This window comes from Malania oleifera, chromosome 3 (assembly GCF_029873635.1).
Source record: "Malania oleifera isolate guangnan ecotype guangnan chromosome 3, ASM2987363v1, whole genome shotgun sequence".
Lineage (NCBI taxonomy): Eukaryota > Viridiplantae > Streptophyta > Magnoliopsida > Santalales > Ximeniaceae > Malania > Malania oleifera.
Window position 1 is genome coordinate 104,801,295 of NC_080419.1, and position 72,089 is coordinate 104,873,383.

Below are 72,089 nucleotides of genomic sequence, written 5' to 3' on the forward strand. Positions count from 1 at the left end.
TAAAATGTTTAGTTTAACAGTTATAGTATATTATTATAAAATTTTACTACTATAGATGATAGTAAAAGTTTTATACAGAAATTTTTAAATTTACATTTATTTTTAAAACAATTTTAAAGTTATAGTATTAAATATTATTTTACGAAATTAAAATATTATGAAAACTTAGTTTGACCACACATTAATAATAATCTTATTTATTTACTGAGCGTCGTCTCATCCCAATCATTATTTTACATTTCAGATCATTTTGAAGAGTGTACTAGAAATATGGCGTAACAAGTGCATGAGTAGGAATAAAAAGAGCATAGTAGAATAAAAATGTAGCATAATACAATTTAGAATATGCTTGTATATTTTAAAATTTCATAAATTTGCATTTTAATAGTTGAGACATATATTTGTAATAAAGCTAATTAGTACTCTGGTAATAAAAATAATTTAGATTTATTTGTGTTCGCTAAAAAATTTATATGTAGGAACCCATTCGAGTTTGGGTCCTTACAACTCAATTCACACTTACAAAGGAATTTTTGGCAATATGGTAAGGTAAGTATGAGTGTAAGATACTTGGAAGTGAGTATGAGAGATTTTGGATTTCAGAGAATTTTCACTAATCAAGTTTGCTAATCTGTTACTAATCTTTTCAAATGAGGGGGTATATATAGACTATCCCATAATTATAACCGTCCAGGACACAAAGTATTATTAGTATTGTTTTAAACCATTTTAATTCAATTAACCCCGTTTAAAAAATTTAACCACGGTAAAAATAATATGGCAACCCGAGAGCACCGATTGACTGGACTTGAGGCTCGGTTGACTGGGTAAAATTTGAACTAAAAGTTCGGTCGACTAGAGTAGGGTTCCCAAAGGTGATTTTAATTTTTGCGCGATTCGGTTGACTGTGTGGATTTGAACTATGTGGTTCGGTCGATTGGGCCTTTGGCCAAACCCACGTGGGGACTCGACTAACTAGGTGGTTGGCTTAGCCATTAGTTGCAGTCGACCGTATGGTCAAACATTTGACCTAGAGAGAGTTCGGTTGATTGGGTGACTTGAACTGGGCAGGGTTTGGTCGACCGTGCTATGGTCAAACTATTGACCTGGTGACCGGTTCGATAGACTGACAAATTTTCATTGTGAAGGTATGGTAGACTGAAAATGCATTTTTAATGCATTTTAGTTCTATTTTCTTATGCAATCACCCAAACCATATAAATACATTATGTTTATGCATGTATGAGTGTCTTAGGTTCATTATAGGTCTTTTTCGTTTGAGTGTACCTATCATATCATGCATGTAATGCATTTAATTATTATAACCTAGATCCTATTTATTATTACAGACCCATATTAAATAATGAATTGAAATACAATACAAATAAGGTCTTTAAGATCTTCAACCTCTACTTCTTGTGCCATCATTTTGATTTGCCAATTGTATACCTACATATATCTTCAGATAGCCGTCAAATATAACAAGTATTTGTCATTATCAAAATCGGATGTAACTTATAAGGTTAACAAATTTTTTTTTTTAAACATTCTCAGCTACCACAAGCATAAACAATTGATAAAAGTAATAAACAATTACATAAACTAAAGTTTTTAATTTAATGTAAACAAAATTTTCTTGCCATTTGTTGAACCAATAGTTAAAAAATTAAAAAAAAATTTGTTGTATATTTAATTAATTAAAATAATATTAATTATTGTATATCAAATAAAATTTATTATTTTAATTTTAACTATTTAGTTGTTGAGTTTTTTGTCACTTTTAATTTCCATAAAGAATATCATTAGGAAAGAAATTTCTAAATTTTTTACTTATTAAATTATGTTTTTATATCTAATTCTATTAGATAAATTTTTTTAAAATTTAAAATTATTATCAAATACTTTCATGTATAATTTAGAAATATAATTTATATTTACGAGTTGTTAAAAAAAACAAATGACCATTCAAATTCACAAAAATATCATTTAATGAAAATATTTTTAATTGGGAGTGTTTTGAATTTTAAAATAATTTAATATTTTCAAATTTTAAAATTTAGAATTTTTGACAAATGATATAGCAATAAAAAAAATTGAAAATTAAATATGTATTAGCTTTCACCAAGTAAAAATGCAGACTATATATATATATATACTAAAATACGAATGAAAAAAAAAATAAAAAAAATCGAGGGAAGCAAAGAGCCAACGTGGTTCAACACCCACCACTCGCCCGACCCAAGCTCCTCTCCATGTCCCCATTCAAGCTCTTCCGAAAGACTCCGCGAGTCGGAGCACAGGTTGTGAGTGACTGAGTCCACCCCCAAAGACTCCTTTCCCATGGCTTTCTCTGCAACTCTGCATGGTTTCGTTCAACCCAAAGCGAATCCGATACAAAACCCGACTGCAAATTCTCATTGGCATGCTTCTCCTTCGATGGCTTTTCTGATTCCAACGAGCAAAATCGCATATGGGTCCTCTAAATCATTCTTTTTTCGGCGTGGGTATTCTCTTCAGTCATCAAATTTTTCTGGGTCTCTCTTGAGATCTCGATCTTCAGGCCTTGTTTATGCAAGGGCGGCCACGGAGAGGAGTATATATGATTTCACCGTTAAGGTAGATATCTGGGGAAGAACGTGTTTATTCCTTTTTATTTTCTTTGTGGGTTCTCCTTATTAGTCAACATTTTTGTTTGAATTTCTAAATTGAATGTTCTTCTTTTATGGATAATCTTTGAACTATTTTCCTGTTATGTCGAGCAGTGGGTTTGTTGGCGAGTAGTTGAGTGTTCATCTTTCATCAGTTTCATTTTTCCTGCTTTGATTATTGCTTGAATTGCCTTTTTTAACGCTTTTTTTGTTCATCTGTTGATGTTTATGTGTTCTAAATATTGTGTTTCTCTGTGCGCGCGCGTCTCTGTGGCTTTTAGTCCCTAGTTATCTGGTTTCAACCTGGACGGGGCATTGAAAGATCCAATTTTTGCATTTATGTAGAACTTACTCTACGGAGGGAAGCTCTTTTGATTCTGATTGATTTATCTTAAAAGAATTCACTTGTTGTTAAAACAGTCATTGAACAATAGAAAATTGATAATATTGACAAGTATTTAGCGTATGGAACTGTTCCTTTTCATTTATATTTTTTGGGGAAAAGAAAAAAAAAATAGGGGGGGGGGGGGGGCTTAGGGGAATGGTTTGAGTACAAATTTTCTAATGAGAACAGGGTAGATCTCTTTTTTGGGTGGATTTTGGCGGGGCAGTGGATGAGGATTTATAGTTTAAAAAAAATGCTTAAGAAAAGTAAGAGTTCTACACATAATGGGCAAATACTACCCCACCATCTGCCTCTGGTCATCAACATTGTTATCATCATCTTTATGCTGTGAATCGTTCAATGGTGATGTATATTGTTTTTAATTTTTAGCTTCTAATTTTGTATTTTTTTCTTAAATTTTTTTTATGAGGATATGTTGTTGTCCTCTTTGTTTGTCTTTCTTTCCATACTGAATCTTCTTTTCTATGAAATTATACTTTTATCATTATTGTTATTATAAATGGTGATGATTATTATTTTTAACCCTAATTGGTTGTAAATTGTTATATCTCAAAATAGCTTTTTGGGTTTTGATTATGTAACAAAGCATGTCAATATGGATAGTTATTTTTCTATAATTCACGGAGGATGTTGATGCAGGATGTTGATGGGAAGGATGTTTCTCTTGGTAAATTTAAGGGAAAAGTTCTCTTGATTGTTAACGTTGCTTCAAAATGGTACTTTCTCCTATGCAAATATTTAGTGTTTTAGTATCCTCAACCTCATGTTCAAGGAGATGTTTACTTCATTCATTACTTAACATGTTATATACTTCATTCATTATGGAAATACTTAGTTTTTTAGAATACACTCACTTTTAGACCTTAGCTATTAGTCAGTTGTTCATTTAATTTTGGGATTCTAGTGATCTAACTGAAGTATTTTTCTTTGATTCTTAGTGGTTTGACGACATCAAATTACTCAGAACTCTCGCACATATATGAGAAGTACAAGACTCAAGGTGAATTTTTGAGAGGCAAAACTTGGTCTCCTTTGTGTTTTAGTGAGGTGATGCTTACAACTGCCAGATTATGATCAAAACTCAGGGCTTAGAGACAGTTCTAGGGAACAATCTTTCCTTGTTTGGTGAAATGTGGGTGATTCCATAAACAGTAGACTTTGCCCCCATTTAGGAGCACTTAAAAACTAAGTGCTATTAGCACTTATCACTTAAAATAAGTACTTTTTTAAAAATAGTAGTGTTTGGTTGATATTTCAATAAATGCTTTTGTAAAAAGTGGTACTGTACAACCACTTTTTTTTAGCACATTTAAGTGAATTTTGAAAAGCCATCTTGGATTGCTTTTTGCCCACTTAAAAGTGGACACTCTAGAGAGGCAGTGGCAATTTTGTAATTATCTTAAAATTTTCCTCGCCTCTCTCTGCGCAGGCTACTGCGCACTCCAACTCCCTCTTGCTGTCTTTCTTGATGGCCCTCCCCCCCCCCCCCCCCACCTTCCCCAAGCTCTCTCTTCCATCGTCGGGGCTGATTTGTCCGGTGGTTCTCTGCAACTTGTCCATCTAGATCTGTAGAAGCCACCTCTCTTTCCCCCCAAACCCTTTACTTTCCATATCTTGTAGAGTGCCACTGTGCCCCATCGCCGCCTCCTCCATCTCCTCCTGCGCAAGCCGTCAGCGCCGATTCCGCCACTGCTCTTCCTTCACAAGCTATAAACATTGCAGACAACGCTGCCGCTGCTTACACTGGCGCCGCTGCACCTTCCTATAGGGATCCAAGAATGCATATTCAAATCTAAAGGGAATATTAATTTAAATTAATATTATTTATTTAATTGTTGTAAATACTCTAATTACAATATTATTTTTAATTAAATAACAATTATATGTTGTTTTACTTAATATTAATTAATTTAAAATATTATTAAATTGTCAATTAGAAAAATATTCGTAATTTAAATTAAAAATATTGTGTAGAAAATAATCATATATTATTTTATTATATATTATGACATTATGGTTATTTATGCAATATAAAAATATGAATTAATACTAAACTTATGTCTGAAGTGAGTGTCTATCTCGTCCAAATTTACAAACAATTCTTATTTTTAAATACATCCAAACACCACTTATGACTTTAAGCACTTATTATCAACATTCAATGCTTATTAATTTCAGCACTTTTTCAAAAAAGCACTTCTAAATAAGTGGTTCCAAATGATCCCTTAGTACTAGTGAAGTTATGGGGTTTTGCGAGAAAAAAGAATTAAGATAGGTACCACTTTCTGGTGTTGTGTTTTACATTCTATTTTATGGACACGCTATAGATGGAGAGGAATGTTAGGATTTGCAAGGATAAGGCAATGCCATCATATTTTTCATGGAATAGAATTGCTTTTCTTTGGTAGGACTTGTTGTTTTCCATCTCTCTTGTATTTTTTTCCTTCTTTTTCTTACGTGAAGTTGATTTTTTTTTTTAATCAAGAAGAATGGCTTAGCATCTATAAGTGTGGAGAGAAAATTGTTCGTACATTCCAAATTCCCTATCCATAAATCTAGATCATAGGTTGATATAAATCCAGATGTTCTAGCAAATTTTCTAGGGGTGCATTTTAGACTCTGGATTTTGAGCCTTGGATTTGGATTTGTGTGGATTTGGATGGAACTCTATACAATTTTTTTACATCGTTTCATATCTGCACAAATCCAAATTTGAGGCTTGAAATCCATAGTCCCTAATGCATGGTAAGTGTTTTATTATTTGATATTAGAACTGTAAAATATACACCGCATGCAAGTACTTTCCATGAGGATGTTATAATATTTAAATTTCATTCAAATATCCTTCAAATAAGTAAATATGGAATGTTCATAACATACTGGATAGAAATTTAAGTGATACTTTTTGAATTGAGGACTGAAAAGAATATAGTTTCTTATCAAACATCAGAACAATTGGCATGCTGCCACTTTGATAAAAATGAGAACGTCTTTCTAAATGGAGGACTGAAAATAATTCTGTAGTTGATTTTGGTGAAGTATAAATGGATTCCTTAAGCAGTGGTTTGAATGTGCTTTGAATTCATTTATTAGGTTGAATGCAATTTTGTTGCTGTTTTTTTTTTTTTTTGGTTTGTTTGTGCTGGAGAATAAGGAATCCTCATAATAAGGGAAAAAAGAAAAAAAAAAAAAACTGAAACAGTTAGTATGAAAACAGCCAACCAACCATGCTGAACATCCTTAAAACACATTCCCTTGAAACAAGCTGCAGCAACGGCCAAATATTGAATCTTATCCTAAACCAAAGGCCAAGCAGTCTTGTTCTCCTTAAAAACATGAGTGTTCCTTTCCATCCAAATACCCCACAAGACAGCATACAACCCACATCCCCTTAGGGCTGACCTGTTTTTGCTCCTTCCAAACACTAGAAAGAATGTGCATGAATTATTAAATTTGTAGTGCCCACTAAGGAGAACATGGGATGGTGTTTTGGAACTTAAGAAAGAAGTAAATGACCTATTTCACTTAATTAGAATTAGTTAGTTCTTAAATCCCCAATTGAGTGGAATTTTCCCTTTCTTTGGATGAATTTTGCTTCTGTTCCGTTATAGTTGCTTTCTCTACTTTCTCCCTCTTCCCCAAAAGTCACCCACTTGCATTAATAGAAGATGGGGGAAGATTTCAATTGAAGGGTTGAAAGTTGGTCTGATGGTAGGGCAGGGATTAAAAGATGACTTCTATTAATTTTTAATCGTAGATTGAAGGTCAAAAGTTAAATTTGAAATTTGGCTTGCACTAAGCAGCCGCAGCTGATCAGCTCTTAGTGTGGGTGACAAAACAACAAATTGGCCGTTTGGTGAACCATACTGGAACAGTTGAATGACACTCTGCTTTCTCCGCAAAAACTCACTATTGAAACGTCAAGTTGTTATATCTTCTTTGTCCAAAGCTTAATTGATGCATATAAGGCTCTTGTAAGCTTTGGAAGTTTAGTTTTTAGTGGAATTGGTTTCGCATCAAAAATAATTTTTTGTTCAAAAGAAAAACATCAGGCTATTGAGTTTTGATTAAAATTTTATGGTTTGTGATAAAAAATTCAATATCTCCCTAGATACAAATCCAATTAAAATGAAACTAATGCCATTTGAAAGCTAACTTAATGCCATTTCCAACTTTGTATGGCTCACTGCACCTTTCCTTATGGATTAATACCAGCATTGGTTCTAATTGGAGTAATGTTGATGGAATTTATTAGGAGAATCAAGCTTAATTTTCCTAATTTAACTAAGGGATGATTATGGGGTTCAATTAGCCATAGAAATATGGTTTTAGAGGTTCAATTTGGTCAAGAAAAAAAACTTGCTATGATATGAATCCTTACTGAATATTTTTGGGGCGTTAGGTAGCGGACAACCAGTGTAAAATTTGTCAGATCACTATGATGTGAATCCTTACCGAATATTTGCTGGGACGTCCTCTATGAGCGACGCGTTGCACTTGTATCACCCGGGTGTAGCGAAAAGTGGGCGAGGGTGAGCTAGGTTGTTGCCCTGAAGTGATGCACCGTGTCGACGCCCCGGTACGGTGTCAAATATGCGAGGGTTCTCGCATCATTTTGGACGTGGGCAGGTTAAGAAGTTAGTTCAGGAAACTAGGATTAGATTAGCAAATTGAAATATAGGGACACTTACGGGTAAAAGCATGGAAATTGTGGACACAATAATTAGAAGAAGAATTAAAATAATTTGTCTTCAAGAAACTAAGTGGGAGGGGGGAGAAAGCTAGGGAAATTGATAAATCAGGATTTAAACTTTGGTACACTGGAAAAAAAAACATAAGAATGAAGTTGGAAGGAATTATGTAGACAAAAACTTAAAAGATAGCGTTGTTGATGTAAACATAGTAGGGGATAGAATTATAAAAGTCAAGATGGTATTAGGCCAAGAGATAATAAATATCATTAGTGCTTATGTTCCTCAAGTAGGCTTAACAGAAAATCTTAAGAGATAATTTTGGGAAGATATGGATAGTATTATATAAGGCATACTAGGGACTGAGAAAATATTTATAAGAGGAGATCTGAATGGACACGTTGGAAGGGATAATAAAAGTTATGAGAGGATACACAGAGGATATGGATATGGAGATAAAAATGAGTCTGGGGAGATGATCTTAGACTTCGCTATATCATATGATTTTAGTATAATGAATACTTGCTTTAAGAAGAGAGAAGAATACTTAATAACCTTTAAAAGTGGACAAAATAGAAGTCAAATAGATTTTTTTTAATTAGGAGGATAGATCATTTATCATGCAAGGATTGTAAAGTTATTCCAAGTGAAAGCCTAAACATACAACATAGAGTCTTAGTGTTAGATATATGTATTAAAAAATGGAAGAAAAAGGATAAAATAAGCTAGTGTAAGAGAATTAGGTTTAGGTGGTGGAACCTAAAGGGAGAAAATATAATAAAATTTCAAGATAAAATGACCAAAGATGGGGATTGGACTATAGAGGATGAGATAGATACAAATACTCTTTGAAGTAGATTAGCTAGCTCTATTAAAAAGATAGCAAAAGAGATTTTAGGTTAATCAAGGGGAAGATTCTCAAATAGCAAAGAAATTTGGTGGTGGGATGAAGATTTCCAAAAGGCCGTAAAGACAAAAAGAATTTGGTATAAAATATGGCAAAAATGTAGAAACATGGATAACTTTGAAAAGTATAAGGAGACGAGAAAAGATGCAAAAAATACCGTTAGTGAAGCTAAATGCAGATCATTTAATAGTTTGTATAATAGGGTAGATAAAAAAGAAGGGGAAAGAGATATTTTTAAACTTGCTAAAGCTAGAGAAAGGAAGAGTAAGGGCTTAGGAAATGTAAAATGTATTGAAAGTGATAATGATATTGTCTCGGTTAAGGATGAAGACATTAAAGAAATAGGGCGAAGTTACTTTAGTAAGTTGTTTAATGAAAACCAAATAGAAAGCTTAAACTTAGATTTGAAAAATGAGAAAAAGACTCAAAATATGAGATTTATTCACAAAATTAGAGTTAACTAAGTTAAGTTTGCACTAAAAAAGATGAAAAATGGGAAAGCTATAGGACTGGATAACATCCCAATTGAAGTTTGGAAAAACTTAGGTGATAATGGAATTATATGGTTAACTAATTTATTTAATACAATTATAAAAACTAAGAAAATGTCAGATGAATGGAGGAAAAATACTTTAATACCTATATACAAAAATAAAGGAGATATTCAAAATTGTAATGACTATCGTGGTATTAAACTTATGAGTCATATGATGAAACTATGAGAAAGGGTAGTTGAACAAAGATTTAAGTTCGAAACGAAGGTATCAAAAAATTAATTTGGTTTTATGCCTGGGAGATCTACCATAGAAGCTATATATCTTTTAAGAATATTAATGGAAAAGTTTAGGTAAAAGAAGAGGGACTTGCATATGATATTTATTGACCTAGAGAAAGCATATGATAGGATACCTAGGCAAGTCCTATGGTGGGTTGTAGAAAAAAAAAAGGTGTATGTAGTTGGTATACTGATGTCATTAAGGATATGTATGATGTAGTAATGACTAGTGTAAAGATTATAGATGGAGAAACTAGAGAATTTCCAATCACCATAGGTGTACATTAAGGATTTGCTTTTAGCCCTTATCTTTTTGCTTTAGTGATGGACCAACTGACTAAGAGTATTCAAAATGAGGTTTCATGGTGTATGTTGTTTGTAGATGATATTGTATTGAGACAAAGTTAAACTTGATGATGAAGAAATAAATAGCACTTGTAGATTTTGATACCTTGGACCTTTTATGCAAGTTGAAGGAGAAATTGAAAATGATGTAATGCCTTGAGTTGAAGCAGGTTGGGTAAAATGGAAAAGTGCTTCAAGTGTGCTTTGTGATCGTAGAATACCCTTAAAATTAAAAGGAAAGTTTTAATAAGACGGCTATAAGACCAGTTATGTTATATGAATCAGAATGTTGGGCGATGAAGACACATAATATTCAAAAAGTAAAAATTGCCGAGATGAGAATGCTTAGATGGATGAGTGGTATAATACTAATAGATAAATTAAGGAATGAACATATTCGTGGTACGTTAGGTATAGCTCCTATAGAAGATAAGATAAGGAAGGGACGATTCAGATAATATGAACACCTACAACGTAGGCCACATAGTGTGCCGGTGAGGAAGAGTGAGTGAGTTATTGTGGGGGGCAGTAGAAGGGGTAGGGGTAGACCTAAAATAACTTGGAAGGAGATAGTAAGAATTTAATAGCTCTAAATCTGTCAAAAGAAATGTTTCATGATTGCATAAATTGGGGGAAAAAGATTCATATAGCTAACCCCAACTAATGGGACTTAAGGCTTGGTTTTTGTTGTTGTTGTTGCTGTTTGTTACTTTAGGCAACAAATGGTAACTTTGTTACTTTAGGCAACGGAGGGGCTCTTTGATCTTTTTGGAATTTACCAAAAGAAAGTTTGAAATGAGTTATTTTAGAGAAAAAATTTAGATATGAAGTGCCAACCTCATACAAACCCCATCAAGATGGACTCTAGAATAAGTTTGCATTTTTGAAATAAATTTACTATATTTAATTTGAAATTCCTCAATTGAATTCCTCAAATATCTATGTTATATATCCTCCTCTATTCCGTGCTTGCATGCAAAAGATTGCTTTTAATTGTAACCAATGGGGATTGATGTTGGCTTTGACTGTGCCTGAATGCATGCAAACCTACACTGTGTTCCTTGTATGAACCAATCAACATACAAGAAGTGCATGACCTAACAGTGACCTTGATTCTATGCATGCAAACTATCGTGAAAATCATATTTTAATTATTTAAGTGTAAGTTGACTCTAGTTTGGCCAGTCAATGGCTCTAAATTGAGGAGTGCATAATAATTCATTATTGACAACTTGCATGGTAAGTGTGTGCCCGTTAAAGAGATTACACAATTTGGGCTTTTAAATTTGTGGAAGATGAAGGATTCAAATGTTTTGACGTAGTTATTTTCGGGTCCAGGGAAGTAGATATAGCATGTACCTTTAACCTATGACCAGTGTTTCTTTGAGGGCAATCTCAACAGGAAGTCATGTGTACCTCAGTGACTGGACAGTTCAGGTATTTATAGCCGGTGGGCAGTTCCATTTCAACTCCATTCTCCTGCAAAAGCAAGAGGTGTTTTTTGTTCTTACTTTGTGAAGCATGGGGCATTACATTACAGGGGCATTTGGTTCTTTACTATTGTGAAGCAAGAGCGGTTTTAGCTCATTTGCAGGAAGCATTGTTATATTCTAGCTTGTAAAGCAAGCCGGATTCAATTCCCTGTTGTGAACAAAAGTCATTTTTGTTGATTACTCTTTTTGAAGCAAGTGGTGTTCCAGACCACCTCAAGTGAAGCTAGGCAACCCTACTTTCTTGATTAAAATCTTATAGCCCTAAAAGCACTTGGGTCACTATCAAAGATCTTACATTGTATATATATTATATGCCCTACCAAAGATATTTGTGTGTTCAGTGTTCAATTTCTAAGGTACAAATGACCTCTCCTAGATGAGATTGGTGATACCTAAGATAGTTCATGGGCTGTGTAAAACTCAGGCCACCATTTGGACTCCCTGCCGAGTTATTGTGGTACAAATGGCTCTACCTTGTGCAGCACTTTTGGCTGTAAAGATATTTGGATGATCAATTATAGTATGTAAAGGTTGTGTTCCTTTTGTTTTCATATGTGATATTGACCCATTACGCATGACCTTGATGTACTATTAATTATTAAAGAAAAATGATATCTCTTGATCGAGATTGTAGACCTCTAATGGTTACTCCTGATGTTCTACATTAATTACTAAGGTATAAATGACCTCTCATGGTAGAGATTGCTGACCTTCATGGGCTACCATTTGGAATGGGGATTGTTGGCCCACCAAAGATATTTGCTGTTTTCAGCATCCACACTCTTGGGATCCTAAAGTTACATGTGTCAACTATTTGTGCAGTTAATTTGCTTCGCCAATACAAGGGCCATAATTGCATTGTTTCTGTCAACACAGCACTTGCTAAGTAAGCTCCCTTGGAGACATCTTTAGGCACCCAATTTTGATCCCCTTAATTGGCCAACCATGGTTAGTTTACCACATTGCATTTTAGTTAGTTGCTTGATTGCCATTGTGATTTATGACATAGAATTAAGGTCAAAGTTAGGTCATCTATTTGTTCACATTCTAATAGATAAAGAGCACGCGGTAGACTATGCATTTGAGCATGGTCAAAATCAGCATACATTTTTTGCATGCTCCTTGTGTTTGGGAGCATGGATTTCAAACCTTTGATTTGGATTTGTGTTAGATTTTGACAAATTGAGATGCAAAATTGTGTTACCATAGTTGAAATCAATATAATTGCCCAACATTTAAGCTTCCAAACATTGTTAAGAGATTTGAAAATCCAAATTGCATGTCCATCACTATCTGGAACACAAGGAATACCATGAATTGGTAGTTTTCCTTAATTGACGTTCCAAAGTGGATATAGGGATTCCTATAATTATACTTCTGACTGTTAAGTGGCATTGCAGAAGATTGCTTTGAAGAAACATAATAAGGTTGATTCCTCTCATTCATTGAGTTGTGCCTATTTTGTGATTTGATTTAAATAGAATCTTCGATTCTTTCTCCTATTTCTTCAAAAAAAAATTGATGGAATACACTTAGGTGATTGGATTGCCACTTTAGGAAATCTAAATTGTGTACAATCAAGATCCGAGGTGCAGAAAGTACTATGAATCAGGAGCGTGCCCCTAGATCGTGGTTCTAGAGTGGATGTAGGATGCAGTTAACTAGGCTCAGACTGTTAAGAGCGGGTAATTTGTTAAGACTGGTTCCGTATCCAACAACTTCACTTGGCAAGACCACGATATAGGGGATTGTTTCTTAATTTTCTTTCATTGCTATTAAGAAAATAGTTTCAATCAATACCCACTCAGGAAACAGTTATGACAATTGAGGAACATTTGTGGCAGCTTGTTTGTTACGGCTTCCTGGTATCTGTGTCTACCCTGTTCCCTGGCTGTTTTTGAGCTCTATCATGTTCATGTTCGCAGTAAACAGTATACATTCTTCTAATAACCTGGCTGGCGGCTGGCCTTCAATTGGTTTAGGATGAATCATTTAAAATTGGGTGTTGATCGCATGTGATTACTTAGCCATGTTAGAGAGAGAGAGCTTGTCTTTTGTATCATTCTGTTCATCGAGCTAGTTAACCACATGCAAGTATCTGAGTGAGGAGAAAGCTGTATTTCCTCTTTTGCATCCAACCCAAACCTGATAGCTTTGGTGGACCCTGTGTTGATTGTGTGAATGATACTGAAGAAATGGTTGCAGAAAAATGTAGGAGTGCATGTTTCTTCTCACCTAAAATGTCTAAATTATAGGTAGAAGATGAAAACAAGTCCAGTCAAATTAATAGCATCTAAAATAATTAGTCTAGGGAGTCCGTATGTATCAAATGTTGAAATATTCCCCCATAAATTGAGTCGAAAGTCTCTATTATGATCCTGTCTGGATTTTTCTTTGCAGAATGCAAATTTATTATAGCATTTACTCAGCATTTGATATACTCATACGGCTTACTTCTTGTCATGGTAGTGTGTGGAAAAGACTTGGGAGTGCAGGCTCTCTGTGCTAAACGTTAATAAACAGTGAATAATATGGGTTTCAAATGTGCATGTCAAGACTCAAGTGGGTGCAACTGTGCAAGGTCTATGCACATTGTTTAGGCTTGATATACATTGCTGGCCCACAACCTAATAGCATAATCTTTTAGATAAAGAAGGGACCTAATGTTGTATTAGAGCCATGGTTGCCAGGATATCCTGGATTCTAGTTCTTTTGCAGCATTTATTGATGGTTGTCAAAAGTTATCTTATTCTCTTGCTTCTTATTTCTCTCCCCACCTGCATTTGGGCTGTCTGTGCAGGGAGTGCTCAGGCTTGATCACGTTGCTGGCCAGCAACCTAACATCTTAAGCTTTTAGGTGAAGTGGTGATCTAACATATATGGTTAATGGAAATAAATAAATGATATGGGAAATATGAATTATAACATTTTGAGAAACATGTGAGCCAAGTGTGTGCACATGCACTAGTGCATTTGCTCAATGATTAACTCTTTTTTTTCCCCGTTTCTTGAGTGCTATTTATGCCATCTTGATTGTAGGATTTGAGATTCTAGCTTTCCCTTGCAATCAGTTTGGGGGCCAAGAGCCTGGATCTAATCCAGAGATTAAGCAGTTTGCTTGTACAAGATTTAAAGCAGAATTTCCAATATTTGATAAGGTTTGTCAACAGTCTATCTCCTGTATTTAACATGGTTCACAGAGAGCATAAGGAGTGCTAATAGTGATGCAACACAGGTCGATGTGAATGGGCCGAAAACTGCTCCAGTCTACCAGTTTCTGAAGTCAAGTGCTGGAGGATTTTTAGGTGATCTGATCAAGTGGAATTTTGAGAAGTTCTTGTTGGGCAAAAATGGTAAAGTTTTTGAGAGATACCCTCCAACAACATCGCCTTTCCAAATTGAGGTATGTTTCAGTCCTTACCGAAAAATCTATATAAGTTCCTGGGTATTCAGTTTGTTCTTAAATCATGGACTGTTTAAATATGTTGCAGATAGTTGGAAGCCATAATGAGGGGTTTATAGTATCATACTGTCATTTATATCTATCTCGGTACTGTATGTTTGAGTTATTAAGGCATTTAACCCATCACATTGTTTCCAATATAAATGTCATTAAGAAAGCATTGATGTGTGGGGAATGGGAGTAGTAAGAGTGTAGAACAGGCTGCATAGGATCATCTGGCCTGTTCTGTTTGAACTCCTTGTTTCATAGACAATATGTGTGTGCAAACTCACAAAGTCATAAAAGACTGTTCCAGATTACAGTGGTTAAAAACTATGCAGTGTTTACCAATACATGTAGATTTGTTTAATATTAATTGCAATTAGTTTTAGTTTCCTGGGAAAGCAAGTCACAAGTACTACTTGCAGCTGAGAAATTTATTGCCACTTGTTGGGACTATATTCTGATAATAGTAATTTGGATAATTTATTTTCTTTTTTGGGTTATTTGTTACCATGATTTATGCTAGTGCTTTGCAAGATCTTATTAGTTTTGATGTTATGTAGAACTAAACACTGTTTTTCAATGTCCCCAGAGATCACCAAAGCAATTTTTTCGCTTATACTTCAAATTAGATGGTGTAGAATATAATCTTATTCCTGAGTATTTATTCTCGTCTAAAGTTGAATATGGCTCATATGCCTGTCAAAACTTTAATTTCATTGTACCTATAAGGTATACTGTAAAACCAAATGTGTCATTTAGCATTTTGTTGGTGATTTTGCATACAAAAGCTGGAAAGCACTAAAACATCTTGATGTTGCGGTTCCCTTCTAAATTAAAAATAGATGTCCTCTGCTTATGTTGCTTCTGTAACTTTCTGTTTCATCTGTTCCAGAGGGACATTCAAAAGCTTCTTGCGGCATAAATGTTCATTGGGTGCAAACGTGCATGGCATCTCTGGCCAAGACAACTCGTGAGGGGGAAAAACGTGTAAATTTCAGGTTTAAGAGTACGTAATACATAATTTTCACGTGAGCTCTTTTATACATCCATATATGTGTGCCCGCATGAGTCAAAACACATAATTGTGTTATCTATTAGAGGTGTTTTTGTGGCATATGTTTCTAAAAGTGGCTTTCTTCCTTCCTTTTCTCTCTCAATCCCTCATTTGGTTTTCATAACTTTCTGTAATATGGATTGAGGAATCAAGCAGGAATGCAGGATCTCCATGTTCAGGATTGAAAAATTCTTATAAATAGAATCTTAAATCTTAAGCATTGAAACTGTTTAATCTTCGCAAAAGTTACAAATTGCTACTTTTTTTTTTTCTTGACTGCAATGCTAAATTACAAAAGAAACATCAACTGCAAACTGTAATATCAATCAAAAGGTGTTACTAATAGAAATCCCAGCATTACTATCAAACAGGCTTTAAGTCTCCTCTTACCCCTGAAGACCTAGGGTTCATGCAGGCAGTGTTTTGCACAAACCGCCAGTTTTCATGGATGGTTCTTCCTGCTAGCTGAAGCTTTGAAGGGTATGCACTACAGGTATGCGAGTGAGCATCCCCAGAAAATTGAATCACACGTATTTTGGGCGACTCTTTCATTTTGCACAGAAATGAGCCAGTCCATGTGCTTGAGCTGAGTCTATACATCCCTAGCTAGGTCTTAAACCAAATCCACTGGTGGGGCTAAGGGGGAGACTAACTAGATTTTGTTAAAAAAAAAACAGATACTAAACGATCTTTATTCATCTAAGCACTAGTTTGTATGCTTTAAAGCAATTTATTTTAATGTCACTTTTATAGTGAAGATAATTAGTTGAAGTACTAATGATTAAGTAATGGAGAAAGACTAGCAAATCCAATTTCTGGAGTAAAAGAATATTTTTTAGACTTCTTTACAAGAAACTTTGTTAATATTCTTATCTTATTGTTTAATATTACCCCTATTAGGAACAGCACACAAATTTATTACTGTAGTGAAGTAATAATTTGGTAACTTTGAATTATATGGGCTAGCTAGATGTACCCACAAAATAATTGAAGAAGTAAATATATCGTATTAATTAAATATCTTGAAAATCACAACAATACTAAATTAGTCATTTATTTTGAATTTAAGTTTTTATTTTTTGGATAAAATATACCGATGATTGATTAATGAGTTTCGTTAAAACGATGGACCTTTTTAATCGTAAAAAAAAGTGGCATTGACCTTCTTTGAGGACTTCGACATTATACTTCATCTTAGCTTACTAAAAATAATTACTTAGTTATTGATGTGCAGCTAGCCCTATTTTGGAATTGATATATAAAGGATCTAAGATAGTGAACTCGATAGAAAATATCAAGTACATCTCGTTAGAAATATGCATCTTCTTATTGTATGGATATATTTATAGAAGATATATACTCGGTATATCTAATATATATTTTTAGATTTACAATGATTGGTGGCGGTATTTATGAATTGCATTCAAGCTTTTCGGATATAGAGCTTTTGTCACTTACCATCAAAGGGGTTAAATTCATATTAATTAAGACTAATTTTTCAAATTATTGTTGGACCAATTCATAGAGAGGTTTTACTTGATTTTTTTTGGTACACTAAAATGGAATAAATTGATAATAAAATGGGATTAAAAAAATTAAAATTGTATAGCGGATTTGTAAATTATAAATAGTAATTCTATTCCATTCTTGTTTGCCATACAAATATTTAATCTTCCTTGTGCTAGATCACATTTGGGTGGCAATAGAAAATAATATGTAAAGTTTAATATTATTAGTGTTTCACAATGGCAAACAAATAATAGATATGAAAATGATTAAAAACAAAAATTTTGACTTTTACTATTTGATGGTTGGCCAAAAAAAAACTTTTAAAAAAAGTATAATTTTATTTTTATCTATTTTTGGTAGAAAATATGTACAATCTATGTACGTAGAAGTGGAAAATAATTCCTCAAAAAAGTAATCTTCAATCAAATAAGAAATATTAAAGATACTTTTTTTAAAAATAATTTTAAAATTTTCAATCAAGGGTTCTAGGTGAAAGTTGAGTCCACTAGTCACTTGATGTAATGTTAAAGCTTAAATATACACAAGAGAAATATGTATTAATGTAATATTATAACTTTCGTATCATTAGCAATGCATTTAGCAGACAAGATGGAATGAAATCGAAATTATTAATAAATTTCAAAATGTTTATCATATATCGATCACTCCCTTTCTCCACATACACGCAAGTGCATTCAATTAAAAGTAAAAGATACTGATTTCTTTAGAGATTTGATAAAAAAGACAGAGATCTCCTAGGTTTCATAAATTTCATTGATATTTCTTGAGGTTTCAAAAGTGATACACACTTTCCCTAACATTGATTTTTGACACTTACACCCGTTAAAAGGATTATTTTTAGGGCAAAAGACACTAACCTCCCATATGGTTTAGCAAAAAAGACACTAACCTCCCCCATGGTTTGATAAAAAGTAATAACCTCTTCTGAAGTTTTAAAAGTTTCAAGGATCTCTCTTGAGGTTTGTTAAAAAAGACACAAACCTCCCATTTTAATTTGTAAAAAGATTTTTTTTTTCAGGACAAATTAGGGTTTTTTTTGGCATTTTTGAAATCTCAGGGGAAGATTTGTTAAATTTTTGAAACCTTAATGTAAGGTTTGTGAAATTTTTGAAACCTTAGAGGAGGTCTATGTGTTTTTGTCAAAATCTCATGAGACGGGTCTTTTATCCTTATCTTTATTATTTTATATTAGGACAAAAGACCCTTGTCTCCCTTGAGGTTTGACAAACATTGAGATCTCCCTTGAGGTTTTAAAAATGACAAAGACCTCTCCTAAGGTTTCAAAAATGCCATAAGTTTCCCCTAAAATTTGTCAAAAAGACAACAAATTTGTTGAAATATTTTCTAAAATATATGATTTTATGGGTTTTTCAAAGTCTTCTTTTGATGAATTTTCTAAAGTATTTAATATTATGTGGGTTTGTCTCATATTGGAAAAAGTGGAAAATGAAAGATCATTAATAAATAATAAGGTGGAATAATCTTTTAAAATTGGTTAACAGATAGTGCTAGTGTGTACTCTAATGCACCCTTGCACCGTTCGCACACGCACTTGCGGCGTGGGCTATAGGATGCTAGTTGTGCATTTAGTTGGTGCACAAACACTTAACACTTTGCACTTTGCATTGTTGCGAGATCGTGATTGTTGATCATGATCAGATAGTTAAAAATTAATCTTATATTTTTTGAGATTAAGTGGCGCGACCAAGTGGTGCGACTTAGTCGACGGTATCATCAACTGAACATGAAATCTCGAGAGTCTCGACCAGGGGCTTGACCAAGCTCGATCAAGTTGACGTCGGGTACAACCAAGTTGAATTTGGTTTGCGATTTGAACAGATGCAACATTTCGGGAAAAAACATAATTTTGTCTATTAATAGACAGAATTAACTTCATGAGATACATAAAAAATTCATCATTCTCTCATTCTCTTTCTTTCATAAGTCTTCCACAAATTATATCTTTTTAAAATCTCGATTCTATTATCTGCAAGAATAGAATCTCAGAAAATTTGTTCAAATTATTTTAAGGGTGTTAGTGATCAGTTTTTGTCTGTGTATAAGGCAAACTGATATCAGATTATATTCTGACCTTCATTGTATTCTCAAAATGTATTTATAGACTCAATACACATCAATATGGTGGGGGTAAATAACGTTTTAAAGAAAATGATATTGTAATGTGTTTTGAAATATTTTCAGTATTGCAGCATTCTCTACTTTTAGTTCCTACAAAACCTTCCCTAAGAAATTTGTCTTTTTGCGAAATTAAAAGGGGAGATTTGTGTTTGAAATCTCAAAAAAGAATTTTTAAAACCTTAGGAGATGCCATTTTTTTTTTACTAAACCTTAGAGTAGGTCAATATCTTTTACTCTTTATACCATGAAAGATTTGAATCATTTTGATAAAACTCAAGAAAAATTTATAAAATTTAAGGAAAAGTCATGAAAATTTTGAAATTTAATTTTTGCTAAATTTTACGAAAGTCAATATCTGTTGCCCTTTAATTAATGTTCCATTACATTTGTTTTTAAAGGATCCAAGAGTATTGGGAATCGGGACCATAGACAAACAAATATAGTTATTATTATTTTTTATTGGAAACCCTTACCAATAGCTTAATTAATTAATTAATTAATTCATAACTGTTCACATAAAATTTGGTAGACTTAATTTAGTTTGTTTGGGTTCTCTGTTCTCAAAGTAAACAAAAGTCACCATCGACCTTCCCTAGTCAACACTCACACCGCCACCGCCACCGCCACCGCCACCCCCACCCCCCATTTCATTCCCCATCTTCAGGTAAATCAGATCCCCATTCTCTCTTCCATCCCCCCACCCATCACCCATGTGCTCCTCTGAAACCCACCACCTCAACCATCCCTCCGGCAGCCCTCCGCCCACAGCCGACCAAAAGCTCCTCCCGTCCCCGCCGCTCATCATGACAAACATGAACCCTCTTAATAATATGCATATGCCCACCATTGGCATCATAAATAACATCCTCTTCCAACCACTCCACTGGCTCCAAATGCTCTGCCGAGAGCTGGACCCCAGCTTCATCGCCGGCGTCGCCCTCGTCTACGGCCTCAGCCAAGGCTTCGCCGCCTCCTTCTTCCGCGTCGTCTCCGACTTCTACTGGAAAGACGTCCAGCGGGTCCAGCCCTCCGCCGTGCAACTCTACATGGGTCTCTACTACCTGCCCTGGCTCATGAAGCCCCTCTGGGGTCTCCTCACCGACGTCTTCCCCATTATGGGCTTCCGCCGCCGCCCCTACTTCGTCCTCGCTGGCGTCCTCGGCGCCGTTTCCGCGCTGGCCGTCGCCGCATGCGGGAAGCTGCCCGAGGCGTTGGCGCTGGGCTGCTTGGTGGGGGTAACGGCGGCCATGGCGATCGCCGACGTGACTATTGATGCTTGCGTCGCCGGTTACAGCGTGGAGAAGCGGTCGTTGGCGCCGGACATGCAGAGCCTTTGTGGGTTCTGCTCGTCGGCGGGTGCTCTGGTCGGCTACTCCACCAGCGGCTTATTTGTACATCATCTTGGAGCTCAGGTTTCATTTTCTTTAATCTTATGCTTTTGGAGGTAATTAATTAATTAAAAAAAAAGATTTATATATATTAATTATTATTATGATGTGATATTAATATTTTTGTAATTAACATTGGTGTAGGGGGCACTGGGGCTCTTGGCCCTTCCGCCGGCTTCAATGATAGTGCTTGGATTTATGATGTACGAGTTAAGAACAACTCATTTTGGGAAGAAGAAGGTTAGATTAATTCTTAATCACCATTGCCATTTTAGATATGTCAAACTTAGTAAGGTGAATAACTTTTGCTTAGTAAAAACAAAGAAAAGGTGAAAACTTTGAGTATTTGAGTTTGATCCTAAAAGAAATATTAGCTTGAGTAAGAGAGCACTAGATCGGTGTTTATTAAAAGTATTGAGAGCAATTGTCGATTAAAAGTATTGAGAGCAATTGTCGATGGTAAGAAGTATTTCATTTTTTCTATGGAGACTTTTGATAAAATTAAAATATTCAATGTTTGACATAGAACTTAAATATGATTTTGTGATTCAATTTTGAATTTGAATTGGTCATCAAATTTAAAATAATCTAAACACAATTTTTTTTTATTATAAAAAGCATAAAAATAGACAAACAAAAGTCAATTTAATTTTTTTAATTAAAACAAATCACTACAAAATAATTACATAATTAATTAAACAAGTGTCCCCACCACCGGGCGCCGTAAACACGACCCCTCAAAATTAGAAAATGAAAGTCCAGGATAGAAATTATATTTTATATTATATTTCATAATAATATAAAACTACATATATTAAATGTAGATTAAAATATTTTATGACATGATAGATTAATATTGAAATATGAAAACAAATATATATATGAAAAATCTTTTATATATATATATATATATATATATATTATATGCCTGTATATGGATAAATAATTCTATATCTAATTTTGAAAGTTGAAACTATATAGATCATGACACAGCTTTCATTGCCATTAATGAAAGAGTTTTATGAATCCGGTAAAGATCGAGGGACAGGTGTACGTGCATGTGCATCTGCACGTGGGATCAATTTATTATTTATCTGTTATTCTATTTTAAATATTATTATTATTTTTAATTTGGATCAAATATATATATGGAAAAAATATTTAAATGCCTAAATCGAGATATGTGTCTCCATTTAATAAAACAAGGTTCCAAAATTAATTTATACGCTAGCTCAGAAAAATATAAGGGACATGCAAATATTTCTCCATTTTTCACTATATATTAGGGTTTTGGTGCTTTGTTCTAATAGCTAACACAACTGAGTCAATTAAATAAAAAAATTTGATCGATGTTGTGAAAGTTCGCAATGCACGAAATCGTAACAAGTAATATAGTGATAAGAAGGATGTCGAACCCACGAAAACTATTTACTTATTAACTATTGAAATTATTCTAATTCTAAATTATTTGAAAATCAAGAAAAGTGGTCAATTTTGAATCTAAAAAAAAATAATTTAAATTAAATCAACTAAATACTTAAAAAAAAGAAGATTTCATCTAAGAAGAAAAAACCAAGGCATCTGACTCACCTAACCAATCCAATCACAAATCCTAATCATGCAATCAATCAATTATCACCCTATTTGACGACAAAATATTCAAACTTATTTAAGACCCCTTCTTGAGTAGAATTATAATTACCCAAAATAAGATAACACGCGATATGTCTATGCGAATTTAAAAGCATTTGAGTACATTAAGATTAATAATATTTCACATAAAAGCTCCACAAATTACGTTGGCACATTCCTATCTTTCGTTCAATTCATGACATATATCATACAAAACTAAATGCGCAACAAATCACTCAACTATTGGCTAGATAATTGAAAGCATTAAACTCAATGATGTATACTTAAAGGAATGATAAAACTATGATCATATAAAAGTAAGATTCAAAATTATCAAGGAGAGATTACACCGTAGCCTTAGAAATAACAATTAGCTCATAATAGAATCAAAACAAACCATAATAATTTTAGAATTCATAATGAAAATTGACAAAAAGAAGATGAAAGAAGTAAGAAGGAAACTTATATATGTAGATCAAAAATCTGAATCGTCCATTTGGGCCTCCCTCTTCTTCTTCTTTTTCTAAGTTTTGAATTCTTCTCTAATGGTGAAGAAAATCCTCCTCCCTTTTCTAGCTTCAAATCCCCTACTTCTATAAAGTTTTGGTTGTCCTCCTTTCTTATCTCCCCAAAACAAGATTATCCAAATCCCCTCCTTTTCTGCTGCCGCCTTGATGTGCAATTTTCTCTATCAAGATCTTCCCATATTCAAAAATCTTCAACACGAAAGTTGTGGAATTTTTTCTTAACTTTCCGTAGATACCCAGATTGCCCTTTTTGGAGTTTTCTAACAAAAATTATGCTCCAAATATTAAAAGGCGTTTGAGGACATTCGAGAGAGTAATTTGAGTTTGAAAAAGATTTTTGATGAAGGGAATTTGAATTTGAAAAGTAACTTCTTTAATTTATTTATTCCTAAAAAATGAACAAAATAATTTAAAACTCTAATAAATAAAAAAATTAAATACAAACTAGCATAAAAATAAAAATGAAAGTACGACCAAACTTGTATAGAAATTAAACACATCAATCGAACTAGTTGTAGTGTAAACTTATTTATTTTTCATTTGTTGATTTAAAAAAATTATCTCTTAATTCACACAAAACATTGTTGGTTTTGAGTTTTATTTTTAAAAAAATCATTTTTCGCACTTGAAGTAAGCTGATGCTTTAAGTGAATTTTCATTTGTAATGGGGATTTACTTTAAGAAAAAGTAAATGAGAAGAAAATTTATTTTCTCTATTGCATTTTCTATCTATATCAAGTATTATTAAAAATAATTTTTTAGATGATCAAAAATTTTATGTTAATCATGTGTAATTAAAATTCTGCTTATTGATCTATTATATTTTTATTTCCTTTCATTTTTTTTATAATGAAATATATGGAAAAAAAAACTCTTTTATTTTTTTTATCTCTAATATTTTTCAAGTTTCAAATTGGATTTTAGCGTTCGTTTTGAATTAATCATTTTATTTGAGAAAAGTGAAAGAAAGAAAAGAAAAGGAAATTCATTTTCCAATATATTTTTTTGATCTCTAAAACAAGTAATATTAAATGATACTTGTGGCTTTTACCAAAAAAAGAAAAAAAAAAACACAATAAATTGACATTAAGAAGAAAAAAAAATTAAACATATGGTGAGGTTTATCCATGTTAAGGAATATCCCGAAGGTTCATTCTCTAGCTCGCCTTGGGAAAATACCAATTGTACTTTATTATCAAATACAAATAAACTTTAAAAATGCAAATTTAGATGTATAAAAAGTTGCCTTTAAATATTTTTTGTTTTTTGATAACCCGGAAACTCTAGCCACCATCGCGCCACTTTAGACACTGGTGCGGCACCAAATTTGGGAGGGTGAAAGCTGCCTGCCCATTGATGCACCCTGATAATTAATCAGGGTAAACTCTCAAGGTAGAATCGAACCTGTGACCTTGTGGTCACCAAAGTCACAAATCGTCACTACCACTTGAGCCAACCTGACTAAGCTGCATTTAACATTATTTTTTCCTCTTCAAAGTTATAATATTTGTTCTTTTATCGTCTTTAATTGAGTGATGCTATAGATGACATAAAGAAAACAATTAATAATTTTTAAAATGAAAGATGAGAGTAAATTAATTTTTTATATAATTAATTAAGATACGTCTTCTTCATTATTGTAGTCGGACTTGCATGCTTGCGTTGTTAAAATGTAACATTAATAATATTGGATGGTATAGGTTGTATTTTATTTTATTTTATACGTAAGGAAACTTCAAAGTTCTAATCGATCAATTTTAAAGTTTCAAGGGCTAATTAATAGGGGTGGGGGTAAGAAAAAAAATTGAAAAATTGAGCTAAACCACACATCTAAATCAAAGTGAATCAAAAAATAGTTAATCATTTTTTGGTTTGGTTTTTATTCGAAATTTTTTTTCAGTTGTTGGTTCAATTCATTCAATAATCATGGTTAACCAAATGAAATGATATATTATAAACATATATAATACATATTATATGTAACATTGTATGTAATTTTAATAATTTTAAATTAAAAAACAAATTTAATGTTCTAAGATTAATGCCTAAATTTTAATAATGAATATTTTAAAATTTACCATGTTGATTATTATGGAAGAAAAAGCAGTAATTTGTATTATTTTAAAATTTTGAATTAGATTCAATGGTTCATTCAGTTTGGTAAACCTTGGATATTGACCGAAAAATCAATTATTCAAGTTTCAATTAACAATTTGAAATGATTCAATTTCAATTTGTATTTTTAAAGTTTGATAACATACTATTAAAAATAAAAAATTATTTTAATATGATTAAAAATTAAGAAAAATCAAATGCTAGTCAAGTAAAAAATTAATTTTTTATTCTCTAATTTGGTATATTTTCTATTATTTTTATAAAAAAAAAGAATGAATGGAATTTTTTCATATTTTCTTTTATTAATATTTTTAAAGTTTCAAATGGTGTCTAAAGAATATTTCAATATTTTGATTTAATTGGAACTATATTATATCAGTAATCATTTGAAAAAATGTGATGTGCAGGCAATAGACAAGGTAGGAGGAGCCATGGCTGGAATGTATAAAACAATAAAGTTGCCTCAAGTGTGGAAGCCATCCCTTTACATGTATCTCTCCCTTGCCCTCAGCATAAGTACCCATGAAGGGCAGTTCTATTGGTACACTGACCCTAAAGGTGGTCCTGCCTTTTCCCAGGTACCCCATTTTGGAAAAATTAATCAAACTAAAAGAAAAATCACATTTCAAATCTTCTTCTGATCAATACATATCCTCCCTTTATGTTTTAGGGATTGCTAGCTCCAAAACCTTATATAAATAAGTACTTATTTAGATGTAAATCAAATACTACTTTAATGTTTTTCGATGATTTGAGTGCAGGAGTTTGTGGGGATGATATATGCAATTGGTGCATTGGCTTCCATGGTAGGCATTCTAATCTACCACAAGACCCTAAAACACTATCCCTTCAGAAACCTCCTCTTCTTTGCTCAACTCCTCTATGGTGCCTCTGGAATGCTTGACGTTGTTTTCATCCTTCGATGGAACATTGCCCTTGGAATCCCAGACTCATTCTTCGTAGTCGCCGAAGAATGCTTCTCTCGAATCGTGAGCAGAATTCGGTGGATGCCGATGATCGTGTTGAGTACTAGACTGTGCCCTGCCGGGATTGAAGGCACCTTCTTTGCACTCCTAATGTGCATTGATAGTTTAGGATCGTTGTCCTCCAAGTTGGGTGGAGGAGTGGTCCTTCATCTGTTGAATGTCTCGAGGACTAATTTCAAGAGCTTGTGGTTGGCAGTTCTAGTGAGAAACATTATGAGAATTGCAACTTTAGGTCTCATTTTTTTGGTTCCTAAAGCTGATCATATGGATGATTTGTTTCCTTCTGATATTGTGAAGAGGTGTTCTACTGGGGATGTAAACAATGAGGAATGCTTGCAACTTGTCTCCGTTGATGAGAAAGTTGAAGCTTAGTAACAAATTAACTTTTGGGAACAATTGCATCACTGCATGTATATATATTTTTCATAAATTTTTCATTTTGGGTAACACCAAAAAAGAAAAATAAAATCTTTGGACTAACAAATTAACTATATTTTTGGGTATGTTGTAATGAAATTGTATAGCGACCGTGGCAGGGGAACTTGAAGGGGGGCATGTGGTTAGGGAGAATCAACACGTCTGGAGATAAGATTGCTCAATAATCACCTTATTACATTGGACAGAATTTAAGTCCACTATCCCCATTACTTTGACAAAAAATTGTCCTTGAAAGAACCGTAATAGGGTCAATTGTGTTGGTGGTTATTGATATTATGGAATTTTCAGTTGTTTTAAATTATTGAACTTACTAAGTATTGTAATATTTATTATTCTATAAGAGGGAGACAATTCTCTATTAAACTTGTCTACGTGATAGCTTGGAACCCACCAACACATAAACTTACTTTGCCTTTTTATTTTTTAATTTTTATTTTAAAAAATTGGTCACCAAATAGTTGGCTAATGCGCCTCGGGGCCTGGCATTGACAACATGCACTCCATCTAGGATTTCATCTCAGTTTGTAAATTGCACATGATCATCTTCATCGTGGTTGTTACCTTATGAGAGCTGAGTGAACACACAAAAACTTTCTTCGGCTAATTATTGTCGAATCATCGCCAAGTTAGCATTGACAAATCTAATTGGCTTTCGTGACCTTGTCGCTTTACCTTACATTTATGGTAACTAATGACATAAAGAATCCCATATGGCCATGCCAAAATATGTTTGCTAAAAAATCAAACACTTTTTAAAGTAATGATGTAATTGAGATGGGGAGATGATGAATTGGTTGTAAATGGACTAGATAAGCCAACCCTTATCTAAGATATAAAGATAGGAATAATGAGAGAGTTGTAGAAGTCATAGAATGTAGAAATGGAAAAGGAAATGAGGGAGGTGATGGAACTAGATTAGAAGGGACAAGGAAAGGGAGAGAGGAAAGGATAAAGTTAGGGAAGTAAAAGCAATAAAAGATAGAAACTGATTGATGATCTGGTTGGAGGCCAAAGTTAGTTATTTGTTACAATGTGTGAATTGAGTTGAATGTGTTGAAGATCCATTACAACTAAAACTAATCACATATTTACACCCTCTTCAAATCGAACTGGAGTTACAATTTATACCAATTGTGTCCAAAATATAGCTGTGGTTACAAGTAAAAAAATTCAAACATTTAAAATCACAATGATCATAAATTAGGATCATTTAAAAGCATTAATGGTCCAATTATTATAGTTGACTCCCATGCCTAATTATTGTTTGCCTTGGGCAACCTTCATCTTATGACTACACGACCTTTGTTGCCTAGGTTGGTAATTAATTGTTTGCTTCGCTTAGTGAGTGGACAACCTCTAGACAGGTTGACAATCTTCCTTACGATTCCCTATATGGTTTGACAATGAATGGTTCACCTCGCATGGATGACTATGACATGTCCAAGCGACAATCATCATATGTGCGCGTCACCTAGGTGACTTGTCATTGTAACTCTTATGGTGACATCGAGGTAAATGATTCGCCCACACGCATAGCCGATTTTCGTAGTAAAGTGACCATTACCATATCCTAGGAGGTGCATAAAGATGACAAAGACACTAGGAAATAGTGTGCATGTGGATGGGATAAAGGTGACACCCCATGATAGACCTTGAGTTGTCCTTCCTTCAATGGCATTAGGTAGGGGCATTTGATTTTTGTGTCTTTCTTTTGACAATCTTTGACCCTATTATGAGATCATCTATAATTTAATGAGTTTTGACACTCTAGCACACCACCCACCCCCTAGCTATCGCCAATAGCCCTCTAGGATTAGCAGAAATTGAAAATCATGTCTAGGAACAACTCAACTCGCCGTCTTTCAATTCCATTCATATTTGCACTCTCTTCCGTATAGATAGACTGACAGTTTCATTATTTTATATATTTCTTTTCTTACATACGCTCGCCTAGGTGATTTTGTGTATGACAAATGCACACACATAATTCTCTCTCTCTCTCTCTCTCTCTCTCTCTCTCTCTCTCTCTCTCTCATAGTTAATAATATCGTCTAACTGAACAATGGAAGTAATCAATCTTTCATCACATACCAATTCATTTCTTCCATTTATCAAGATTTAAATGATTTAAATCCAAGACTTTCAATATGAAAGTTTCAAATTCTAACAATTAAAACATCCTGTAAGATTCATAAATGGCAATATTTTGATATGACAAGAAATTAGGGATTATAAGTTTAATAACTTCCTAAATAATTTATAATTCCATTTGCTATTCAATCATGATTGCAGCTTCTTTAAATATTGTTGTTTTGTTGTTTACTAGAAGAACATTTCAATACCCAGCACATGAAATTTCTCATGTCAAAAGAATTTAATTGTAATATTGCGAAGAGGAGATTAGAAGGAATTCAATTGAAACAAATGCTCTATGATTAGTTTTGATATCAAAGATATAGTATATCAATAGGGTTGTAGACACCCTAATTTTAACAAAGCCCTTCCTAAGAAGACCCGACATAATAAGAGTTGACTTTGAGTCCTCAATGGAACCCTTTTTAAAGACCAACATATAATTCTGGCATAGTTTTCTTTAAGTTGCAAAATAAATCTCTTTTCATTAGGATAGGTTTTGTTGATTAAGGTGTAATCCCAAGAGGGGGGGAGGGGGTGAATTGGGTATTTTTTTAAAAAATTCTTTGAACCTATTTTCCACTTAATCCCTATTTGTATTTTTAACCAATCAATTGCTGGGATTTATGATTAAATTAAATTTATTTTATTAATGAGTTCATTTTACCCAATTAATTGTGTGTAAAGTAATTCAACATCCACATGTAATACAAATAATATAATGTAATGCGGAAAGTAAAGAGTTAAGGGAAGAGAGGACAAACGCAATTTTTACGAGGTTCAGCTAACTCGGCCTATGTCCTCGCCTTGAGCAACCCACTCAAAGATTTCACTAAAATCCCTGCTCCTTAAATTGGTACGGAACTTCCCTTACAATCCACTGCTTACAAGAGATACAACTTTCTCCTAATTTGTTGCTTACAAGAGGTACAACTTCCTCCTTACACCCGGTTCACAAACCGAACCGTGAATATAATGAATCTGTAAAACACTCAAAATTGCTTCCAACAAAAGTTAGTGAGTACAATTTAAATTCTTAATACATTATCATATGATTAAACTTGAAGCTCAGAATGTATGAAACGATGCAATCGTTTATGTATGATATGCTTCAACACACAAATCCCTTTTTATCAAAAACTCCCAAGTAAAGATATATTTGAAATGCTTTGGAGTATATTAGGGTTCTAGTTCACTTTGTAAAGATGCACAAATAAATCTAATGTGAACTTATTGAAAGCTTTATCTTGAATATTATATTGATCAAAATAAAAAAGCTTTCTTTCAAATGTTTAATCACAACCTGATTTTGTAATATGCAAAAATATGTACGATATGTAATTTAAAGATCAAAATACTGAGTATAAGATTTTCCAAACAAAATATCCCTCAATAAAATAAATATTTATGAATACGAAGGATATATATTCAAGTGTTTTAATATATCTAAAATATGAATCCTTTAACTGAATACACACTTGAATCAAACTATTCAATCAATGACAAAACCTTAATAAAGTACTGAGATTATCCAAATAATTTATGTGAAAATATACTCACTATCAATCACCCGACTTATTTCAACAATAGATTTGGAATGAGAAGTTCTTTGAAAAATAGATATACTCTTGAATCAAACACTATTCAACCAATAGCAAAAACCTTTCTCAAGTAATGATCTTGTTAAAAAAAAAATATTTATATGTATATACACACTCAAGATCAATCTCTCTAATGATACTTAATAACAAGTGATGAGATGAGAAGTTCTTGAAAATAATAACTCGAATTACCAAACCTCAATACCAAGATAAAATAAAGATGTATAAGTGAGATCCCTTTGGGTTTTCTGAGTTGATTTTCCCAAGGAAGATGAATATAGGTTGGAGTGCAGGCAATCGTATAGCTTTACGCTCAGATTTCTCAATTCTCTTTCAAACAAAGTTCTCTTCTCTTCTCTTTTGTCTTAACTTACATACTAGAGTTTAGATATTCAGTATATATAGTGGCTTACCCTTAGAATTGATCTCAACCGCTGGATCAAAGAAATATCTAGCGAGTTCTTTTAATAAAAATTAGATTTTTAAATTTTCCCGCAAGTTCAGGCAACCGAAGTTAAGTTCAGGCTTCTGAAATGATGAGTTTAGGCGTCTGAAGTCCAACTTTAGGCGACTGAAGAGCCTCGGCCTGATTTTGTGTTTCATTATTATATCTTCAGACTACCAAACTTAATCTTCAGGCTCCTAAAGAAATTCTTCAAGCGACTGAGGTTGAGTTCAGGCTATCGAAGTGCCCTTTTTCTGAATTTTTCTTTTCTAATTTAAAAATATGCTTTGCTTTCTTTCTTTGCTCTTTTATAAAAATATTTTCCAAGGTTTTAACAATATTTCTAAGTCCATGAATGTCCCCTAATGATGTTCATGAAATGCATGAATCCTAAAGTCATTCCAAGGTATATGTTGAGCTTCAAATTAAATCATACGAAAATGTAAACACATGAGTTCTAAGTACCCATTCCCATGACGTTCTTGAACTTTTCCGCTTGCATCTTGATTCTCGTACTCTTTTAGTTCCATGGATCTTGCCAAAATATGTATGCTTTACTTTATGGCTTCCATGACTCGTTATCTTTCAATGCATGCTTAATATAGTTCCTGTTCACAAACTCAATGCACAGATCAAATACGAAATGATTTGTCATTATCAAAACATGATTAGACTCGTAGAGTTAACAATCACCCCTTTTTGATGATGAAAAATACATGAGCAATATATATATAATAGGTTACGCCTAACAAGGCTCCCCCTCAATTAATGCATCAAATATTCATTGAATGACAATATGCTCATGTTCATACACAAAATGTTTAGCCTGAATCCAAATGAAATATGAAATATGCCATAATAAATATGCTCATGATGTTTCAACCATGACATCAACAACAGTTTCTCCCCCTTTGTATATCATATATCTCGCCTTTTGCATAACATCAATAACAGTTTTTGCTTATTCTTCTTTGTTTCTGATTTGTTTTTATTATTTTTGCTCTTGATTTTCTCCCCCTTTTGACATCAACAAAAATGTGTATAATAATAAGACATGAACGTACATACCTTTATGTTCTTCTCCCCTTTGAAATCTTAAAGTTTTAATCTTGTTCAACCATTAGATTTTTAACAGACTTTACTTCTCCCCTTTTTACATCAACCATCCCCCTTACTAATGCATAAGTTTCAACGATTATGTGAGGATACCAAATATTGATTGATGTGATATCAAATGTGGACTAATGTTATATCAAATGAGAACAAATGTTAATTGATTTGATACCAAATGTGAATTAATGCGAAACTAAAAGTTGATTGATTTGATACCAAGTGATTACATCTTAAGTGAAGTTGCTCCCCCTAAATTATGTTATCTAATATAATTCTAGGCAACCATGTTTATTTTAACTCAAAAAATATCTCTCATGTTTTATTCATTTAAGCTCATACACATAGTAGCTTATGCAATTAAAAAATCTCTCCCGCTTTAGTGCTCATCCAAAAATTTACTCTAGTACATATCTCTCACCTTTTGGATTTTCAAGGCAAATTTTGCTATAGATATTTGCTTTAGGTACATTCCAAAAAAAAATTATGGCCAGAAAGACTAACCATACATATCCTAATTTTATCAATGCATTTCAAAATAAGGTCATGTGGTTAACTCGGACAATTTTCGGCAAAGCAATATATTTTTCATTTTGCATATGCAATAGAATCATCATAATTGAGTGCATGCTACAGAAAATTCACTGCACATCTAAGCACAAGACATATTGGTAAGCATAATAAGATAGGAAATAATTTTGAGATGCTCCCCCTATGAATTTTAAAACTTGCGTATATGAAATGAAATGCTTATACTTATCGAAGATTTATGTCACTACTAGTTCAAAGCCATATAAACAGTCATTGTAAAATATTTTGACCGACTATAGTGATCCTATGATGCACATGCTTTCTTTATGCTCTTTCTCTAGGAATGGAGCTCAGCTCCCCTAAATATTTTCAAACATGCAACCAATTTAGTTCAGTATAAAAAAAATCATTTTGGTTAACATGTTGTATCAAATATGTACACAAGAATTTACACATACCTTTCATGATTTGATACCAGAGGTAAACACAAAATATAATACTAAATGTGATTATGCTTAGGTTTCAGAGCCATAGTATTTCAAGCTAATTTGCTCCCTTTCAGTTATGCACTTATCATATTCTTATGTCTTTCCTTATAATCATTCTTCAGCAATTTAGCCGAGTGTTCTCAAATTTTGAATGATTTCTACTTGAATTTACCAACTTTAGCTTAGAAAACCAAAAAGTCATAAACCATTTTTCTTCAGAGTCATAAGCCTATACTGCTTCTTTTCTTATGGATCTCAATGCATAGGTTTCCTAGTCATTTGCATTATCATATAGATTGAAACCTACAGCATATAGCTTACCATTTGACATATTCAAAATCTTCTAATAGATTTGACTTGAAGTTTGAAAGCTTTGTGAAGTGAGAATTTGCAAATACTCTTAGCCATTTAATTATCATTAAGTTCAGAAGAATATTCATTGTGTGTGGACAATATTCAGCATGTTTTCGTGGAAGTAGATATGTCCAACTACCTAAGCAAAGAGCAATTTGGGAGAATATTCATTTTTGAATACTGTTCTTTAGGTATTTCTAATTTTCCAATTATTGGACGGTACCTTATAAGTATGTCTTCAATTTTAAGCAAGGATACTACCCTATAATGGATGAATCTTTATTGGATATGATCATGGTATGGTAAAAATTTCTTGTGGAGGATACTGCTTAATCACAAATCAAACTTAGGGATTTTTTCGTTTTAAGCACAAAGAGAATATTTATTAAAAATATCTTGGTAAACGATTTGATTCCCTTAGAGAATGCCCCAGATTTGATTACAACGTGATTTCTTTTAATAAGCACTTGATAGATATGAAATTTTTGATTATTAGTGCTTGTGGCTAGAATGACAACTAATTTAACCCTTTGAACCTCCAATAATGAGTTTAGGATTAGATGATTTTTAATATATGATTTATTCCTAAGACTCAGTCTTGTGCAATGGACATGATTTGCTTAACTTAGGATTTTAGTATTTAAGCATGTGTTAAGCACTAAAAATTATTCGTTAAACAGCAATGCTTTAATCCATTTGAAAGTGGATTTATTCTTCAATGTTATAATTTATGTTATTCATTGCAAGGATAATAGGTTCCTGATATTTTAACAATTAATCTTTCAACCTTCACTTTGAATACATCAAGATTTGCAAGCTATTCAATATTTCAACATTTTACCCAATCATTACGATATAAACGCATTAGACAGTTAGATTAGATATATCGCTTAAAGGAATCATATTAACTTAACTTTCTCATAGGATTCTTAGTATAATAATAGTGCAGTAGATACACATACTAAGATTAACATTCTAAGCACATACGAATCCCAAGCCTATTAGTCATCACGACCCTCTTTTGGTTATGTGGCTGATTTCACTAAGATCTCAATCCTAAAGTCTAAAAAAGAGTTTTTGGGGTTTGTTTGGTACTCATTTTTTCTTTGACTCGCCAAACCTGTTTGAGTCTCACACCTCTCTTTTTAAATGCACAATCAAATTTAATGTGTCCTTTGTTTTTACATAATATGTAGGTGGAGTGAGCTTACGGACTGAAGGAGATACTAGCATATAGAAGTTTGACGCTTTAACAAAATACCCCATGTATAGGTTCTTTCTTCTCTTATTTTCAATTCCATTGTAACCTATACCTTCTTTGTCTAAGGTCATATTTTGAGAACCTAAGAGCTTGTCAAAATTTTCTTTTCCTTTATTAAATGTGTGGATGATCTTAGTTTGATCCTCTATCTTTCTTTCTAGGTCTTGGATTTTTAAATTCTTTAAGCCTTTGCAAACAGCTTGTAACTTTACCAATTCGTTGGTCATTTTGTTTGCTTTACATTCAAGTTCAGAAATTTTAAGATCTTTTGCATTATCACTCGAAATCTTGGATCTTAACTCTTTCAGCTCTTTTGCCATCATATCATTCTTGTTTTCTAATTTCATGATTTTCAAATTCTTTTCTTTTTCAACACTAATTTTTGATTCCCAATCTTTTAGTGATGCCTCATTCTTGGTTACTAATTTCTTAATCTCTAATTCCTCTTCAATCTTTTCTTTTTCCCAAGAAGTATGCAACTCTCGAAACTCTTCCAACTGTTTTTCTAAGTCTTTATTTTCTCTTTCCAACATAATTTTCTTTTTGGTCATCTTTGTTAACATTTTATAAGCCTTAACAAATTCCTTTTGTAATTCCTCATAAGATGGCATGCTATCATTATCAAATTCATCATAATATTCACTACCAGAACTATCACAAGATGTATCATAGTCATTACATGAATCATTTTGAGAATTTGAATAAGAAGTAGAATGAGTAGAGTGTACCTTTTCATTAACTAAGGCAACTAGGCCACATTTTTCTACCACCTGATTATTTGAGTATGGATCTTCCCAAGTAGAGGACTTCTTTCTTTTGGTGTAAAAATCCCAAAAAGAGATATAAAAGATTAATAGAATGATTCCAAATAAAAAAAAATAAAAATAAAAATAAAAATTTAAAAAAAAATTAATTAAAAAAAATAATTAATTAATTAAACGAATTTAAAAAGAAAAAGAAATTAATTAATTAAAATTTATTTTTATTTTATTTATAAAATATATTATTATTAATATTAATTAAATATATTATTATTATTATTATTATTATTATTATTATTATTATTATTATTATTATTATTATAAATCACCTTAAGCTTCTTGAAGCTTCAGGTGTTCAAATTGGAGCCCCCCCCCTATCCTATCTTCTTCTTCTTCTTTCTTTCTTTTCTTTTCTTTATTTTTATTTTCCTGCAACCTGCAATCTCTCTCTCTCTCTCCTTACGTTCTCTCTTCCTCTCTCCTTGGTTTCATGACGGATTTTCGTCCAATCGAAACTCCGAAGATACCACTGGACTTCATTCGCCACTGCCGTCATTTCTACCAGAGCGAATCGGTGGTAGGAGCGGCGTAAGCGTATTCCCTAGAGTAAGCCATTTCCCCCTTTTTCTTTAATTTCTTGTAAAATATAAGTCCAATTGACGAACGGATACCACCACGAGAATTTAGGGATGATTCTCTACAAGTCTAGTGGGACAGAATTCTCGTGGGGGTGTCGGGCCAAAATCCCAAATTTGGGGTGCGGCGATTATTAAGGGGCTTATTTTTAATTAATTAGCATTAATTTAGAAATGCTAAAATATTAAGCATCTATGACTGAAGTAGGATTTCTGGAATTTAGGGCCCGGGTGAGCGCCGCGGGTGTAATTTTGGGACCCGCAGGCAAAATTTAGAAAATTAATTAGGGATGTTAAATAATAGTTTAAATATTAATTTGAGGTATATGGAACCTAGGGAAGACTAGATGAGTATTATTTTGGAGAAATAGATTAATTAATCTGGGGAAAAATGTAAATTGTAGGAGTTAAATTTCAGGCACCAAAGGCGTGAAATTTTGGATCTTAACGAATTTCTCAGTAGGCAGGTAAGGGAATAAACTAAAGCAGTAATTTTCCATGCAAATTATTATTGATTATGAGTAAATTTATTTTCAGAAAAGCATATGTTATATTGTGTATTACGAATGATATGTACGATTAGGAAAATACTGCTATGATGATTAAAATATATATGTATGTATGAAGTGCCGAAAAATCACGATTTTAGAATATGAAGTATGACTTTTAATAGCATATGTGTGGCATGAATATTATTTTATGTGAAATGTATTATGATGTGAAAAATTTTACGAACAAAGCATGATTTAAGGTAATATGAAAATATGAGTTATGTTGTGATGATTTTGACGATTATGTGATAAATGATGTATTTTCAGAATATATATACCTGAAACAATTTTGGCGTGAGGCCATATATTTATGTTATCGGCACGAGGCCGTATTTATGTTATTGGCGCGAGGCCATGTATTTATGTTTTCGGCACGAGGCCGTAATTACTATATTTTTGGCACGAGGCCATAATGATGTTATATATATGATTATGTATTATATGTTATCACCACCAGGATGTTAGTTTAGTTCAGTTCAGGGGTTCGGTATCGTACCTATATGTGTAGATCAGATATCTACGTCAGATTAGTGCTAACCATCCCACGAGGGGATGGGAGATGGATAGTCGATGTGACTTTCAGTAGAGTGTGGATGTCCACCTGGCAGTCCGAACTAGGGTGTGGCGGGCTTATCGTACTTACAGACATATTTGATTCGGCAGTGGTCGGCTAGCCATTGTTGGGTCCCGCCTTCGGGCTGCACAACCCGTCATGGGGGTAATACATGACACCAACTAGCTATTCATCCTGGGTTTATTTTCAGTACTACAGTTATAACAGATGATTTTATGTATGATATGATTTATTAACAGATGTGAAAATATATGTTTACCCAGTACGATATGATTATGTTTATAGAATTATGAAATGTACTGTATACTTACAAATGTATTAAATATTCATGTTGCCACACAACTGTATTTAGTTTATTTTTCCTTACTGAAAAGTGTCTCACCCCCAAACTAAATTAATTTTTCAGGAGTCCCTGAGAGACCGACGAGTCAGGGCTACCGTTGAGTTAGTGAGGTTACCCTGTGAGAAGGGTAAAATTTTGTAATAGGGTCAGAATTATTTTGTGTTTGACCCTAGAGATATTTTGATGTATATGAGGATGTATACAAGTACAGTTTTATAATGTTATAGAATGCTCTGGTATTATGTTTTATGATTGGATGTTTGAGATTTTATGTTTACTGCTGCTAGGTTTTCCGTTGTGTTTGACAGGTGTCCCCACTACCCACGGGTTCGGGTTGACTATTTTATTTATTATGTGATAATTTATGTTAAGAAATTGAGGGACGTTATATTTGGTCTCTCCAAATCTCCTATCGGGTTCTTCCCATATGTAATAACCCAAAAAAAATAAAATAAAGATTAATTTAAAAAAAAAGTTAAAATTAAAAGTAATTATTGATGAGTTAATCAGTTAAATATTATTAAATTAATGTATTAAATAAACAAATAAAGAAAATAAAAAAAAATATATTTAATTAAAATTATTTATAAGTAATTAATTAGTTAAACATTATTAACTTGAATTAATTCATGTAAGTAAAATGGTGATTATATATATATATATATATATATATATATATATATATAAGGATATGATATATAAATATAATATATGATGTATAAATTAAAAGTAAGTTAAAAAAAAAAGAAAAGAAAAGAAAAGAAAGGAGATAAGGATGAAAGCCAAAGGCTTCCTGCGAAGCATCCTGCAACTCAGTTAGCCTCTCTCAGGTTCTCTCCGCCATCTCCGTCTCTGCCTCTCTCTCTCCCCTCATTTCTCGATGAATATTTGACCGATTGAGAAACGAAAGGTGCTGTAGGGTTCCTAACTCCGTCACCGACATTTCTGCTGGAGCGGATTTGTCGTGAGAGCGGCATAGGCACTATTCCTAGGGAAAGGTATATTTTTCCTAATTTCTCAATTTTTGGTTTAATCTGCTATTGAATCGACGATTAAGCACCATCATGGGGTCCTAATCGTCGTTGTCTTCATTTTGGCGTAGGTAATTATTCAATTGAAATTTTTTAGGCCCTACTCCAAAGCGAGAGTGAGATTTGGGAAATTTGAGAATTTGGCTAAATTTAAGGGTATATTTATTTATTTAGAATTTATGGTCCTAGGAAATATTAAAATAATATTTAATTTAGGGTTAATTTAATGAAATTAGAATTTTTGATTCAGAGTCCGGGTGAGCGCCGTATGTATTTTTCAGGATCCCTGTTGGCGTAGTTCAAGAAATCAGGTAGGGGAAAAATATATATTAAATCAGAATTTTTATGAATTAAATGAAAAATAAATTGTGTTATATGTACGTGTAATTTTTCAGTATGGGTAAAATGCCAGCAATGAAATTTGTGTTTTCTGAGCCTGAGAATGCTTATATAGCTATGTATGTAGACACCCTATTTTTGCCCTAGGGGTCCCCTTTTGTTATTTTATTATTATTAGTACTTTCTTATAATCATTTTTATTATTTATTATTTATTATTATTATTAGTTTACTATAATTATTCTGGATTATTATTACTATTATTTATTTATTTTTACCTTATTATTATTATTAGCATTAGTATCTTATTTTGGGTATTATTATTTTTATTATCTGTATCTTTATTAGTAATGCTATTATTATTATTTTTAATATTTGTATTATTACTTTATTTTTATTAGCATTATTATTATTATTATTATTATTATTATTTTACTGATAATATCTTTATTATTTTTATTTTTACTATAATTATTTATTATTATTTCCTATTAGTAGTAGTAGTAGTATTATTATTATTACCTTATTGATACTTATATTATTATGATAATAATAATTATTATTATTTCCATTTTCATTATTATCATAAGAATAAAAGAAAAAAAAAGAAAAAGAAAATAAAATCAAAAAGAAAGTTTTTTTTTAGGGTTTTTCCAAATTTTTTTATAAAAGGGGGACGGCCAGAAAAAGGAGGCGAGGGGGGGGGGGGGGGGGGGGCCAAAAAGAAAAACCTAACTCTCCCTCTCACGTACAGCTGCGACCATCTACCTCCAACCTCCATCTCTTCTTCCATCTTCCACATCTCGCTCTCCCTCTCCATCTCCCTCAATCTTCTAGCCGACCTCCCCGAGAACCACTCTAGCTGCTGCAATACGCCCAACACAACCCCTCTCTGCTGCGTAGCCACCCTCGAACCACCCGAGCCCCCACCAGCTTCCAGCAGGCACGGGTCTCCGCTGTCTCACCATCTCACGCCATCACCACCGTCTTGCAGTAGCTGAGCACCCCACTTGCAGCACCGACACCCAACAGTCATGGCCAACACCGTCTTCCCGAGCCTCTGCGACTCCGGCGGCCAAGCTTGCAACAGTTGCTGCAGCCGTTTCCTGCTCCCGGCTAGATCCCGCAGTGCCCTCACTCCACAGACCACCGTCATCTCCGACCACAGCAATCCGAAGCCTTCTCATCTACCAGCAACCACCGCGCATCGCCTGCGGCTGCCTGCTGTCAGCGCCGGCCACACAGTCCAGCCACCACCACGGGCTACCTTCGGCTAGATCCAAATGGCAGTAGCTGTACGAAATCACAGCCGCAACCACCGCGGCGTCACAGAAAATTGCTTCGTCGTCCCCAGCAACTCCGGCGACCCCTGTTTCTCACGGCACCCAAGCGCTACACAGCAGCCTCCCTCTGTCTCTCCCATAACCAGTTGTGAGCCCCCTCTCACCACACACACACTTTTACACACACAAACACAGGCAGAGGTACACAGACACACAAGCACCCAACATACACATGTTGATTTTTATTTTTTATTGTATTAAGCTTTTTTTTTAGTTATGTGTTATTAGTATACATGATAAATGATTAGGGAGGAGTGTTAATATGTTTTAGGTAATATTTACATTTTAGCTATTGTATATATGCTGAATGATTAATATTGGTACGGTAAATTTTTATGGATATTTGTATTCATTATGTTAGTATTTTGGAATTAGCATCTTAATAGAATTGTGTATTTATTATTGTGATAATGTGGTATTATATATTTAATAGCCTAGTGTGTTGTATGTTAGTACTATAACAATTTTAGTTGTATGTATATCACATATTAGCATATTGGTAAATATTGCTTATTTAGCATTTTCGTATATATATATATATATATTGGATATTACATATTTAGTGATTTAGGTTTAATAGACATTATATATTTAGTAGATAACATTTTAGTCACATATTTAGTATCAATTATTTGTAGTATATTAATATAGTTAGTATTAATTATTATAATCTTAGTATATTTAGTATTGACTATTTGTAGTATATTTAGTATTAATCATATTAGTATGATAACATTTAGAATATTATCATATTATTATTATGCTTATATTATTCTTTGATATTTTTTATTTTAATTTTTATTTTATTCTAATATATGTGATATTACTTTTTATAGTATCTTTTAGCATCTTAATATCTATTGTATTATGGTATTTTTACTTATTTTGAGATTTGTAATATTTTAGTAGATATGTGTTGCTTATTAGCCTATTATCATATATTAAAACCTCCCGTACTAGTACTTTCCTATTAAAAAATTGTATACAATTTCAAAATTTGGGAGTATATTTTCTTAAGTATTTTCTTAATTATTATCCCTATGATTTTAATGCTAGGGTATTAGCCTTCGGGCTTCACGTACCTTTAAGCTTTGAGGGAATATATATGTATATATTATATTTATTTAGTTATTTATTTTCCATGTGTATTTATAAATTCATAAAAGGAGTAATTTAAAGACTTTTTAAGTTAACTTAGGGATAATTCTAAATTAATTAGGTACCGTTCGTAAGAACGGGCGCATAGGGGTGCTTGTACCTTCCCTTCGCGTAACCGAACTTCCGACCTCAGCTCTGGTAACGTAGACCCATTCTACCCCTAACGGGGTAGTAATCACGTGTTCTAACCACACTAAAGGTTAGTGGCGACTCCTACATTCTTATTTTTAATTGAAAATTAAAATTGATTTTAAATTTCGCCGCCCGGGGCACACGCGCTCCCGGGGACGTCGCAACAATGTATATGGGAAAATAAACGAATGAAAGTGAAAAGAATTTTCTGATGAATTAAATAAGAAATTAAATGTATTTTCAGCATATAAATGTTAATTATAAGTTGACTTATTTTTGTAAGGAATGTATATGAATTTTATTATTAAAATTGTGTGGCATGAGAATCCGTGCAAATTATATGTTAAATGTATGAGATGTAGGTTAAGTAATGCATTATGAATAAAACATGACTTGGATTATGTTGCTTGTGTGTGTTAATGCAACCATGTAAACAGCTGAAAGATGTTGGGTAAATATACGACAGCTGAAAGTCGGGTTAGCAGATTCTAGCGCATTTTTATGTGGACTAACTATAGCAGATTCTAACGCATTGCTATGTGGACTAACAAATGACGGCTAAAGAGCGGCTGTAGTACAAATGAATGAAATGAAAATGCTATAAAATGAAATGACAAAGAATGACAATGCAATGAAATGAAATGTGAAATGTGAATGATACAAATGGAAAAGAGTGACTTAAAGTGAAACGCAAGGAAATGTTAAGTTATGAACATGAAAGAATGTGAGTGATTGAATAACGATGAAAATAATGATGTATTATGATGTTAGAAGTATCTATGTACGTAGAACATGTTACCATTAGGCGAGACATACTCTTCACCTGAGGGCTTGCTAAGTAAGGCGAGTGCACTAGTAGCTTCAGATGTGGCAGTAGCTGCATAATGCGCTAGGGAAGAGGGAACCTACTTGTATGGACGGGTAGAATTTCCTATCTTTAGGGCCTTTGCCAGTAAACTATTGTTGAACTGTGTAAGTATGAGATTAATCTTACACTTGAGGGCTTACTAAGTAAGGTGAGTGCTCTAGTATGTTTTAATTGTGACCTTAGGGTTACCTAAGTATCAGAGCAGAGGGGTGCTACTTGTATGAGCGGGTAATCACCCCTATCTTTGGGTAATCTCGTGGGTTAAACATTTGCATGTGTTTGATTAGGATCAGAAAATGGATTCAGGAAATTATGTTAATGATTTGCAAATATTATAAAATGATATGTATAATCTCATGATGGCCACACGCTGAGTTTAATATATAGTTTCTTCCCTTACTGAGATGTGTCTCACCCAAATATGAATTCATCTTTTTTAGAATTTCTCAGGATCGAGCTTTGAGAGCTCTATATTTTATAACATTTTTTGGAAGATATAAGAAAAATGGTATATTTTTAGGTCAATTTTGATATGTATATTTTATATTTTATGATTTATGTTTTAAGATATGAGTGGTTGTGAAACCTATTGGTATTAGTGAATAATGTTTTGGAGACGTGCATATATTTGAATACTGGCGGATGATTAATTTATTATGGTTGGTAGTTAGAATTAGTAAATTCTAATATTATGTTATATGGAGATCATGGTTATATTTTCTGCTGCGTATATTATGGATTATGGATTATCAAGAATTTTATCAGGTATAACGAGCTGGACCCGGATTTAAGGGTTCGGGGCGTTACATTGTGGTATCAGGGCAATGTCTAGCCGGAAGTGTGATTAGATTCACATCGCCTGGATAAAGAAATATTAGAGTATTAGGTTAGGAATGATTTATACCAGAGTATAGGATTGAGTTGCAATAAGGATATGAATGGGTAGATTAAGATACCGTTAGGAATTCTGAGTTGTGTTTCGTAAGCTTGGGGGCAGAAATCCCTCGATGGTCTTCTGTGTTTTTCTAAAGAAGTAGCTAGCTTTAGAAAATCATGGTAAATCCATCGATGGTGATGTTTCCGAACAGAGAAATTCGAACTTGAGATTTGAACTCAATGGTGAGGTTAGTTGATTTTAGAGGTCATGGTATTGAGGAAAATCAGTAGATACCACTTGGTAGAGGTGGACAAGCACGTGGTTATATGATGGTCCTGGATGAGGTAGATAAAACCAAGAGGGCAGGTATGAATTTATGTTGAAGATGATGATGATTTTATTTAATTATTGATGATGCAAAAAATCATTTGGGAGACATATTTATTGAGTGGTATGAGGTATATTAAATCATAGAATTATGGAGATGAAATATTAGGTAATGAATTTCAAGGACGAAATTTCTTAAAAGAGGAAAGAATGTAATAACTCGAAAAAAAAAAATTAAAGATTAATTTAAAAAAAAAATTTAAAATTAAAAGTAATTATTGATTAGTTAATCAGTTAAATATTATTAAATTAATGTATTAAATAATCAAATAAAGAAAATAGAAAAAAATATTTAATTAAAATTATTTATTAGTAATTAATTAGTTAAACATTATTAACTTGAATTAATTAATTAATGTAAGTAAAATGGTGATTATATATATATATATATATATATATATATATAAGGATATGATATATAAATATAATATATGATGTTTAAGTTAAAAGTAAGTTAAAAAAAAAAAAAGCAAAAAAGAAAAGAGAGGAGATAAGGATGAAAGCCAGAGGCTTCCTGCGAAGCATCCTACAACTCAGTTAACCTCTCTCAGGTTCTCTCTGCCATCTTCGTCTCCACCTCTCTCTCTCCCCTCATTTCTTGATAAATATTCGACCAATCGAGAAATGGAAGGTGCCGTTGGGTTCCTAACTCCGCCACCGACATTTCTACTGGAACAAATTTGTCGTGGGAGCGACATAGGTACTATTCGTAGAGAAAGGTATATTTTTCCTAATTTCTCAATTTTTGGTTTAATCTGCTATTAAATTGATGATCAGGCACCACCATGGGATCCTAATTGTCGTTGTCCTCATTTTGGCATAGGTAATTTTTCATTTGGAATTTTCTAGGTCCTACTCCAAAGCGAGAGTGGGATTTGGGAAATTTGACAATTTGGTTAAATTTAATGGTATATTTATTTATTTAGAATTTATGGCCCTAGGAAATATTAAAATAATATTTTATTTAGGGTTAATTTAATGAAATTATGATTTTTGATTCAGGGTTCGGGTGAGCGCCGCATGTATTTTTTGGGATCCCTATTGGCGTAGTTCAAGAAATCAGGTAAGGGGAAAAATATATATTAAATCAAAATTTTTATGATTAAATGAAAATAAATTGTGTTATATGTACGTGTAATTTTTCAGTATGGTAAAATGCCAGCCATGAAATTTGTGTATTCTGAGCCTAGGAATGCTTATATAGCTATGTATATGGGAAAATAAACGAATGAAAGTGAAAAAAATTTTCTGATGAATTAAATAAGAAATTAAATGTATTTTCAGCATATAAATGTTAATTATGGGTTCGCTTATTTTTGTAAGGAATGTATATGAATTTTATTATTAAATTGTGTGGCATGAGAATCTGTGCAAATTATTTAAACGTATGAGATGCATGTTAAGTAAGTAATGCATTGTGAATAAAACATGACATGGACTATGTTGCTTATGTGTGTTACTGCTGAAAGATGTTAGGTAAATGTACGACAGCTGAAAGTTGGGTTAGCAAATTCTAGCGCATTTTTATGTGGACTAACAAATGACGGCTAAAGAGCGGCTGTAGTACAATTGAATGAAATGAAATGACAAGGAATGATAATGCAATGAAATGAAATGTGAATGATACAAATAGGAAAGAGTGACTTAAAGTGAAACACGAGGAAATGTTAAGTTATGAACATGAAAAAATGTGAATGATTGAATAACGATGGAAATAATGATGTATTATGATGTTAGAAGTATCTATGTACGTAGAACATGTTACGATTGGGCAAGACATACTCTTCGCCTGAGGGCTTGCTGAGTAAGGCGAGTGCACTAGTAGCTTCAGATGTGGTAGTAGCTGCATAACGCGATAGGGCAGAGGGAACCTACTTGTATGGGCGAGTAGAATTCCCTATCCTTAGGGCCTTTGCCAGTAAACTATTGTTGAACTGTGTGAGTACGAGATTAATCTTACACTTGAGGGCTTACTAAGTAAGGTGAGTGCTTTAGTATGTTTTAATTGTGACCTTAGGATTACCTAAGTATTAGAGCAGAGGGGAGCTACTTGTATAGGCGGGTAATCACCCCTATCCTTGGGTAATCTCGTGGGTTAAACATTTGCATGTGTTTGATTAGGATCAGAAAATGGTTTTAGGAAATTATGTTAATGATTTGCAAATATTATAAAATGATATGTATAATCTTATGATGGCCACACGCTGAGTTTAATATATAGTTTCTTCCCTTACTAAGATGTGTCTCACCCGAATATGAATTCATCTTTTTCAGGATTTCTCAGGATCGAGCTTTGATAGTTCGAGATTTTATAACATTTTTTGGAAGATATAAGAAAAAGGGTATATTTTTATGTTAATTTTGATATGTATATTTTATATTTTATGATTTATGTTTTAAGTTTTATAAGATATGGATGGTTGTGAAACCTACTAGTATTAGTGAATAATGTTTTGGGGACATGCATATATTTGAATACTGATGGATGATTAATTTATTATCGTTGGTAGTTAGAATTAGTAAACTCTGGTATTATATTATATGGAAATCATGGTTATATTTTTCGCTACGTATATTATGAATTATGGATTATCAGGGATTTTATCAGGTATAATGCGCTGGACCCGGGTTGAAGGGTTCAGGGCATTACACCATATCTCCTTAGCACTTTGACATGACTTGATTTCATGAAAAACATTAGTTTCTAAACCAAGCAATAGAATATTCATAGCACCGAAATTTATTTGCATTAATTTCATGTCATTCTCATTCAGCTCAGATTCAGATTTAAGAATTTCAACATTATCAACAATTTTCATAGGAACTAAGTTTCCTTGAGAAATTACTCTCCAAGTTCTCCAATCCAATGATTTTATAAAGATAGTCATTCTCATTTTATACTCGGTGAAATTTTCACCATAAAACATTGGAGGTCTTACAAAGATTTGTTCCACACCAAATGGGGCTACACCACAATAATCCATCGGGATCTTTTTACAAATTAACAATTACGTCTATGTACACCCTCTCTGATACTAATTGTTGATTAAGGTGTAATCCCAAGAGGAGGGGGGGTGAATTTGGTATTTTTAAAAAAATTCTTTGAACCTATTTATCACTTAATCCCTATTTGTATTTTTAACAAAATCAATTGATGGGATTTATGACGAATTAAATTATTTTATTAATGAGTTCCTTTTAACCAATTTAATTGTGTGTAAAGTAATTCAAACATCCACATGCAAATGCAAATAATAAAAATGTAATGCGTGAGGAAAGTAAAGAGTTAGGGAAGGAAGAGGAAAGAGAGGACCAACACAATTTTACAGCCGGGTTCAGCCAACTCGGCATTGTCTTTACCTTGAGCAACCCACTCAAAGATTTCACTAAAATCCCTAACTCTTAAATTGGCGGAGGAGCTTCCCTACAATCTGCTACTTACAAGAGGTAATAACTCTCTCATACTCGGTTTGTTTACAAGAGGTTACAACATTCCTCATTAATCTGCTGCTTACAGAGTTACAACTCGTTCTCACATCCGATTCATATAACAGAACAGGTGAATATAATGAATCTATAAAACACCAAATTGCTTCCAACAAAAGGTAGTGAGTACAATGCAAATTCTAAACATTATCATAGGTTAACTTGAAGTTCCAGAATTATGAACGATTTGCAATCGTGTTTATGTATGCTATTGCTTCAACAAAACACAAACTCTTTTTTTATCACAAAAAACTCCCAAGTTCAAGTTATATTTGAAAACACTTTGAGTATATTAGTGGTTCTAGTCACTGTATAAGATGCACAAATAATCTAAATGAACTTAGAAAAGCTTACAATCTTGAATATTATATTAACAACTCACAAAAAGCTTTCTTTCAATGTTTACTCACAACCCCGATTTTTGTAATATGAATATATGTACGATATGTAATTCCCAAAGATCAAAAGACTGAGTATAAGATTTTCCAAACAAAAATATCCCTCAATAAAATAAATATTTATGAATACGAAGGATTATATCAAGTGAGTGTTTTAATATATCTAAAATATGAATCCTGTAATTGATACACACTTGAATAAAAACTATTCAATCAATGACAAAACCTTAATCAAGTAGGGTTTTTTTTTTGAAAAAAGGGGGGAAAAATATCTAAAATAATTTATGTGAAAATATACTCACTTCAATTCACCTGCAATTATTTCAACAATAGATTTGGAAGAGAAGTTCTTTGAAAAAAATAGATTATACTCTTGAATCAAAACACATTCCAAGAAATAGATAAAACCTTTCGTAAGTAATGATCTTGTTAAAAAAAGATTTATAGTATATACACACTCAAGATGAATCTCTCTAATGATAACTTATAACAAGTGATAGAGATGAGAAGCTCTTGAAAATATAACGCGAATTACCAAAACCTCAATACCAAGATGAAATAAAGATGTCTAAGTGGAGATCCCTTGGTTTTTGAGTTGATTTGCCCAAAGGAAGATGAATATAGGGTGGAGTGCAGGCATAGTATAGTTTACGCTCAGATTTCTAATCTCTTTAAAAACAAAGTTCTTCTCGTCTCTTTTTGTTCTTAGCTTCGTATAGAGTTTAGATATTCAATATAATAGTGTCTTACCTTAGAATGATCTCAATGTGGAGAAAAAGAAATAGCTCACGAGTCCTTTTAAATCAAATTCGAGATTTTTAAGTTTTCAGCAAGTAAGTTCAGGCAAAAGAGTTAGTGTAGGCTCCCGAAGTGGTGAGTTCACCGGCGCTTGAAGTTCAAGTTCGGGCGAGCAAAAGTGCTCGGCCTGATTCTATGTTTCACCAGTAAATATCAGGTCCCAGATGAATCTGCAGGTTCTTGAAGGAAATTCTTCAGGCGATTTTGACGGTTGAGTTCTTAGGGCTACAGAAGTGCCCTTTTCTGAATTTTTTTTTTAATTTAAAATTACTTTACTCTCTTTTCTTGGCTCTTTATAAAAAACATTTCAAGGATTTTAACAATATTTTCTAAGTCCAGGAATGTCCCCTAATGATGTTATGAAATGCATGAATCTTAAAGTCATTCTCAGGTTATATGTGGGGTCTCAAATAAACTCATATGAAAAAATGTAAATACATAAGTCTAAGTACCCATGCCACATGACGTTCTTGAACTTACCGCGTGTTGCATCTTGATTTTTCGCGTACGCTTTGGTTCATGGATCTTACCAAATATGGATGCTTACTTTAGGTCTTCCCTGACTTGTTATCCTTTCGTGCATGCTTAATATAGTTCCTGTTCACAAAACTCATTGACAAATCAAATACTAAGTGATTTGTATTATCAAAACATGGATTGGACTTTTAGAAGTCAACAGTTTCGTGAAATAAGTCCTCGTAATTTAAAAAATTAAGTCCTTTGACTTAGTGGTCGAGTCAAAACTGCGTCTTGCAAAATAGAGTCAGAAAATCTTCAAAATCAAGGCAGTTTCTTAATTAGGTTTTTATTGTAGTTGCAAAGTAATATCTTTCATTAGTTGAAGTCCCGTAATTTCATTTAGGTAGGTAGTATGGCGAAGTATGAATCGCAAAAATCTGAATCCTTCATTTTTAGGTCTTGAAATTAATTGTCTTTGAATCGAAATGCTAATAAACTTCAAATTTAGTCTTTACCTCGATTCGGATGAAAATGAGTTTTAACAATTTTTGAGTCTAGAAATGATTAATTGAGTCCTTTAAAATTGAATCGAGCTTTAGGATCTATTATTTAAAAATGTGTATTTTTTAAACCGGGTTATTTTGTTAAGTCTCCCCCCCCCCCCCCCCAACGTCATTTGTATTATTAGGTTTTTCTTTGAAAAAAAAGATTGGTCAACTGTGATAAAGTTTTGTTGATCAAAAAATTAAAAAATGTATGAGGTCATTGTTATGAAAAGGGAGGGGAATGTGGCAAGGGAACTTGCACGCACAACAGAGAAATAATACACAAAAGATGCAAAGTACAGGAAAAAAAAAAAAGAAATTAAAAAAATGAATACAGATAAAAGAAAGTCTGTTACAAAAGAGTGTGTAGGGGAAGAACTCGGGGGTACAGCAAAAGCCCGAAAAGCATGCAAAAATAAAAAATAATAAACACAAGGCCTTTCAATCCTTGTTTGCCAGGAGGACCCTTGGTACACCTGCGCCCTAAAAGGAAACCTCAACTAGTTAACCAAAATTTCACAAAAATGAAATGAAATGCAAGTCACCCCCATGGAGCAAGTCTATATTAGAAATATTCCTGCCAGCACAGAATAAAGAGGGGGAAAAAAACCGGTTAGTGAGGCGAGAGAATTGGTGCCAAATTAAACCCCTAAGCCTCCTTATAAATAGGGAGCCGGCTTGCACTTAGTAAACAAAGGAGGAGGACTTAGAAAAACCTCTATTGAAATAGAGAGAGAGAAAACAGAGAGCGTACATGAAAAGTTCTGCGGAAAAACTCTTGCAGAGATTAAGCAAAGAGAGAGAAAGCGGAGAATTAAAGACGGGAACTCGGAAGGAAAGAGGACACATAGAATGAGAGTTAGAAAACCCCTGAGAAATTAAGAGAAGATGAGAGCAATAGAAGAAAGGGGGAAAGTTCTAACAGGAATTTGAGAGAAGTTTTAGAGTGTAAAAAACAAAGAAAGGGAAGCTCTGCCCAAAGTTAACGAGTCCTAGAGAGGGCGAGCTTTGCAACCTGAGAGCACTATTAAAGAGCTCTGCTGCATGAGAAAAGTAGAGAAGCCCTAAGTACAGAACATAGCAGAGAGGCGCCAAAGGAACACAGAGGAGCTAGGAACTAATTCAGAGTACTGGAAAGATTGATACAAAGAAAAAACGAGGGAGAAAGAAGAAGACTGGAGGAGTGAGAGACACGAGGTAAAACTCTATGCTCCTTTCTTCTGAATTCAAATTCTGAAAATGTACCGCTCTGTATGACAGTTATCAATTCCGGTACTCTCCCTAAGCCCTAGGTTCAAGCGTTGAACCTAAGCTAACTCAAACCCGAATTGGAGACTTCACCCACGTTAGCCTGGTTGAAAACCAACTTGAATCAGGTCAAATCCCCCTCAACCCTCTTGAAGAACATACCAAGCCTATTTTAAAACCTCTAGTTCAAAACCCATTTGAAAAAAAGTAGCCGAACCAGATTTGAATGACCCCTAGAACGAACCTTGTTTAACCCAAGGTCCGAACCAGTGTTCTAGAACTTGAACCCAAACCCGTTTCTAAAAGAGACCCGAGGATAAGCCCCTTTCAAAATTTACAACCTCTGGCCCTGTGTTTGATTTCAAGGAAAAAAATCAATGTTGGAAAGGTTTACCTTTAAGCCACCCATTTCAAAATTAACCAGCCCACTTCTTTTAAAACTAAGTCAGCTCGTTGTTTTAAAAAAATTAAGGTCGCGCCGGTCTTCAAAAAGAAAAACAGTCTAGTTACTTTAAAATGAACTGAGGCACGAGATTACTTTTGAATGTTTTGTAACCAAAGGCCCCTTTCTTTTAAAACTAAGCAAAAACCAGGTTTAAACCTAACAAGGCCATTTATATTCAAAATCAACTGAGGCCTTGTTTTCAAAATCTAATCAAGGCCTATGCCACTCCTTGGACCAAGCCCACAAGGTTACAAACCCGAGAATTGTGCCCCATCGGACCTACTATGGGAAAACCGAAGGTCAAGCTCACCCCAAGGGCTTAGACCCCTCACAATGAGTAACCCGAATGTTCACTCACCAGGTCTGAAGACGAGTCCACTCATTTTAGGGCCCTCAGTGATCATTAAACCCTAGCTGTCAGATACACACAAATAGTCAGAGCAAAACCAAAATTCAATCTAGGGTATGTATCAGAAAACCCAAACAAATGGTACTCGTGAATGAACCGCATACAAACACACATAATAGATGTCTATCGCGCATCCTACTGCATTTTCACAAATAATATATATATATTTTATAATGAATACGGGATGAATCAAAACCCACCTGCCCAAGGGTATTAGGGGGTAAACTGAAATTATCATCCTTACCTAAGTAGCCAGAGTGAAATATAGACAAATCAGAATATACACCACACACTACAGAATTTACTAAAACCGTAATATATTACCACATCTCAAAAATATCACATAATAGTCCTATGGTCGCTTACCTTTTGTAGAAATTCGTTTGACCCTAGCCGCTTGACCCTTTAGTAAGGTAGGACTACAACACTAGCATTGACAGAGCTTTATCCGTTCTATATCCGGAGCTCCTGACAATGTTCATATAATTTGGGATTAGACACCCCTCTTAGTAAAGGGAGATAAAAATAATACCAGTGGTGTGACAACATGAGTATCTAGTGTATACCATATAATGAGTATTAAACATATCGTGAAATAACTTCTGTATCTATTGGGGAAAACATATATATCAAACCTGATAGAATGTACTAGATTTTCCATAATTCATCAGTCATCTCATATAACTAATAATACAAAAAATATCCTGGATGGTTAGCGGGAATGGGGTCAGTTTGACACAAGATGACTGCGTTGTGCGCCGAAGGCGAGATCGATCTGGACAATGGCTGGCCGACCACTTGCCGATCAAGCAAAAGTCTATAAGATGTTAGGTCTTCCTCTATTGTCCGTTACACCAGGGGATCCAACTCCAAGATAAACCACTACAATTGCCATCCTCTCGCTGCCTCGTATGGCTAGCGGTAGCACTAAAATATAATAATCGTGATAATACAGTCATATGGTACAGTGCTCGTGAAGACTAAAACCAAGGGGGCCCCAAAAAACAGGTCTAATAAATATTACAGGACACAAATTTGTCGTGGAGCGACAATAGGTATACGTGAGAAAGGTATATTCTTTCCTAATTTCTCAATTGGTTTGGTTTAATCTGCTATTCAAAAATGATGATCAGGCACCACCATGGATCCTAATTTGTCGTTGTCCCATTTTGGCAGAGGTAATTTTTCATTTGGAATTTTCTAGTCCTACTAACTCCAAAGCGGAGTGGATTTTGGGAAATTTGACCATTTGGTTAAATTTAATGGTATATTTTATTATTAGAATTTATGGCCCTAGAATATTCAAATAAGTCTTTTTATTTAGGGTTAATTTAATGAAATTAATGATTTTTGATTCAGGGTTCGGGTGAGCGCCGCATGTATTTTTTGGGATCCCTATTGGCGTAGTTCAAGAAATCAGGTACAGGGGAAAAATATATATTAAATCAAAATTTTTATGATTACAATGAAAATAAATTGTGTTATATGTACGTGTAATTTTCAGTATGGTAAAATGCCAGCCATGACATTTGTGTATTCCTGAGCCTAGGAAATGCTTATATAGCTATGTATATGGGAAAATAAACGAATGAAAGTGAAAAAAATTTTCTGATGAATTAAATAAGAAATTAAATGTATTTTCAGCATATAAATGTTAATTATGGGTTTCTGCTATTTTTGTAAGGAATGTATATGAATTTTAATTATTAAATGTGGTGGCATGAGAATCTGTGCAAATTATTTAAACGTATGAGATGCATGTTTAAGTAAGTAATGCATTGTGAATAAAACATGACATGGACTATGTTGCTTATGTGTGTTACTACTGCTGAAAGATGTTAGGTAAATGTACGACAGCTGAAAGTTGGGTTAGCAAATTCTAGCGCATTTTATGTGGACTAACAAAGGACGGCTAAAGAGCGGCTGTAGTACATTGAATGAAATGAAATGACAAGGAATGATAATGCAATGAAATGAAATGTGAATGATACAAATAGGAAAGAGTGACTTAAAGTGAAACACGAGGAAATGTTAGTTATGAACATGAAAAAATGTGAATGATTGAATAACGATGGAAATAATGATGTATTATGATGTTAGAAGTATCTATGTACGTAGAACATGTTACGATTGGGCAAGACATACTCTTCGCCTGAGGGCTTGCTGAGTAAGGCGAGTGCACTAGTAGCTTCAGATGTGGTAGTAGCTGCACTAACGCGATAGGGCAGAGGGAACCTACTTGTATGGGCGAGTAGAATTCCCTATCCTTAGGGCCTTTGCCAGTAAACTATTGTTGAACTGTGTGAGTACGAGATTAATCTTTACACCTGAGGGCCTTACTAAGTAAGGTGAGTTGCTTTAGTATGGTTTTAATTGTGACCTTTAGGATTACCTAAGTATTAGAGCAGAGGGGAGCTACTTGTATAGGCGGGTAATCACCCCTATCCTTGGGTAATCTTCGTGGGTTAAACATTTGCATGTGTTTGATTAGGATCAGAAAATCGGTTTTAGGAAAGTTATGTTAATGATTTGCAAATATTATAAAATGATATGTATAATCTTATTGATGGCCACACGCTGAGTTTAATATATAGTTTTCTTCCCTTACTAGATGTGTCTCACCCGAATATGATTCATCTTCTTTCAGGATTTCTCAGATCGAGCTTTGATAGTTCGAGATTTTATAAATTTTTTGGAAGATATAAGAAAAAGGGGTATATTTTTATGTTACATTTTGATATGTATATTTTATATTTTATGATTTATGTTTTAAGTTTTATAAGATATGGATGGTTGTGAAACCTACTAGTATTAGTGAATACTGTTTTGGGGGACATGCATATATTTGAATACTGATGGATGATTAATTTATTATCGGTGGTAGTTAGAATTAGTAAACTCTGGTATTATATTATATGGAAATCATGGTTATATTTATCGCTACGTATATTATGAATTATGGATTATCAGGGATTTTATCAGGTATAATGCGCTGGACCCGGGTTGAAGGGTCAGGGCATTACACCATATCTCCTTAGCACTTTGACATGACTTGATTCATGAAAAACATTAGTTTCTAAACCAAGCAATAGAATATTCATAGCACCGAAATTTATTTGCATTAATTTCATGTCATTCTCATTCAGCTCAGATTCAGATTTAAGAATTTCAACATTATCAACAATTTTCATAGGAACTAAGTTTCCTTGAGAAATTACTCTCCAAGTTCTCCAATCCAATGATTTTATAAAGATAGTCATTCTCATTTTATACTCGGTGAAATTTTCACCATAAAACATTGGAGGTCTTACAAAGATTTGTTCCACACCAAATGGGGCTACACCACAATAATCCATCGGGATCTTTTTACAAATTAACAATTACGTCTATGTACACCCTCTCTGATACTAATTGTTGATTAAGGTGTAATCCCAAGAGGAGGGGGGGTGAATTTGGTATTTTTAAAAAAATTCTTTGAACCTATTTATCACTTAATCCCTATTTGTATTTTTAACAAATCAATTGATGGGATTTATGACTGAATTAAATTTATTTTATTAATGAGTTCCTTTTACCCAATTAATTGTGTGTAAAGTAATTCAACATCCACATGCAATGCAAATAATAAAATGTAATGCGGAAAGTAAAGAGTTAAGGGAAGAGAGGACAAACACAATTTTTACGAGGTTCAGCCAACTCGGCCTATGTCTTTACCTTGAGCAACCCACTCAAAGATTTCACTAAAATCCCTACTCCTTAAATTGGGATGGAGCTTCCCTTACAATCTGCTACTTACAAGAGGTATAACTCTCTCCTACTCGGTTGTTTACAAGAGGTACAAATTCCTCATAATCTGCTGCTTACAAGAGGTACAACTTCTTTCTCACATCCGATTCATAAACCGAACCGTGAATATAATGAATCTATAAAACACTCAAAATTGCTTCCAACAAAAGTTAGTGAGTACAATTCAAATTCCTAATACATTATCATATGGTTAAACTTGAAGTTCAGAATTATGAAACGATGCAATCGTTTATGTATGATATGCTTCAACACACAAATCTTTTTTTATCAAAAACTCCCAAGTAAAGATATATTTGAAACACTTTGGAGTATATTAGGGTTCTAGTTCACTTTATAAAGATGCACAAATATATCTAATATGAACTTATTAAAAGCTTTATCTTGAATATTATATTAATCAAACTCAAAAAGCTTTCTTTCAATGTTTAATCACAACCCGATTTTTGTAATATGCAAATATATGTACGATATGTAATTCAAAGATCAAAATACTGAGTATAAGATTTTCCAAACAAAATATCCCTCAATAAAATAAATATTTATGAATACGAAGGATATATATTCAAGTGTTTTAATATATCTAAAATATGAATCCTTTAATTGAATACACACTTGAATCAAACTATTCAATCAATGACAAAACCTTAATCAAGTAGTGAGATTATCTAAATAATTTATGTGAAAATATACTCACTATCAATCACCTGACTTATTTCAACAATAGATTTGGAATGAGAAGTTCTTTGAAAAATAGATATACTCTTGAATCAAACACTATTCAAGCAATAGCTAAAACCTTTCTTAAGTAATGATCTTGTTAAAAAAAATATTTATATGTATATACACACTCAAGATGAATCTCTCTAATGATACTTAATAACAAGTGATGAGATGAGAAGCTCTTGAAAATAATAACTCGAATTACCAAACCTCAATACCAAGATGAAATAAAGATGTATAAGTGAGATCCCTTTTGGTTTTCTGAGTTGATTTGCCCAAGGAAGATGAATATAGGTTGGAGTGCAGGCAATCGTATAGCTTTACGCTCAGATTTCTCAATTCTCTTTCAAACAAAGTTCTCTTCTCTTCTCTTTTGTCTTAGCTTACGTACTAGAGTTTAGATATTCAATATATATAGTGTCTTACCCTTAGAATTGATCTCAATCGTTGGATAAAAGAAATATCTCACGAGTCCTTTTAATAAAAATTAGATTTTTAAGTTTTCCAGCAAGTTCAGGCAACCGAAGTTAAGTTTAGGCTCCCGAAGTGGTGAGTTCAGGCGCTTGAAGTTCAAGTTCGGGCGATCAAAGTGCCTCGGCCTGATTCTATGTTTCACCATTAAATATTCAGGCTACCGAACTTAATCTTCAGGTTCTTGAAGAAATTCTTCAGGCGATTGAGGTTGAGTTCAGGCTACCGAAGTGCCCTTTTTCTGAATTTTTCTTTTCTAATTTAAAAATCTACTTTACTCTCTTTCTTGGCTCTTTTATAAAAAACATTTTCCAAGATTTTAACAATATTTCTAAGTCCATGAATGTCCCCTAATGATGTTCATGAAATGCATGAATCTTAAAGTCATTCTAAGGTATATGTTGAGTCTCAAATTAAATCATATGAAAAATGTAAATACATAAGTTCTAAGTACCCATTCACATGACGTTCTTGAACTTTACCGCTTGCATCTTGATTTTCGTACTCTTTGAGTTCCATGGATCTTACCAAAATATGTATGCTTTACTTTATGGCTTCCATGACTTGTTATCCTTTCGTGCATGCTTAATATAGTTCCTGTTCACAAACTCATTGCACAAATCAAATACTAAGTGATTTGTCATTATCAAAACATGATTGGACTTGTAGAGTCAACAGGTTTCGTGAAATAAGTCCTCGTAATTTAAAAATTAAGTCCTTTTGACTTTAGTTGGTCGAGTCAAAACTGAGTCTTGCAAAATAGAGTCAGTAAAATCTTCAAAATCAAGTTCTTATATTAGGTTTTTGATTTAGTTGCAAAATTAATATCTTTCATTAGTTGAAGTCCCGTAATTTCAATTTAGGCTAGGTATTATGGCTTAAGTATTGAAATCGCAAAAATCTGAATCCTTAATTTTAGTCTTGAAATTAATTTCTTTGAATCGAATTCTATAACTTTCAAAATTTAGTCCTTTTACCTCGATTAGGATGAAAATTGAGTTTTCCAATTTTTGAGTCTAGAAATTATTAATTTGAGTCCTTTAAAATTTGGAATCGAGCTTTAGGATCCTATATTTTAAAAATGTGTATTTTTAAACCGGTTATTTTGTTAAGTCTCAAAGTCATTTGTTATTATTAGGTTTTTCTTTTGAAAAAAGATTGGTCAACTGTGATATAAGTTTTGTTGATCAAAATTAAAAAATGTATGAGGTCATTGTTATTGAAAAGGGAGGGGAATGTGGCAAAGTGACTTGCACGCACAACAGAGAAAATAATACACAAAAGATGCAAAGTACAGGGAAAAAAAAAAAGAAAATAAAAAAAATGAAATACATATAAAAAGAAAGTCTGTTACAAAAGAGTGTTGTAGGGGAATGAACTCGGGGGTACATCAAAAGCAGAAAATGCATGCAAAAATAAAAAAATAATAAACACAAGGCCTTTCAATCCTTGTTTGCCAGCTAGACCTTGGTTCACCTGCGCCCTAAAAGGAATACCTCACTAGTTAACCAAAATTCAAAAAATGAAATGAAATGCAAATTCACATGTGAGCAAGTCTATTAGAAATATTCCCTGCCAGCACAGAATAAAGAGGGGAAAACGGTTAGGAGGGAGAGAATTGGTGCCAATTAAACCCCTAAGCCTCCTTATAAATAGGGAGGCTTGCAATGTAGTAAACACACAAGGAGAGAATTAGAAAACCTCTATTGAAATTAAGAGAGAGAGAAAAACAGAGAGCATTACCAGAAAAGTTCTGCGGAAACTCTGCAGAGATTAAGCAAAGAAGAGAGAAAGCGGAGAATTAAAGAGGGAACTCTGGGAAGAAAGAGAGACACATAGAATTGAGAGCTAGAAAACCCCTGAAGAAATTAAGAGAAGCTGAGAGAAATTAGAAAGAAAGGGGGAAAGTTCTACAGGAATTGAGAGAAGTTTTAGAGTAAAAAACAAAGAAAGGGAAGCTCTGCCAAAGTAAAGAGCTCTAGAGAGGGCGAGCTTTGCAACCTGAGAGCCACTATAAAGAGCTCTGCTGCATAGAAAGTAGAGAAGCCCTACAGTACAGAACATAGCAGAGAGGAGCAAAGGAACAGAGGAGCATAGGAACTAATTCAGAGTACTTGAATAGATGAATACAAAGAAAACGAGGGAGAAGAAGACTGGAGGAGTGAGAGACACGAGGTAAAAATCTATGCTCCTTTTCTTCTTAATTCAAATTCTGAAATGTACCGCTCTGTATGACAGTATAAATTCCGGTACTCTCCCTAAGCCCTAGGTTCAAGCGTGAACCTAAGCTAACTCAAACCCGAATTGAGACTTCCCCACTTTAGCCTGGTTTGAAAACCAAACTTGAACTCAGGTTCAAATCCCCCTCAACCCTCTTTGAAGAACATACCAAGCCTATTTTAAAACCTCTAGTTCAAACCCATTTTGAAAAAAAGTACCTGAACCAGATTTGAATGACCCCCCTAGAACTGAACCTTGTTTTAACCCAAGGTCCGAACCCAGTGTTTCTAGAACTTGAACCCAACCCGTTTCTAAAAGCAGACCCGAGGCTAAGCCCATTTCAATTTAAAACCTCTGGGCCTGTGTTTGAATTTCAAAGTAAAAAGTCAATGTTTGAAAGTTTACCTTAAGCCCATTTCAAAATTTAACCCAGCCCACTTCTTTTAAAACTAAGTCAGCTCGTTTGTTTTAAAAAATTAAGTAGGCGCGTCTTTCAAAAACAACCTAGTCTAGTACTTTTAAAAATGAACTTGAGGCCCGATACTTTTGAATTTTTTTTAACCAAGGCCCATTTCTTTTAAAACTCAAGCAAAACCCAGTGTTTAAACTAACCCAAGGTCCATTTATCTTCAAAATCAACTTGAGGCCTTGTTTTCAAAATCTAATACCAAGCCTATGCCACTCTTGGACCGAAGCCCACACGTATACAAACCCCGACATGTGCCCCATAGGACCTACTCTGGCAAACCGAGTCAGCTCACCCCAATGGGTTGACTCACATGAGTCAACCCTAATGTTCACTCACCAGGTCTGAAGACGAGTCCACTCATCTTCGGGCCCTCAGTTGATCATTAAACCCTAGCTGATCAGATACACACAAATAGTCAGAGCAAAACCAACATTCAAATCTAGGGTATCCAGAAAACCCAAACAATACTCGTGAATCACGCATACACACACACATACTAGATTTCTATAGCGACCTACTTAATTTATCACATATATATATATATATTTTATAATGATAATATCTTGATGAATCAAAACCCACCTGCCCAAGGGTATTAGGGGTAACCTGAAATTCATCATCATTACCTAAGTAGCAAGAAATGTGAAATCATATACAATCATAATATCACACAACCCAATACCAGAATTTACTAAAACCGTCATATAAATATACACATCTCAAAAATATCCATAATAGTCCTATGGTCGCTACCTAGAAATTCGTTTGACCCTAGCAAGCATTTACCCTTTAGGTAAGGTAGGACTACCAAACACTAGCATTGCAGAGCTTTATCCGTTCTTCTATCCGGGGCTCCTGAAATGTTCATATAATTTGGGATTAGACACCTCTTAGTAAGGGAAGATAAACTAATACCAGTGTGTGACAACATGAGTATTCTCGTGTTATACATATAATAGTATATAAACATATTCGGTGAAACTATCTGTATCATATATGGGAAAACATATATAATCATAACATGATAGAATGTACTAGATTTCCATAATCATAATTCATCTCATATAATAATAATACAAAAATATCCTGGATGGTTAGCGGGCTGGGGTCATGTCTTACCCCCATATGACTGAGTTGTGCGGCCCGAAGGCGAGATCCGACAATGGCTGGCCGACCACTGCCGAATCAAAAGCAAAAGTCTATAAGTATGTTAGGTCTTCCTCTATTGGTCCGTACACCAGGGGATCCAACACTCCAATAAACCACATCAATTGCCATCCTCTCGCTGCCTCGTACGGCTAGCGGTAGCACTAACATATCATAATCGTGATCATACAGCTATGGTACCGTGCTCGTGTAAGCCTAAACCAAGCCAACCAGGTTCTAATAACATATTACATATCCTCAAATTGTAATACATGGCTATTTCATAATAATAATTGTCAAATCAATATCATCATATCATTTCATAACATAATATGGAAATCTTCGGCCCTTACACCAACATTTCGTATTTTATCAATCACGGCCCATACGCCGTATTATATATCAAATAAAATTCTCAGCCCGTACACCATCATAACATATAAAAGGCTCGGCCTGTACGCCGACATAACATATAAAAGGCTCGGCCGGTACGCCGGCATACCATATAAGAAAATCCTCAGCCTGTACGCTGGTATATCATGTAAAAACTCTCGGCCCATACGCTGGTGTATCATAGTAAAAGTTTGTATCATTTAACATTTTCCCCAAAAAATAGTAAATCATTATAAATTCTACTCATGGCACAAAAAATGGGCATTACACATTTTTAAAACATATCTTCATTAACGACAGTATTTTCCGAAACATAATGCTAATATACATATATATATATATATATTTATTTTCCCGAAATTAAATGCTGTAAGATTATACATATATTTTCTTAAAAACAACTAGTTTAGTTTATCCCCTTACCTGATTCCTGAAGAGCCCCTAAAATATATCAATCCTGCACCCGTAGGGTTCCTCGTTCAACACCCTGAAATCAACATCTCTCAAAACAAAACTTCAATATTTTTTGACTACTACAATTTCTACAACTATAGGAAAGTTAAATACTGAATAAAATGCCTTATCTTAAACTTGGAATGGAATGCAAGCTAGTCCCACCGAGGATCTACTCCAGCAGACTTGTAGAGAACTTCACCACGGGTGTCGTGGCGGTTTCGGATCATTGATCTAGTGAAAAAACAGACGCATAAACCTAGAAAGAAGGGTGGGGAACTGAAGATGAGAGAGAAAAAGGAAGTTGTGCATGAGTTTTCAGCCAAAAATAGAGTTTAGGCCTATTCATACACTAGCCTTTGTCAACGAGTCATGTCACTTTGTCGAAGAGGTCAAGAAGGAAATTCGTCGACGAATACTTACCCTCGTCGACGAAATTTAGAACCGAACTATATCCTCTTGGTATCTTCTCATCGATGAGACACATCCCCGTCGACGAGCCTCTCATATGTGCTCATCGACGAATCCCCTGTGTTCGTCGACGAGACCCTATTTAAATATTAAAATTACAATTTCCTTTTCCCCCTTCTTTCATTATTTAAATACCATAATTTCTTCGGGTCACTACATTCTCCCCTCCTTATAAAATTTCGTCCTCGAAATTTACTATCTATATGATTCATCATTCCTTAAAGATAAACGGTCTACTTATTTTATTACTTACCCTCACTTATGGTGGAGGAATACCGTGGTTACATTTCAAGTCTTGGGAGATTACATATATAAAATAAAATTCCCCCAAAACTAAAAGGTTACTTACTAACTAAACCACTACATGTACCTGCAAAAGAAATATTACCTAACTACTTACATTTTATCCAATTATAACTAAACCTCTTAGAACAATTGCGGATATTTCAACCTTATTTTTTCCTCAAGTTCCCAATAAGCCTCCTCTATTGCGTGATTTTTCCACAGAACCTTTACTAGAGGAATCTTCTTATTCCACAATTCTTGCTCCTTTCTGTCCAGAATCTGTACTGGTATCTCCTCATAAACTTGTGAATCACTAAGCTCTAATTCACCATAGTTAATTACATGAGAAGGATCTAGAACTTATTTCCTTAGCATGGAAACGTGGAATACGTCATGTATCTTGAACAATATAGGTGGTAAAGCTAACCTGTAGGCCACTGGCCCCACTTTCTCTAGAATCTCAAATGGACCAATGAACCTAGGGCTAAGTTTAACTTTCCTCCCAAATCTTATAACCTTTTTTAATGGAGCTATCTTCAAAAACACTTGACATCAGTATCAAACTCTAACTTCCTACGACGGTTATTGGCGTAACCCTTCTATCGGCTTTGAGCTACATCGATTCTATCCCTGATGAGTCGAACTTTATCACACGCTTGCTGCAATAAATCTGGTTCCACAACTCATCGCTCACCCATTTCATCCCAAAATAAAGGAGAACGACATCCCCTACCATAAAGCACCTCAAACGGTGCCATGACAATGTTGGTATGATAACTATTATTATATGCAAATTCCACCAGCGGCATAAATTGGGTCCAAATACCCCCAAAATCTAGCACACATACTCGAAGCATGTCTTCTAATATCTGTATCATCCTCTCAGTTTACCTGTATGACTGAGGATGGAATGCCGTGCTAAAAGATAACTGAGACCCTAGAGCCTCCTGCAAGCTCCTCCAAAATCGTGACATAAAACGCGGGTCTCGATCCGATGCTATAGACATTAGAATCCCATGAGAACGAACTATCTCCTGAATATAAATCTCTGCCAAATGGTTAAGAGAGTAACTGATCTTGATAGGAAGAAAATGGGCGATGTTAGTCAAATGGTCTACAATCACCCAGCATTCTGGCCATGCAACCCTGACGGCAGCCCTGATACAAAATTCATGTATATATGATCCCATTTCCTCTCTAGGATAAAAAGTGGCTGAAACTAGCCCACCTGCCTTTGGTGCTCTGCTTTTACTTGCTGGCACATCACACAATGTGCTACATATTCAACAATTTCTTTCTTCATACCACTCCACCAATAAGACTCTCGCAGATCTTTATACATCTTCATACTGTCGGGATTAATTGTGTACAAAGATCTGTGAGCCTCCTCTAAGATGGTCTTCCTGATATCAGCATTAGCAGGAACACACAATCCAGAATGGAACTATAAAGCTTTGTCATCTGTAATACAGAATTCCTCCCCCTAACTATTTTGCACTCTAACTAATACTTTCGCTAATTTTGGATCGTCTTTCTGAGCAGCTTTAATCTTTTCCTGCAAGTAGGCTGCACCACTAAACTGGAAATACATACTTGAGAATCACTCTTAATCAACTCTATGACGAGTCTCTCCAGATCCATTATGATTAGATACTGGATCTCCATAGCTGCTAATGCTAGTCCCATAGACTTCCTGCTCAACACATTAGCCACCACGTTTACTTTTCCTAGGTGGTAACTGATGGTACAATAGAAATCTTTAATAAGCTCCAACCAGCTTCTCTGCCTCATATTTAGTTCCTTCTGAGTGAAAAAGTATTTTAGGCTCTTATGGTCCGAGAAGATTTCGCGTCGCTCGCTATACAGGTAATGCCTCTAGATCTTCAATGCATTTACTACTGCAGCCAATTCAAGATCATGGGTAGGGTAGTTCTTTTTCATATTCTTTTAACTGTTTGGAAGCATACACTACCACTCTACCATGCTGCATCAGTACACAACCAAGTCCCTTCAAGGACGCATCATTGTAAATAACATAACCCTCACCCCTGACGGGATGGTCAATACTGGTGTTGTGATAAGCCTCTGCTTTAATTCCTGAAAACTCTGCTCACAACTATCGTCCCATTCAAACCTGGTGTTCTTCTTGGTCAGTCGTGTCAGAGCTCCTGACAGTATTGAGAATCCCTCAACAAAACTTCAATAATGCCCAGCTAACCCCAAGAAACTCCTGATCTCCTAGATGTTCCTCGCTCTAGCCTAATTCACTACTGCATTGATCTTACTAGGATCCACAAAAATTCCATCCCTTGAGATGATGTGCCCCAAAAACACAACCTTCTCAAGCCAAAATTCACATTTGTTGAACTTGGTGTATAACTTCTTTTCCCTAAGCGTTTGTAAAACCTGCCTCAAATGCATATTTTTCTCCTCATAACTCTTCAAATAGACCAGTACATCATCAATAAAAACAACAACAAACTGGTCCAAGTATTGGTGGAATAATTTATTCATCAAGTCCATAAATACTATAAGAGCATTCGTCAGACCAAATGACATAACAAGAAATTCATAATGCCCATATCTGGTCTTGAAGGCCGTCTTCGATGCATCCTCTGCTTTCACTTTCACTTGATGATAGCTTGATCTGAGGTCAATCCTAGAATACACCTGTGTACCTTGGAGCTGGTAAAATAAATCATCTATATGGGGTAGATGATACTTGTTCTTGATTGTCACTTTATTAATTTCCCTATAATCTATGCACATCCTCATAGTCCTGTCTTTCTTCTTCACAAATAGAACTGGAGCTCCCCACGGAGATATACTAGGCCGTATAAAACCTTTGTCAAGCAAATCTTGCAACTGATTCTTAAATTTTGCCAATTATACTGGCACCATTCGGTAAGGTGTTTAGAGATCAGCGCTGTACCTGGAAACAAATCAATGGTAAAATCTATCTGCCGATCAGGTGGCAAGCCTGGTAACTCATCAAGAAAGACATCAGTAAAATCCCCTACTATTGGCATACTAGTGAGCTTCACTTCATTCCCTGCCACTTCCTTCACAAATGCCACAAATCCCTGACACCTATTTAGGAGCAATCTTCTCGCCTGAATAGCTGAAACTAACTAGGGCGGAGATTAAACTCATAATCCAATGAACCTAAATTCTGGTTTTCCTGAAGGTTTGAATATTACTTCCTTTAAATGACAATCTATGCTGGTGTAATTGGCTGCCAACCAATCCATACCAAATATTACATCGAACCCATACATGTCTAGAACAATCTGATCGGCAGACAAAATTTCCCTTTGAATATCAACTAGACAACCCCGGAATACCCTACTACAACTCATTGCTAACTCAGTCGGTGTAGTCACTAATAATTCAGTATTTAACAATTGTGTTTCTGCCCTACACAATTTAATACACCCCATGGACATGAACGGATGTGTGGTTCCTGAATCAAACAATACAATAACTTTAAAAGAAAGCATGCTAACCATACTTATCACTACATTGCCGGCTATCTCAGCATTATTCGGTGTCAAAGCAAAAACTTTGGCTGGAGTCATATTCCTCTACTGGTCTCCACGTGGTGCTTGATAGCCTCCCCAGTACGGTCTAGGAGTAGGAGCAACATCTGGTGGTGTAGGACAATCTCGCACCAGATGTACTTGTCTACTGCAGCGATAGCAAACAACTTTCACTCTCTTTAGTGTTTCCTCCCACAAGTTTGACAGATAGAAGGATTCTACACTATATGAACCTCACAATCCCCAGTCTCTTGCCTTTCGCCCTTTGCCATAGCTTCCTATCCTCCACTGACCCTGCTTAGAACCCTACTGATAGCCTGAAGACGCAGATCTCTTCTTTTGTCCCTGCTCCTTCGCATCCATACGCTCACTAATCTCAACCGAGGCTGCTCTGTCAACTAGCTTAGCAAAGTCCTGTATTTTTAGCACTACCACCTGCTTGTATATGCTTCGCCTCAAACATCTTTCAAAATTTCTCGCCTTCTTTATCTCGTCAGGAACAATATACGGAGTGAAGTGAAAGAGCTCTATAAACCGTGCTACATATTGCAGGACCGACAACTGTCCCTGCTTTAGACTCTAGAACTCTTCTACTTTAGCTTCCCTGACATTAGCTGAAAAATATCTGTCAAAGAATAATTCTTTAAATCGGTCCCACATCATGGTTATCGGCATTGTCCTCTGCTACTCCAAAAGTCTCACAGTAGTCCACCACCTCTCGGCCTCCCCTGTCATTTTATAGTTGGCGAAGAGGACCCTCTGTTCCTCCGTACACTGTAATACAACCAGAACTTTCTCAATCTCCTACATCCAATTCTCGATGGCTGCAGGATCAATCCCTCATGAGAATGACGGAAGATTCATTTTAGTAAACTTCTCTATCGTGCACCCATGACCTGCAGACGGACCTCCCTGCTCCCTAGAGCTCCTAGCGATCTCAGTCATAACTTGCTGAGCCACACTACGTAGTACTGCATCAGAATCGGTCCCGCCCCTACTCCATCACTACCACTTGCACGGGCACTACCTCCTCCTGAATCCATCTTGAAAAGCAATAAACATAACGTAGAAACCCTATACTTATGATTTACACGCCTAACATAGTTCCTTATCTTAACTTCCTCAGCTCATTCCTAACTCCAGTCCTACATTCTAGGAACACAACCCAACAATAGTTTACTATGGTTTTCCTAAAATTGTAACCCCAGGAAAAAACAGAAACCACAAGAGAAGTTTTGCCTCTAGACTGTAGAACAAAACCTTAAATCATTTTCCTATACTCTGGTATTGTTTCCGCTGCACTCTAAAGTCTATAGAACTTAGCAACCTAGGCTCTGATACCAAATTGTAGTGACCTGCTTAATTTATTATATATATATTTATAATGATAATATCCTGATGAATCAAAACCCTCATGGACCCAAGGGTACCAGGGGTAACCTAAAATTCATCACCATTACCTACGCAGTAAGAAACGTGAAATCATATACAGTCAGAATATCACACAACCCAATACCAGAATTTACTACAACCGTCATATAAATATACACATCTCAAAAATATCCAAAATAGTCCTAGGGTTGCTACCTAGAAATTCGTCTGACCCTGGCAAGCACTTACCCTTTAGGTAAGGTAGGACTACCGAACACTAGCGTTGCAGAGCTTTATCCACTCTTCTAACTAGGGCTCCTGAAATGTTCATATAATTTGGAGCGATTTTGTGATTTAGGCTTTCTAGGCCCCACTCCAAAACTAGGGTAAGTAAGATGTTTTAAGGTTTAATCAGTCATTGAGATTATGGGCCTAGGAATCTTAAATGGTTATTATTTTAGAGTTGAACTGATTAAATTAGGATATATGAATATAGGGTGTTGCGCGAACGTCGTAGGCATCGTTCAAGGATCCCTACAGACATTTCTTTAGGAAACAGGTAAGTGGAATAAATTATGTTAGACATTTTGGGAATTAGTTGATTCATTTAAAGTATGAGAAAATGATAATAATAATAATAATGTAAAGGATTTTCTAACATACCCGACATTTGAAAATACTGGTTTTGGAATATCATATATTTATCTGGGCAATTATTAATTTACGAAATATTACTTAAAATTTGTGTGGCATGAGTCTTGGTTTTGTTACCATATATTTACCATGTGGGAATATTTTATGACAGAATGTGATTTATACTGACTTATGAGAAATATTGAAAATACAGATATGATATTTTGATACCGAGAAATTTGATTTATACAGACATAATATTTTTAATTTTGAGATTATTATGGAAATTGTGAAAATGAAACCAGATGGACAAGTAATGTATTTGAGAGCATGGTACCATTGCTAGGAAATGTGTTAGTGCAACCACACTTCTCGGGGAGAGTGTTGGTATTGGAAGTCGATTGGGCCTATGGAGAGATGTTGACCACCCTTGGATCTAGACCAGGTTGCGATGGGTCAATCGTATTACAGACGAGAATTGTTTTGACTTAATCTGGTTAGCTAACCATTGCTAAGTCTCGCCTTCGGGCTGTACAACCTAGTCATGTGGGATGACTACATGATGGCGATATATGGATGTCCACTCAGGTTGGTTCCTCATTACATACATAATGAAACTACGTTTACAGACATATTGGGCTTCGAACCCAAGAAAACATATTGAGCACATACATATTTTTGAGAAAATACATGGTTGCAATTGTGTATATATATATATATATATATATATATATATGTTTATGGATATAAGTACAGATTTCATGATTACTCAGTTAAAATATTTATTAAATGAATGTGTTTGAATCATTCATAATCATGTTGCCACACATTGACAATAATTTATTCCATCTTACTGGGAGGTGTCTCACTCCTTAAGATTTTAACATTTCAGGAAATCTAGGAAGATGCGCTTAGAGAGCTCCAGGTATGATCAGTGGTTTTGGGGATTGAAGTTAGTGCCGGCGAGACATTGCTGTTTTATTTGTGTATAGACATGTTTATGTACCTGGGGTTATATAAGTGGTTTTGAGAGAGAGATACTTTTGTATTATGATGGTATTGGTACTCTGGTATGTATTGTATATGGGATGTATGCATATTATGCTTCTGTTGTATAGTAATATAGTTTATAGACAGTTGTACCTAGTAACCCACTTGGGGGTCGAGTGGTTTATATATGGTATTAGAGTTTCATGCAATATATATATATATATATATATATATATATATATATATATATATATATATATATATATATATATATCTTTGGGTTGTCATAGTTTGGTATCAGAGCCTAGGTTGCTAGGTTCTGTAGACTTCAACAGATAGTAATACCAGAGTATAGGAATGGATTTTAATGAGGGTAGGACATGGGTAGATTAGGAAACTAGCATGTCATAATTGGAAGGTAGATAGAATCTTGGGTTTTGGTTTTGAAGCCTGGGAGCTGGAATCCATCGACGGTCTTCAGCGATTTTCCCGTGACGACGGTTTTAGGAAAGTTATGGTAAACTATTGACGATTTTTTGTTTCTATGTAGAGAGACTGAAACTTGAGATGTTAGTTAGTTAGATAGAGCAGAATTTTGTGGGTTAGATGTTTAGCTCTTGAAATGGTTAAGTATATATATATAAGAAAAAGATAGGAGAGGGATTTTGGGTCAAATAGTCAACAATTTTGTGTGGTAGGTAAAAACCGTCGACGATTTTTTGTCTGGGTTGTGTATTAATGCTTACAATGAACAGGTGAAATGCTTAATTGTTTTCTTAGTTAGATAAAAGTAATAGTCATAATAAGATAATGAAATTCAAAGATTGTTCTGTTTTATTTTTAGGATGGACCTCGAGAATATTAATATAGGAGGTAGTAGCCATGTGGGGGCTTCCAGCTCGGGTGTTAGTGAGTCAGATCAAGTCTTGTGTTGCGTGGCTTAGCAAGTGATGGTGGAGATAGCATGGAGTTCTAGGGAGTAGGGTTGTCCACCCGTAGACAGAGAATTGGATGCAAGAGATTAAAAAGATTCTAATAGTACTACATTGCACTGACAAGAAAAAAGTTCAATATGCGACATTTAAGCTGATAGGAGAGGCTGAGCGGTGGTGGTTAGCAGTGAAACTCCTAAAGGAGCAGAGGCCAATACCAGTAACGCTGACCTAGGGACGCTTCAAGGAAATATTTTTTGACCACTACTTCCCCGTCTCTGTCAAAGATGCTAAGATGGAGGAGTTTATGAATCTGATCCATGGACATATAACAGTGCCACAGTATACCGCTAAGTTCGTGGTACTATCCCGTTTTGTCCCATTTATGATTCTTGATGAATTCAAGATGGTGCAGAGGATTGAGAGAGGGTTGAGACAGGAAATATATGAGTAGGTGGCAGTTCTGCAGATACGAGATTTTTCAAAACTTGTGGATAAAGCCACTGTAGCAGAGACCAGTTGGTAGAGGAGTACAGGAGGAAAAAATTAGAGGAAGAGGCCCACGCCTATTGGATTTCAAGCTAGTGCGAGTCAAGGGCAGTGGAGGAGATATGATGTGGGCCATTGGCAAACGGAGGGACACCGAGTTCCTCAGGGCAATCTTGCGCCCCCTATTTGCCCTCAGTGCTACAGGAGACATTTGGGGGAATGCTGGGCAAGTGCAGTGGTTTGTTATCAATGCAATAGACCCGACCATGTGGCACAAGACTGCCATGTGTAGCTGAACAATGCGCCTGCTCCTAGACCATACCGAGGGAACAACCAAGCACCCCACAGCAAGTAGTAGAGGAACATTGCCCTGACGTGGGTGTATGCATTGACACTGGGAGACGCAGAGGCAGTAGGCGATGTGGTGACAAATACGATTTTTATTCAGTCATATAAAGCTATTATTTTGTTTGATTCCGGGGTGACTCATTCGTTTATAGCCCAGAAATTTGTCAAAATATAGGAAATAGAAGCTCTGCCAATGGATGTCGATTTGTCAGTGGCTACACAGATAGGCGCCATAGTGGTGTGTAGGAAAATTCTTAGGGATTGTACCATTAGTATTCAGGGGAGGTCATTGCCTGCTAATTTTGTGGTTTTCGATATGCATGGGTTTGACGTAATTCTAGGAATGGATTGGTTGGCTGCCAAATATGCCAGTATAGACTACGATAAGAAAGAGGTGGTGTTCAAACCCCCTAGGGAGTAGGAATACGCATTTTTGGGGGCGTGTGTGAGCTCCTCACCATAGTTATTGTTAGCTATTCAAGTGAGAAGGCTACTACTGGAGGGATGCTAGGGGTATTTAGCTACGCAGATACACGCCGACGGGAGCTAGAGTTCGAGGTAGGTGATGCTGTATTTTTTAGGATCCCTCTGATGAAAGGAGTGATGAGGTTTGGTAGGAAGGGCAAGCTGAGCCTTAGGTACATTGGACCATTTGAAATTTGGGAGAGAGTCGGTCCGGTGGCGTAAAGGATAACATTACCTCTAGTACTGTATAAGATTCACGACATGTTCCACGTGTCCATGCTTAGGAGTTATGTTCCAGATCCTTCACATGTGATCAGTTATGAGTCGTTAGAGCTCGCGGACAAGTTAGCATATAAGGAGATACCAGTTCAAATCCTAGACTATAGAGAGTAGGAACTACGTAAGAAGAGGATTTCAATTGTAAAGGTGTTGTGGTATAATCATGCAGTAGAGGAAGCTTTGTGGGAGTTAGAGTTAGAGATGCATCAGAAGTACCCACAGTAATTCAGAGACGCTCAGAGCTAGACAGTTAGACATAACGGTAAGTAAGTGATATGTATGTATTATAGTTATAGTAAGTTTGTTTATGGTTTAGAGTATATTTGGTCTTTGGGAGAGTTGTGTTTGGATATTGTAATCTCTTGAGACATTATGTGTAACCATGATATTCCTCTGCTATAAGTGAGGGAAGTTAATAAATTTGAGACAGGGCTGCTATATGGGTGGCCGCCAACTCTTCCTAGAGTCAGAGCAGTGATGGTCTAGATGATGTGCTAGAAATTAGTTAGCAAATTTCGAGGAAGAAATTTTATAAGGAGGGGAGATTGTAGAGACTTGAACTAGGAAAATAAGGAAATTTAATGAGAAAAGGAAAAAGGGGATTTCAGCAGGCTTCGTCGATAAAGTCCTTGTTCTCGTCGACAAAGGCCCTTATGTGGTTCGTTGCCGAAATTTAGAGCATCTTCGACAAAGAGATCTAGAATGACTGAAAATATCAGGCATAGGGTTCATCGATGAAGCCCTTCTTTCTTCAATGAATGGCTTTCTGTAGTTCCTCGATGAAGGCACCATTTCGTCTATGAAGCTAACCGGGTCAAGGGTCTATAAATAGATTTTCAATTGCTTATTCATTAAGAAATGGAAATCTCTCTCTCTCTCTCTCTCTCTCTCTCTTTTTTTTTTTTTTTTCTCTCTCTCTCTCTCTCTCTCTCTCTCTCTCTCTCTCTCTCTCTTTTTCTCTCTAACCAGAGCTCACACACACTCTCTCTCTCTTCGATCTTTTGCCGATCATTGTCCATTTCAACGATCGGAAGTTACTTTGAGGATTAGGGAGCGAATATCTTTAAGTCTAGCGTGGTGGATTCTTGATCTCGAGAAAAAGTTAGGGTTCGGTTTTCGAGCGTCTTAGGTCATTTTTGAGGAAATAGGTAAGGAGATTATATTATCTCAGCTATGTTTATGAGTTCTAATGGAATGAAATGTTAAAACGGTTTTTAGATAAATAGTTACGACTTTTCTAGGGTTTTCGGGCCTAGGGTTTGGTTAATAGACTTTATTTTCAAAACCAATCGTTTAAATTCAAATATGATATTTTTAAAGTATAGTATTGGTCTTTTTGAATGTTTTTACTGGTTGGAAAATTGTTACTTCAAACCA

At 34.4% G+C, this 72,089-nt stretch overlaps 2 protein-coding genes across 3 annotated transcripts; both read left to right on the forward strand.

The window, feature by feature from the left end:
- Window positions 1-2,181: 2,181 nt before the first annotated feature.
- LOC131150259 (probable phospholipid hydroperoxide glutathione peroxidase) lies at window positions 2,182-15,993 on the forward strand. Of its 2 annotated transcripts, XM_058100867.1 has the most exons (6): window positions 2,182-2,616; window positions 3,694-3,770; window positions 3,993-4,054; window positions 14,305-14,423; window positions 14,501-14,668; window positions 15,606-15,993. In XM_058100867.1, the coding sequence occupies exons 1-6, from the start codon at window positions 2,341-2,343 to the stop codon at window positions 15,633-15,635; spliced, it is 732 nt and encodes a 243-aa protein (XP_057956850.1). In that variant the 5' UTR covers window positions 2,182-2,340; the 3' UTR covers window positions 15,636-15,993. The 2 variants fall into 2 exon arrangements, with proteins under 2 accessions (XP_057956850.1, XP_057956849.1); XM_058100866.1 differs by having other exon boundaries at window positions 2,211-2,616; window positions 14,501-15,993.
- Window positions 15,994-20,114: 4,121 nt separating this feature from the next.
- LOC131151770 (probable folate-biopterin transporter 6) lies at window positions 20,115-26,479 on the forward strand. Its single transcript, XM_058103172.1, has 4 exons — window positions 20,115-20,848; window positions 20,969-21,064; window positions 25,506-25,676; window positions 25,860-26,479. Exons 1-4 carry the CDS (start codon window positions 20,147-20,149, stop codon window positions 26,454-26,456), a joined length of 1,566 nt encoding a protein of 521 aa, XP_057959155.1. The 5' UTR covers window positions 20,115-20,146; the 3' UTR covers window positions 26,457-26,479.
- Window positions 26,480-72,089: the final 45,610 nt, after the last annotated feature.

What these genes read in the sequence shown, in the direction of transcription:
- LOC131150259 (XM_058100866.1), top strand. Translation starts at nt 2,341, where the DNA reads ATGGCTTTCTCTGCAACTCTGCATGGTTTCGTTCAACCCAAAGCGAAT. An exon ending in TATATGATTTCACCGTTAAG is followed by an intron (nt 2,617 to 3,693) that starts GTAGATATCTGG and finishes ATGTTGATGCAG; the next exon opens with GATGTTGATGGGAAGGATGT. An exon ending in TGAGAAGTACAAGACTCAAG is followed by an intron (nt 4,055 to 14,304) that starts GTGAATTTTTGA and finishes TCTTGATTGTAG; the next exon opens with GATTTGAGATTCTAGCTTTC.
- LOC131151770 (XM_058103172.1), top strand. Translation starts at nt 20,147, where the DNA reads ATGTGCTCCTCTGAAACCCACCACCTCAACCATCCCTCCGGCAGCCCT. An exon ending in TACATCATCTTGGAGCTCAG is followed by an intron (nt 20,849 to 20,968) that starts GTTTCATTTTCT and finishes ACATTGGTGTAG; the next exon opens with GGGGCACTGGGGCTCTTGGC. An exon ending in CTCATTTTGGGAAGAAGAAG is followed by an intron (nt 21,065 to 25,505) that starts GTTAGATTAATT and finishes TGTGATGTGCAG; the next exon opens with GCAATAGACAAGGTAGGAGG.